A 72,089-nucleotide genomic window follows, 5' to 3' on the forward strand; every position below is an offset into this window, starting at 1 on the left:
GCTTAGCTGACTTCATTATAATTCCTATTTGTTGCCATAAATTACAGTAGAGCCTCATGATAACGAAACCCCATGGAACCAAAAGAAAGTTCATTAAAAGTGGGTGTTCACTGTAATAGAGTTAGTCAATTTGCTACTTTGTCAGGATAAAAACAGTTCCTCCTTTTAAAAATGTTAAATCTGGAGGCTTGTTATAATGAGGTTCTATTTTATGAGTTTCTTTTATTGAATTCTTTAATAGAAAAAATCACTCTAGTTTGGTCTTTCATTGAGTATTTATAACCTGCAAGTAACACACATGCAGTAGAAAGGAATCTTGGGCATGGTATTCTTTGTGCAAAGAATGTATTAGAGTGATTTCTGACCTGTTTGCCTAAGGGTAAATAGCTTGACTTCATCTCTGACAAAGTGGTGTGCAGTTCTAGTTTTTTGTATGTCTCTCTGACAATGGGATTTTCAGTTAGGCAACTGATCAGGGATGAGTAAAATATCCAGCCCTCAGAAGGGTGGGTGAACCACCTGCAGAGGGTAATAGATTCCTGCTCTGTCTGGCCCGTACTCTGGAGATGGGAGAGGCCATCTCCAGCTTCACAGCAGTGCTTGGCATTTTATAAATAGAGGGAAATGTCTCTAACCCAAAAGATATTCAACTGAGTCAAGTGTTTACTGGTCATTAATGAAGAATGTATTTAGTTTGGGTGAATGTAGATCAGGGGAGGGCAAACTATGGCCCAAGGGCCACATCCAGCCCACCAACTGATTGTTTCTGATGCACAGCACTCTGCACGAGGCTGATCCCCACCCACTCCCAAGCAAGGCAGCCCATGCTGCGTTCCTGCCTGCACCCAGTCCATGCCTAATGACAGTACTGCCCCAGGCAGTGTGCATAGCTTCCCACTGGGGGTGCTCCCGCTGCTGCCGCACTATCCAGGTACTGCTCAGCTCCAGTGTCTCTTCCTCTTCCTCCTAGATAGCACAGGGAAGTGGTGGCAGCAATGGGAATGCACGCCAGGCACCACATACACAGCTAGGCAGGTGGGGAAGGTGCAGCTGGGTGGCTCCTTCTCCAGCTTCTGGCTCAATGACCATTGAGCAGCCACCTTCAGGTGGCTGAATGGGTAGAAGGCAGCCCTGCTGGGAAGCAGTGTGCAGTGGCCAGGTTTGGGGCCAGGGCAGTGCTGTCAGTGGATGTTGGAAGGAGCAAGGCATGGCCTGCTCCAGCCAGAAGCAGGCAGGGCATGGCCCTATGTGGAGCACTGTGGGGGCAGCTATGAGCCAGATAAGGGGTGGAGGGGGAGAAGACCACACCTGTACTTGCACCATACCGCCTGGGTGAGCTCTGCTGCATGCACCTCCTGTCCCACTTCCTCCCTCCCTGCCTCAACTAACTTCCGGGACCTAGTATATGGGCAGCTCTCCACACACATGTGCACACCTACCTCCCAGCCCCCCCCCCACACATACCCCCCCCATTCCTCCTCCACACAATATACAAGAGTAAGACTTTATATTGAGCTGTTGTTTTGTAACCATCTCTATATACACTACTCAAAAAAAACCCCCATAAATCAGGACACGCATTATTTTTTTAAATAAAATTAAAATATATTATAGTTGATGTTTGATTTTTAATATATGATTTGGTTTTTTTATCCATAATTTATTAAAATGATATCTTCTGAAAGATTTTGTGTTCAGCCCTCAGCAGTTCACCAAAACTCATTAAGTATTCTTCCAGCTCAAATAATTGCCCACCCCTGATGTAGAAAGAAGGTAAATGAAGATAGTTGGAAGTAAATGATGTATTTAAGGTTGTTTTAGGACGTTACTTCCAAGTGTAGGCCAAGAGACTACCTTGCCTACAGTGAGATGAACATGGTTTTATTAGTTTTAACTGAGCATTAGGAACAGATAAACTATACAGGAATTGTTTTCTTTGAATGCTTAGAAGTTCATCAGAAACTAAGTTTTGGAGCCAATAGGAACTTCAGACTCTCTCATGTGTTGTTTCCAAGCTGAAGGGCTTATAAATAATTTCCAAAAAGTCTCTCTCTGGCTGAATTTCTTTCTGTAGTTTCATGTCAGGCAAACAACTAATTCTAGAATTTGGGAGACTGGTAGAAGCTCCTATGAATGTAGCCCTAAATTTCTGCTGTCATATTCAGAAAATTAAGATATTCTTCTTCTGTCTGGTCGTCACCCTGTCACTCAATTTCAGCCAAAGTTGACTTTCTCTTGGGCCTCATACATTACTTTTGATAAACAGTAAACTTTATTGGCTCACTGATAGACTGTACCAGGGCTTTTCAACCTCTGGCCCACAGCACCATGTTATCCAGCCTGCAGGGTTCCCCACCCACCCAGAAATTTGGCAGCAGGGGAGTGGTAGTACCACTCCTGTTACCAAATTTCTCGACCCATGGAGAGCCCCTGGCCCAGCGCACTAGATCTGGCACCCAATCACAGTGTGCAGTACCGGGCAGTGGTGATGCCAGGCTGCAGGGCCCAATCTGGGTGGGGGCAGTGCTGAGCTAGAGGGGCCAATCCCAGTGCATGGAAGGCAGGAAGGGGAGATGCTGGACCCCTGGGAACCAATCCTAGCATGCTGAGGGGGCGGTGCCAGATGTTCAGGATCCAATCCTGGTACACGGGGGGCAAGAGGTGGTGGTGTCTGGCCTCTGGGACCCAATCTGGGTGCACGGGGGCAGAAGGAGGTGGTGCAGACACCCCGGGACCCACTCTCAGCATGCAGGAGGCAGAAAGGGGTGGTACAGACCCTTGGGACCAGGACCAGATTAACACATAGGCAAACTAGGCACATGTCTTGGGCCCTGAGCTGCCAGAGACCCCAGTCCTTCCCTCCATGACGGTGCAAATGGCCTCCTTCTCCACCCTTCTCTTCTGTTCCCCTCCCCTCTGCTGGCCTTGCTACTGTGGCAGCTGCTTCCTAGCCCTGCTCCCTGTGGGTGGCAGTATTACCAGATTTGCCTGCCACTTTGGGGTGTGTTCATTTATTAGGGGTACATTTCTGGGGGTGTCTGTAATTCTATCAATGTGCTGCTTGTGCTACTTGTGTTTCTATATGGAGCTTATCTCTCCCTTCTGCAAGTCCTCACCCCCAATGGAGCTGTCTCACAGGACTCAGTTTCAATGGGGCTGGGTTCCTCCAACCACCAAATAAGTCAAACACATGTATGCACATACATACACAGATCAACAGGACATGCCTAAGCCAGGCTGGGTTATTTAGCATTGACAGGCTAAACCCCTCATATTCCTTGAACTCAGTTCATCAGGGCAACAATAAATGCAGTCAGACACAAGCACACGGGTTAACAGAGCACATCTGAGTCAGGCTGGACTATTCAGCATTGATAGGCTGACACCGTCATGTGCCTTGAACTCAGTTGGACGGACAGGGGGGACAAGACTGAACTCCTCAATGAGTTCTTTGCCTCAGTGTTCCTAAGCGAGGGGCAAGACAAGTCTCTCATTGGGATTGTAGAGAGGCAGCAGCAAGGTGCCAGACTACCATGCGTAGACCCTGAGATGGTGCAGAGTCACTTGGAGGAACTGGATGCCTTTAAGTAGGCAGGCCCGGATGAGCTCCATCCGAGGGTACTGAAGGCACTGTCTGACGTCATTGCACAGCCACTGGCAGGAATATTTGAATGCTCGTGGTGCACAGGCCAGGTCCCAGAGGACTGGAAAAGGGCCAATGTGGTCCCCATTTTCAAGAAGGGGAGGAAGGAGGACCCAGACAACTATAGGCCAGTCAGTCTTACCTCCATCCTTGGCAAAGTCTTTGAAAAAATTATCAAGGCTCACATTTGCGAGAGCCTGGCAGGACAAATTATGCTGAGGGGAAACCAGCACGGGTTCGTAGCAGGCAGATCATGCCTGACTAATCTAGTCTCTTTTTATGACCAGGTTATGAAACGCCTGGACACAGGAGTAGGAGTGGATGTCGTATACTTGGACTTCAGGAAGGCCTTTGATACGGTATCCCACCCCATACTGGTGAACAAGTTAAGAGGCTGTGACTTGGATGACTGCACAGTCCGGTGGGTGGCGAATTGGCTAGAGGGTCACACCCAGAGAGTCGTGGTGAATGAGTCGGTTTCAACCTGGAAGGGTGCGGGCAGTGGGGTCCCGCAGGGCTCGGTCCTTGGACTGATACTCTTTAATGTCTTCATCAGCGACTTGGACAAGGGAGTGAAGTGTACTCTGTCCAAGTTTGCAGATGACACAAAACTGTGAGGAGAAGTGGACACGCCGGAGGGCAGGGAACAGCTGCAAGCAGACCTGGACAGGTTGGACAAGTGGGCAGAAAACAACAGAATGCAGTTCAACAAGGAGAAATGCAAAGTGCTGAACCTAGGAAGGAAAAATGTCCAGCATACCTACTGCCTAGGAAATGACCTGCTTGGAGGCACTGAAGCGGAAAGGGATCTTGGAGTCCTAGTGGACTCCAAGATGAACATGAGTCAGCAGTGTGGCGAAGCCATCAGAAAAGCTAATGGCACTTTATCGTGCATCAGCAGATGCATGACGAATAGATCCAAAGAGGTGATACTTCCCCTCTATCGGGTGCTGGTCAGACCACAGTTGGAGTACTGTGTGCAATTCTGGGCACCGCACTTCAAGAGGGGTGCAGATAACCTGGAGAGGGTCCAGAGAAGGGCCACTCATATGGTGAAGGGCTTGCAGGCCAAGCCCTACGAGGAGAGACTAGAGAACCTGGACCTTTTCAGCCTCCGCAAGAGAAGGTTGAGAGGTGACCTTGTGGCTGCCTATAAGTTCATCACGGGGGCACAGAAGGGAATTGGTGAGGTTTTATTCACCAAGGCGCCCCCGGGGGTTACAAGAAATAATGGCCACAAGCTAGCAGAGAGCAGATTTAGATTGGACATTAGGAAGAACTTCTTCACAGTTCGAGTGGCCAAGGTCTGGAACGGGCTCCCAAGGGAGGTGGTGCTCTCCCCTACCCTGGGGGTCTTCAAGAGGAGGTTGGATATGCAACTAGCTGGGGTCATCTAGACCCAGCACTCTTTCCTGTCGATGCAGGGGATTGGACTCGTTGATCTATTGAGGTCCCTTCTGACCCTAACATCTATGAATCTATGAATCAGTTCATCCCTTATTTCAGCAGGACAATAATAAATGCAGGTAGACACACATGCTAAGAGAGTATGTCTGATCAGGCTGGGTTTGATCAGCACTTTTAGCTGATACTCTCATGCGCCTTAAAACTCAGTACATCCCAATCTCTTGTCACAGTAGTAAGCCCCTTGATAAGCAGACCCCATTGTAGTATTGGGCATTACAGGGATCTTTGGCTTAGATAAAAGAAGGGCTGCTGCAAAGCAAATGGGGAGATCAAGGGGAAGAAAGAGTAAGTGAGGTTCAGAGAGAGAGAGTATAGCAACCAGCTTGACCATAAGTTATTTATTGCCAGGTATATGAACTTATGATGATACCAGTAGTAATAGCCATACAAGAGAGAGACCAATAAACTGTTACAATATTACATAGTTTCAGTTAGGGTTTTGGGGAAGTCTAGCTCAAGTTTGATTAGCAAAAGTCAGGTTTAGAAAGCTGTGCCTGGAGTAAGAGAATAAAAGTCAGGTTCCTGGAGTCGGAGAGAGAGAGAGTCAGGGTCTGACCACTCACCAAAGCTTGAACCACTTGGGGTTCCCAGGGGTTGTTGGAGCTGGCAGACTGGCAGAGCCCTCAGCACGATCAATGGAGAGATTCCAGGCAGAAAAGGAGTGGAACTAGTGCAGCGTTGGATCCAAGCACCAGGACAGACACTTGAACTTGGGTAGGGGTTTTTGTAGAGAACTAACAAGGGAGAATGGCTCAAGGGAGAACACTAGGTTTGTTTAGGGGTAAACAATGGCTCGTATGCTGGATAATAGGAACTGATCACTCCTGGCCATGGATGGCATTACTCTGAGGGAGCTCATAATACAGACAGGCAGACTCAGTGTTTTGGATATCAATAGAGGCGTCATTACTAGAATTGGTCTGATAAATGCTGAGCTGGGTGTGTGTAGATGTGGGTTGATTAACATTTGGAGCAGGGATCCCCATCATGCAATGCTCCCCTGCTTTTCTGATCTCAGAATTCAGTGCGGTCCTTGCCTTGGAATCTCTGTTCTTCATCCTGAATGCTAATGAAGGTGCATGCCTGTCCCATTTCCCATTTAAACGAGTCATCATCTGGTTCCATCTCGGATACAAATGAGACCAGGGGAGTTGCTTTACTCTTATCACCCTTGTCTGGAGGGCTTTAGGTGAGTCTCCCACGGCATCTTCCTTGTCTTTTGTGAGTCCTTCCTCTAATCGGTTCTTGTTCAGGCTGAGGTGGGAAGGGGGAGAGTTCTTTGTGAGTCAGACAGGCTGCATCCTGTGCCGGGGTCCCCAAGAACACGTTGCTGAGAGGTAACAGCAGTGCCAGGGTGGTTAGGAGGATCTTAAGCTTGTTTGCCTAATGCCCACTAAAGGGTTAATCCAGCCCTGCTTGGGACACATCCCAGTGTGTGGGGATGGGAGAAGGTGATACACGTTCCCCAGGGCCCAATCCCAGTGCACAGGGCAGGGCAGTGCTGGGCCCCAGGGCCCAATCCAGCTTACTGATGGACCCTGTGCTATTCGGCCAAAAGTTTGAGCATCACTGGACTTGACCATACCAAATAGAAAGTCTGTGTATGTGTGTGTGCATGTACATGTGCATATTCTTGTTATTATAAAATCCCTATTTGTTAGGTAGGAGACCAGCCTGTCCTACAAGGTTTTGTCCACATCAAATTATATAAGTCAGAACCCTTCCAATATTAAGAATGTATTAAAAATGTTCTTCAGAATCAAAGCAGAAATATTTCCAGAAAAGGCATTTGTTACTAATTAGATGTGTGCCCTTGCTGCCTTCCTTGGTTATGAGAAAGCACTCTTGTTCCAATGAAAAATAAAGGAAAATAGTAGGCATGGTGCTTTACACCTCCTAGGGCATGGAGAGTAACTCAAATACACCAAGTTAAAAGGGGAAAGGAAGTTTCTCTGGGTTGTTTAACATATCTTATCCTACAGTACATGGAAGTTAAACCACAGAAATGAAGCCCTACTTAATTTAGGGTTAAGCTGCTCCAAGATTACATTTTCTTACTACAGGATACTAGTCAGTTCACGAAACAGGTATCTTGGAGCAGTTGACTTATGGTAAGACTCATCCCTTCCCAAATTCAGTAAAACTCTTGTCTGTGCATAACCTTAGCTGCAAACCGATGGATGCGGGGTTTCTTCCAAGGCATTTGGAATAACACTGAAAGCTCCAGGTTATACTCTTGATGCTGCATACCTAGGATTTCCCATTAACATTACTGGAGGTATGCAATATTGCCAACTCATTCAATTACACTGTGAGTTTTTGATACTTTTTAAAAAGCCCAGCAGCTGGAATTAGGCGATTACATAAAAATGTTGGCTTTCATTAAAAAGAAAAAGCTTTTAGTTCTCATGGTTATAGAGAGAAGCTCAAGGATCCAAAGTCAATGCACTCAAAAGGATCAGAAACCAGAAGATAAATTAAATGAACCTCACATTTAAAATACATCTCAGAATGTTTAAGTCAGTATAAAGATTTCTGAACCATATGGTTTAATTGTAACCTGTTCAATAAAAATTTGCAGTGCCATTAACAGAACCATGCTGTGGTTGCAGTGGTACTATTTAAGAAGATGGAAGTGGGTTAACTTTAAATAAAGTAGAAGATTAAGTAACGTAACCTTGAAGTGGCACAAGCAATCTCAAGGAAATTGTAATTCTGCTTGGCTCCAAAGAAACTCCACCCAACAATCCACAACAGGGTGTTAGTATGCACTCACTCACATCTCAAGGGTACGCATTCATTGGCTAAATGTGCTTAGAAAAGATGAATGGACTTGCTAGCCAATCGTGGAAGCACCAGCCCTATTTTGCAGATTAATCCTTTCTTGAATGTTGATTACCTCACAGTGAAGACTGGATAGAATTTTTTTTCCTATATTTTTTCATCCCCTTAATGAAAGTAAAACATGGTGTAAGCTAGTGCAACTCCATAGAAGTCAATAAGCCGTCCAAGTTCCCAGCTGCTTTGCTTTGCTTTGCTTTGCTTTGCTTTGCTGGAAGGTGAACTCAATATCTATAGTATAGTAGTTAATCTGTCTCATTACTTTTAAATTGCCTAACTTTCTCACCTCATTTTAGGTGGTAAATAAATCCTACCTGATTTGTCAGTTTCTATAGTGAGTTTCAGATTTACACTATTTGGAATATCACTCAGTAAATGTTGAAAAACTGATTTTTCTCTCTATTTCTCAGGGTAGAGAAAAAGAGGCAGATGTTAGCTTTTACCAGATCCAACAAAGCCAGCAAGACCATTGGCTTCTCAATGGGAGCCTCTTTTACTTAGAACAAAATGAAGGGATATGTTAAATGTGCTTTCTCTTCTGCTTTATTCCTTGTGTAATTATTGATGACACTGCAATGCGAGTGCAGTTCTCCACCATTTTGATTGGTTAATATTTGCATTCCTATGTATTCAGCATGAAATAATTTACTGAAAGTCCAGATCAAGTGGAATTAGGCTCTTCATGTAAATACTGTATCTCTTGTTCATCCCTTAGTCTACCAACACACATGTGCACTTGCATGTGTACACACACACACACACACATGTATGCAGGCATGCATGCATGCAGAAAAACCTGGGGAAAGAGGTAAGAGAATGGGAAGATTAGCACCCTGGAGAATGAATCAAAAAGGTCATTTTCACCTGTGTGATGTATGTGTTTCTTTAATCAAGTAGAATAAAGATCAAATCTACATAACAGAAAAAGGAGAAATTGTTCTACTTTTATTCATTCGCTGTTTAGTAAATGTAGTACATTTGAAAAGATTGGATTTTAATTTGTATAGATGTTTTGTTGTTTGAGGGAGGGAAACTATATTGCAAGGACAACGACAGCAAATGATTCCCACAGAGATGGTGTGGAGTAGAATAGGAATGAGGAAGGATGATAGGCAGGATACAGGAGGTTTATAAACTAGTTTATAAACTATCCTTAAAAAGCTAGTATTTATAGCTAGAAATCAGTGAAGGAGCCACTCACACTGCTGAAACTTCAAGGATAATGACCAAAGTCCATTTCTGGCAAAGGACAGAGACAGAAGAGAGGGCAATCAATTTTTCAGATGTCTTCTAACAAATAAATCTAATAGCAATTTTTTAGAAAAACTAACTGTCCTTCAAAAATAGAAACAATGCAAAGATTTTATTATTGATGTGTCTCTACTTACAGTGCAGTGAGATCATCCACCCAAAACATTGTATCTCCTGTTCTGCAGGATCCTTAACCCCCTCAACCATTCCATAAGACCAGTTCTCAAGTCTGCTTTTGTCTCCTTGCATTGATCTGGTGACAAAGGCGTATGTATGTGTGCCTTAACCAGCTACTGATAAATTCTGCTGTTGTTGTTTCCTCTCAGATCACATGTGACTATGGTCCTAAGTCCATGCAGGGGCTTAGGCCCAAACTGAAGCTTAAGACTAAACGGAATCAATGATCTTCTGTTGTCCCTTATTGGGATAGTACCCATCAGTTAAAAATTTGGGCCAAAATCTCACAAGCAGTCCCATGTGATGAGATTAATGCAAAACAGATTTCAGGATCCAGCCTATAATTATTAAAAACAAAATATTCTGCCCCCTGCCCCCTCCCCCCCCCAACAAAAAATCAAAGCAAATAAATAGCAGTATTCACTCTTTCAAATCATGTTAGCTATGTTAATCCAAAATCTGGCAGAATACAAAGCAAAGTAACACCTTTGAAAACTGAGAGGCATAAGCTTTTGCATCTGAGAAAACAAACTATCACCTACAAAAGTGTGTGGCCCTCTGAACCGGTTAGTTTCCAAGGTGCTAACCTGCCCTGCCTTTAAGCATGTTTGTAGGAGTTTCTTATGAACACTGAGAAGAGGCTAGAGGATCACTGGATGTTTAAAATAATGGGGAGATCTTTCACATGGTCCTGAATATCTATGCTTGTGTGCCATCTTTGGCTTGAATTAATTTTATCCTTTCCATGTGTGGCATACATTTCTATGTAAATGCATGTTGGATTCATTTTAAGTTAAGGTGATTTGTATTGCTGATTTTTAAATAAGGTCATGTGATAATAGTTTTGTATTTGATGAATGGTCAAATCATTGAGTTATTTATTCTATTCCATGTACAGTAAATATTGTGTGCACACAACAGAAACTAGTAGAAAATTGAATATACAGACAACCCCTGCGTAGCCCTCTTAATTGGTTCCAGAAAAACCAATTAAGCAGTAAGCAAAACAGTATTAAGTGAAAGCAATTTTCTCATAGGAATGAATATAAATAGAGATAATTCATTCCCGAAGCTCCCCACTCATACTATAAAATCACTGAAAGCCCCCACTAGTACTATAAAATCAATGAATTCAGACATCTAAATGTATGTAAATATTTTATTTAAAACTTTGAAATAATGTATAAAACTACAAAATAAAGTAATTAACTGTATGTACACTTTCACTTTCACTTTTTGCTCTTTTGGCTTCCTTCAGCACTCAGAATCAGAGCTGTCAGGGTTAGAGTCAGTTTCAGGGGATTTTGAAGTGCTTGGCTGAGGCTTTTTTGAGGGCTGGCTGCAGGGGTTGAAGCAGGAGTTGTGCACTTCCTAAAGAAGGAATCCATAGATAGCTACACTTCGGGCTGCTTCTTTTCATCGTAAAACAGCCTGCAACAATTGACTTTATTGTTAACTCCTCTTGCAACTGCAGAACCGCGCTACATGTCAGGGTCATTTTCATCAAAGCAGGAAAGAAAAGCTTTAAGATGTCTGAAAGCTTCAGCCATGCCTTTGCTGGTTAAGGCCCTTGCTGGTTGAACATCTTCCTCAGCATCTTCCTCCTCTTCATGGATTCTCTGCTGCTCTATTTAAATGAGGTCCGCATTGCTCAGTTCCTCCCTGTTGGAATTGATCAACTCCTGAATGTCCTCAGGTTCAAGTTCATTAAATCCAATTTTCCTTCCAAGCTCAATGATATTGTCCTGAATTGTCACCACTGGTTCCTCAGCCTCTTGGGAATCCTGGACACAGTTTGCCCAAAGCTTTCACCAGACACCATTCATTGTTTTGGAGGCAACTTCATCCCAGGCATTTGAAATGTTATCTATTGCCTTGCGGATGTTATAGGCCTTCCAAAATTCTTTTACGGTCAGAGCACCCTCTTCTTCTCTAGCCCTGACTGCCTGGACAAATGTTTTCTTTATGTAATAATCCTTAAAGGCAGCAATGACACCCTGGCTCATCAGCTGTATGATGGAGGTGGTACTTGGGGGCAAGAAAACAACTTTTACATTACGCTGAGTTCATCAAGTGTGGTAGGATGCCCTGGTACATTGTCTAAAATAAGAGGTGCCTTGCAGGACAGATTGTTCTCAGCACAATATTTCTCAACTGCAGGACAAAAATAATCCCTGAACCAACTCTGAAAGACTGACACTGTCATCCAGGCTTTCTTGTTAGACTTCCAAATGACTGCCAGACTGCTTTTAAGATACCCCTTGAGAGCCCTGGGGTTTTCTGAGTGATATACAAGGAATGGTTTCAATTTAAAATCCCCTGCAGCATTACCGCCAAGCAATAAAGTAAGTTGATCCTTGGACACTTTGAAACCTGGCATCGATGACTCCTCCCTGGAAATGTACTTCCTAGAAGGCATCCTCTTCCAAAAGAGGCCTGTCTCATCAGCGTTGAAGACTTGTCGAGGTGTATAACCCCCCTCCTCAATAATTTCCACAAGCTTATTTCTATAACTGGAAGCTGCTTGGGTGTCAGCACTGGCAGCCTCCCCCTGAATAGAAACATTATGCAAGTTGCTGCGCCTCTTAAATCTTTCAAACCACCCCTTACTTGCATAAAAGGGCTCAGAAGCAGATCCCTCAGGCAATTTTTTCTGTAAATCATAATACAGATTTAGCCTTCTTCTGAATAAGCAACATACTCAAGGGCATACAGCATTGAGTTGTATCCTCAATCCACACACTTAACAGCCTCTCAATTTCTAACATAATTGGAGCCCTACTCCTACTGAGTTTCAGAGCATTCAAGGAGTTACAATTCTACCACATTCTTTTATTTTGTCTTTATTTTTCAATATGGTCCTACGAGTTGACCCAGCCAAATTCAATGCTCTACAGACCTCATTCTGGCATTCCCCTGCTTCAATTTGTTTCAGGACATCCAATTTAAGATCCAGTGTTACACTTTTGTGCTGTTCTTTCTCAGCACTTTCACTCTCAGGGTCAGTTGCACGTTTCTGATTCATGGTGCAACTCAAAAAATGAAGCAAGAAGGTGACACAAGCACAAAAGAGCATGAAGAGCACAGAACACGACAGTTTTTGACAAAGCAAGATGGCAACAAGGCTGTGTGCTGCCAATGCTCCCTGCCCAATATTCATGAGTATTATAGCAAAACCCAAGAGCGCTAAGTGAAACAGGGTATCAAAGTGAAATGAGCACCATAGCGAAATAGTGCTAAGTGAAATAGCGCTAAGTGGGGGTTGCCTGTAAAGCAAAAATTAGTCAAAAATGGATCATTTTCATTCAAGACACTGTGGGGCTAAGTTGAATATCATCAAAGATAGTTTCAAAGGTTAACTGCTTATGCTTAAGTAAAGTAAATTTCAATTGTAATTATGAAACTAGTTTGTTGCACCATGCATTTGTGCAGGATTTTTTAGTATAGTATCAACAAATTTTACAATGGGCTCCATTTGTCACTTAAAATGCTAAGTTTTGCAATTTATTATATTACATTAAATTATATTAAATTATTATATATTTTGTCTAATGTTCTCATATTTGGCATATTTACGGGATCTTATTACATTTGTTATCAACAGTGACATCTCTAGTTTTAATGTATCTGGGATCAATAAAGGCCAATTAACTCCTTATGAATTTTTATTATGGAAAAGTACTGCGTTGATGACAGCTCTTTATATTAGACTTTTCATGCAGATATGTTTCCAATCCATTTTCATAATCTTTTTATCTGTTGAATAGGCATGAACTGATTCTGACTTTCCATGGATGAATGCAAAAGTATCTTTTGTGAAAAGTACATCTCACTGGGGTGCATTTCTTATGCATATAGTTACAAAAATAACTACTGTAGTTCATTCTTCCATAATTTACTCAGATTATGCCAAACCACCAGAGCGGTGGCTAAATGGTAGAAATTATTTGTTCAAATCTCAAATTAATGTGTGTGTTTAGTTGATAAGAATTAGTCTGAGGCAAAGGGCAAACCTCAAAGGTTCAACAAACTTAAGTGAATATCTCAAACACCCAAATCTCTGATCTAAGAGTTGACTGAAAAACAAAAATATGTTTTCATGGAAATGTTATAAATTTTGAAATATTTTGCTTGCCACTGTTCAAAACAAAAGAGCTTATTATGCAGGCTTTTATAGATATATTTTTTTTCAGTTACTGGAAATTAGCGATTTTTTTTTACTTACCAAATAAAAATCTCCTAGAAATCCCCTACTTCCTAACACAATCAAATTTCAGTGAAGAGAAATTTTCTGCTGTCCTCAAATTGATTTTTAATGATATGTGTAAAAATTTGCTGTGTCTCTTGCTCTGATATGGGAAATTGCTGCAGTAAATGCATAAACTGGCTTCTCTTGAGCATTGGGTTATCTCCTATTGCAGCTGTCAGTGCCACTAGCTGTAAATAGAGGTCTATACCACCAACACTCCTTAACTGTTCAAAGCATCATTTTTGGGGTATGACAGTCAGGCCACATCTAAGCTAAGGAAATACAGACTAGATAAGCCTTCTGTAAGGTGGATGCATAACTGGTTGGATCATCATGCTCAACGAATGGTCATCAGTTGCTCAGTGTCTAGTTGGGAAGAGGTATCAAGTAGGGCTCCCCAGGGGTCTGTCCTGGGTCCAATATTGTTTAACATCTTCATTAATGATTTGGACAATGGGATCAAGTGCATGCTTAAGAAATTTGCTGATGACACCGGAATGGCTAGAACTGCTGACAGGTAATCCACTCGTATCCCCAAACTAGAAGATACTCAAGTGGTTTTCTAACATAGAAGCTGGCTGCCTTGGACAGAGTGTTTTGCTGTTGATGGAGGATGGGTAAAGAGACCAGAGTTCCTTTGTTCCTCACATGGAAACAATTGGGCTAGCACCTGTTGGGATTGGATAGCAAAAGAAGAGAAGAGTAACAGATACAGCTAGAAAAACAGGGGAAGTCAATGAAAAGTAGGATCAAAATGAAAGTCTTCCACAACTCACCACAAGCTACCAAACTCCCTGTCTTGCCCACACCCATCAGTTTCCACAGACTCCCTCCAAAATTACCTTTTCATGTTCTTCCAAACCAACTACCACTATCTATCTCCTCCATTTATCCCTGTTTTCCCATATTGGGCCTCCTGGTAAGTTGGGAGGAAGCAAAGGGTGCATTTATGGCCTACATCAGCTTTGTTTGTGAGAAATGTATGATGGCAATCAGCAACATGTTCCACCTGTTGTTGGAGAAACCTGGGTGGTTGGTTACTCCCAAAGTGAAGAGAGGAAGCAAAAGTCCTGGCGAAGTCCTCTGTGTTACTGTGAAGGGGTAGAATGTCCAGGAAATGCACTTCACCGAGATATAAATAATATAGTCCTGCAGTGAGCACAATGTTTATATTTCAGCACTGCAGTTCACATGCCATTTAACTGCTGGCACCCACGAATATCTCCTGCCTCTTTTCCTCCCCCCAAATTGATGCTTGTGTCGCCACATACAACCTGCACTCACTGGTAGAGTCTCCTGAAAGAAAAGCATCTATTACACTTTGTTAAAGCTATAGCCCACAAGATGATTCATTAATTTAACATTGTAGCAAATACTTGAAAGCCACATCAGGTTTATGACTACAATAAAGTGTCCCACCTAAGAGAGAATTTGAGCACTTCTCAGTGCCTATTCAACACTAAAGTGATAATTGTACCATTGCGCTATTTTATGAGGCAGTATTCCAGTTCCTGAGTGGATAAACTACAATGCTGAAGGCTGAGTAGTTTATCTTGACGAAGGAAATGGATTATTGCTCAGTAAAACAGAGTGACAGTGCTACTGCTGCTTTTCTGCACCTGGTATTTTTCAGTTAAGGTCCTTAAATATGTGTTTAGCCCACTACCAATAATTACATTTCAATACTGCTGCAGATTTGTTTTTAAGTCACGCACAAAGGAAGAAACTCCCCTGTCAGTCTAAACAAAATGCGTGTGTGCCAGTGGACAGCATTCAAGAGTGAAAACCTCTAAAGAAGAGATTGGCCAGTGCCATGCATGCCTTTATTTTTGTGGATGGAAGCAGCATCCCCATTTTAACACTGAAGAGTGTAGTTTAGTGCTCGTGTAGGATGGTTGGGTCACAGCCCTCTGCACCAGCTAAGGCTTATCATGGGGCTCTCAAAGGTATGATGGGATCTGTACAAAATATTCTCTCTAATTTCTGCTACAAATTAGGAGGATTTGATACAGGCAGGAATACTGGATCTGTGGTAAACTGGACTAAATGGTTTAGAAATGCAGTGTGGAGCTACCATTTAAAAACCTATTGCCTTTTTGTTATGTTACTGTGTTGGTTGCATTCCCATGAGATCACTCAAGACTTCCCATAAGAGGTGTGTGTGCATGTGAGTGAGTGAGCAAGAGTCTGAGATTCACTTGCACTGAATATGCTTTCGTATTTTTCTTGTTGAATTTGTACTTCTAGAGTAGTTCTTAATAATTTTGCCATCTTTCATAAGCTGCTGTATTTGTTCTATGTGGTTTCCACATGGTGCTATATAAAACCAATAAATAACAATAAGAAGGTATTTCATGTCCCTTTCTTTTAAACACATTTCCCCTTGACACATACAGAGAATATCAAAAGTTACTTTTTTTTTTCAAAATCAAGTGATAAATAGCTTCCTCTCCTAACTCTAGTGAATGTAGGAAGAAAAATATATATCTGGTCTCATCACTCGTTTCCTCAGGCTTAATAGGAAAAGATAAAAAGAGTAGCATTACCATGCTACTCACCAATTTGCAGGCAAAATATACTACAGGTGAGTGGACATTCACCTCCAGGAATAAAACCAAGTCAGAGAGAGAGAGAGAGAGACTCATAGGTGTCCTTAGAAGGAATGATAGTTCACATCATGCTGCAGTATTTTTATGCCATCTATTTGTCAGTTAAACAGCAGACATCCTTTTTGCTGCGCTCTATGCCCCACAGGAGGAACAAAATGGTGCCAATCATAGAAGAGACTGACCAATGCATGCTAGCTAATAAATCTTTTGCCAATGCACCTCAGCTCTTTTTTCTTTTCATTCTATAATTCTTTTAATATAAATTCCACAGTACATTCTGTGCAAGAAAAATGAGGGAGGAAATGCATGTTTGATGGCCTGGCTTGCATGGCTGTGCAAAGTAAAATAAGTTGAAGGTATTTCTGTACTTCTTTGTGCCAACTACTAGATCATGGGGAGCAGTCTGTAGAGGACAAATGTCCTCATGGAACTGTTGTGTCCGTCCCCTAACAATCAAATCATGATAATCAAATCCCCTCTAGCACCAACACATAGCCCCTCATTCCAGGCTTCCTTCAAATTCACAAGTGAGACCTAAGCCCTGCTGCTATCTATACATGTGCTCTGAGATGGAGTAGGGGGAAACATTTTAATCAGAGTGGTTCCTGGGCAGCCACTCTAATTAAAATGACTCAGCGTCATGTGTATTAAGCCCCTGCATGTTTATAAATAACTGCAGAACGTTTTATCTAAACCTCATTTGACAAGGTTTAGTTAAAGCACCCTGGAGCAGTTTTAAAATGTGGGGGGCTTAAGACACGTGCCACTGCAGTGATGCTGAAGTACTCTAATTAAAACACAGAGCAGACCCAATTTTCAAGTGTGTTCCAATATGTTCAATTAGAATGAGAAGGAGCACTGTGTAGGTGTACCCTATGTTTTCAAGCATATCCTTAAGTTACCTATGGCCTAAGTTTTCAGAAAAGACTAACAGATGGGGGTGCCACACTGGAGACAAATTTGAAGGGCATGATTTTCAGAAGGTAGTAAGTTCCTGCTCTCTGGATACAGCCCTGTAATGCCCCCGAAATTGAGCATCCTTAACCATTAATCAGTTTTGCAGATGCAGGCCTAAGTGCATTTCTAAGGTAATTGTACCTCTAATACTTGGATTCTGAATAAAGTTGCAGCACAACACACAATCTCACATGTTAGGAAGGGGTATTGTGCAAACAAATGCAAATTTAAATTATAGGAATTACACTGTGCACAAAACTCCTGGTACTTATTTTACTAATTTCTTATCTTAGAGGCATACTTTTTTAACTACTAGAAACATTTAATACTGGAAAAATAAATGTATCAGAACATGGGATTTTCCTTTTCAAGAAATGATTACGGTATATACCTAAATCAATGCACTAGTTAATTAAGTTTAAGTCTTTCCCATGAATGGGGTATATCAACCGTATGGAAATCAACAACAACAATGGCCTTTACCTGACCAGAGTGTATGTAAAGTTTTAGACTAAATATATTCCCCATTATGGGCTCAAGTATAAGATCAATATTTACACTTCCTCTGAATTTGCTCTTTTCTCTTTCCAGACCACCATTTGCTTGCATTCTCTTCCCTTTTATACACAGCAAAGGAGTCTGGCAGGATCTTAAGCTCTGCATTGTGTATTTCACACCTGTGAATCCTTTCTTGCCTGCTTCTTTGCCCCTGCAAAACCAAAAGAGAGTCAAAATGTTGGGCTTGGGCTATTTTTGTTGGCACTCAAAAGGCTCACATTATGTAGACGGGCAGGCCATTTTACCTCTGCTGCTCATAATACTCATCACACTATACAGAGGTTTACAAATAAGGAATTAAAAAGGCATGCATATTTTTCTTGAATCCCTTTTGATGTCTCTCTTCTCTAATTTTCCACACATAAGGAAGGAAAAGAAAAGACTCATGTTGTCTATCTTTTACTCTACACAACAGTTTTGGCTCTGAGGCAGAATTCTTCCTGATACTGCCTAAACAGGTTTGGCTGGCAGCAGGTTTCGAATCTCTGAGTGGAGGACTGCTCAGATCACAGCAGATTGGTTGTTTATTTTTGTTATGCTTTTGCCTGGTATGATCTACCTCCCAAATACTGCTTCCTGCCACCTTGGATGGCACTATTCCCAAACATGCTGTTTGTAATGCCACATCCCACAATGACATTTTAATGTGGGGGAGAGATGATTATTGGATTTAATTATGAAGTCCATCAAATATTCCATTCTTGCAAAAGCTTTTGGCCACAGTGTAATGAGATGCCCTCCCTGTACATCAGTACCCAGCAAGCAACAACTATTTTGGGGCAGAAAATACATGTTAGGTAGGGAAATGTTTTCTCAGTATTACCTCGTTTTAATGCTTATGTCACATAATGTAGTTGCTATGACTTGTTTGGTGAGTCATGTTTAAAAAGGTGTTTCTGGAGATATTCTTAATTTCATCTATATCCCCCATCCTCCACTGAGATAGCCAATGGTTATTTCCAATGAGTGGAAGCATTCAAAATGGGATACAGTTTTTAAAGGCATCCACTGTAAGTAATATGTCCACCCTGAATGAATGAGGATAATGGATATAAATAAATTACAAAATATTTTGTACCTTATCATAGGCATAAAAAATAATGGGCATTATAGTTTAGAATAACAGACGGTTGTTCTTATTCTCTTTTGAAATTTACTTCAGGTGCTCTTTCTGTTATCACATAGCCTTTAGTATTGTGTTACAGGTTGTGACTTATAATATCGTGGGTCAAGAGGGTTTGTCAGGGGGAAAAGATTTAAGTATGCACATGATTGCTATTCCTTTACCATGTGCACTTCATGATAAACACCAGTCTCCCTAAGTCTTACGAATGGAAGTGGCTTCCATGCCTGATAGCACTCTACAGCCCCAGAGCAGAATAATTTAACACTTAGGGTGTGGGTCTCTCCTGAGCCTCCAAATACTTATATTGTACTGTGCTGTTTCCTTTTAATGGGCTGGTAATATTTTGCCCCATGATATATTAGATCCTAACTCTTGATGCTGTGATCTGATCTATCTTATCCCTAAGTGGCAGAATGGTTACAGTATTCACCAGGCCCAGCTTATACTGTTGTGTTCACCTCTGCACCTTCCGACAAACCAGGTTGTTTACAAAAGCTCATAGCCTCTCAGCCTTTAAGGTGCTCTGCCCTACCTTCTGCTCTTCATCCCCTGTATTTAAAGCCATAATTAGATTAAATTATTTTAAATTCAAAAGAAATATCTTTCTTTGCAATTTGAGAATTATTACAATGAATTGTTGCATGTATACTGGATAGATGCTAAACTGCTCACCTGTGTGTCATGGGCATGCTCCTAGTAAAGTTTAATAGGTGATGTGTCTACGCTTCCATCTGAGATGTCTACCTGTAGAATTGGTGGAATCTCCTTCACTGTAGGTTTTCCAGAAGGGACTGCGTAGGCTTCTGTCCAGGATCACAAATCCTGTATCTGGGAAGTGAGCTGGACTAGATCAGTGATTCTCATCTGGGGTGCCACAGCACCCTGGGGTGCCATGAGATCCCATTAAGAGTGTTGCTGAGTCCAGACTCAGCTCCTGTGTGAGAAGGTCAGAAATCTCCCTTTCCCCTGTCTGATACCCTGCTACCACCCAAGCATCTCACAGACCCAGAATGACTGCAGTTGTTCCTCTTGGGGACTGCCATTGCTGCTGTCATTCCTTCTCCACAGTAGCCCCTGTGCCTGTCTCCCCCATGCTCTGAGCAGTGTGCTCTACTGTAAGTGGGAAGACTGGTGGATGTGGGGCCACAGAGCCATGCTTTTCTGCCCAGCTCATCTCTCCCTACACCTTCACTCCTTCCACACTCCCAGGGCTGGCAAGAGGGGGTGCTCATTTATATGAGTCTGCTGTCTGGCACAAGAGACAATGGAGGAGCAGCCTTGGTCAGGGAAGCTGTGCTTGCCCCCTCAGGTTCGGACAGGAAGGGAGGGAAGCATACTGTAGAAAAAGCAGGGCACCGTAGAATGAGGTTTTGCCCCCACCCCTTCACCTGGCACCAGCAAGATCAGGAGTTCTCAATTTTTTTAGCCACAGGGCACCCTCCATAACTTTTCTGAATTTAGATTCTAGCTCAATGATTCATGAGAGTGCTGCTAAATCCAGAGAAGTTTGCAGTGGTGCCTTGAGGCTAAAGGAGAGCTGCTGGATTAAATGAACCTTAAGGGCTTGCCCAATCCTATGACTGATCGCAGCAGGTGCAAATTTACCTGAAGTCGTGGCAGAATGAGCCTCAGTCTAGCCTAGCCCCCAAGTAAATACCAGGGCTTGCGTGGGCTTCTACAGCCCACAGTGAAACCTGTGCTGCCATGGTTTCATCTCAGCTTGTTTGAATATGTCTTTATGTGCAGTTGCACCTCCAATTTCATTGTAAACACAGCCAAAGTCTACCTTAGCATTAGTGTCTGGGCTTCTGGAAAAGAGAGGTATGTATTTAACAAGGTATTGTACTATAGCTTCTTTCTCAGGATTAAATGCAGTATTGCCTGTGACCTGAATGCTGTAAGGACTCGAGCAAAATATCAGAAAGGCGGAAGGCAATTTTAAATCTCCCGTGCCTTTCAATAGAAGGTTAAAAGCTTGTTTTCATACCTCTCATATCTGACATTTGCTTTGGTTCTTATTGTTTCAGTCCTTAATTTAGTTCATTTTCATATATTTGTTTTTCAGTCAGTAAATCTTTTCACTCTGAACACACACACACACACACACACACGCAAAGAGCCAGATCTACAAATATCTTGCTCAAAGGACAAGCCTTTTTATTTCCTTCAGAAATTGCAATCTTTGTTAGAAGTCCATGTGTCCCTTCAAATACCCTTGGTTGATTCATCATGTTCTGACATGTGAAAGTCACATTATGTTACCTAGTACTAATGTAACTAATTTATAAATAGTTGAATTCCGCTTGCCTCCTAGCTCTAGTCCATACTCATGTCCAGCTTCAATTCAGAATAACTCCAGGTTTCAAAAGATCATGGGAGCTTAAAAAGTCTACATCATTGACTGGCAATGATTTGAACCAGGTAAAAGAAAAACTGCAGTCCTCAGTCCTGTCGCCTCTCCATTAATGAGCATAGAATTCACAGCTCTGGGTTCTGTAAACCTCATTTAGATGTGTCAGCAAGAAGCAGAGCTATATTAAAGGCCTGAAAATGGAAAAAAATAATTAAGAAGGCTCAACGCCAATTACTTTTCATCTTCAAACCACTGCTTACAGTTCATTCTCAACAAATACTGAAAGGTCATCAGAACCTTTTTATTCTTATGAATACTTATTTAGAGTTCCTCTTTTTGTCCCTAGCAGATGGTGAGGTGGATGAAGAGGCGGTGAAGGGAAGGGCCTCATATAATACAAGCCAAACAGCATGCACATAACTTTGAAAAGCTGCTTGAATGGGAGTCATGTAAGGATAGTCCATTTTTCTTTTTAATCACGGGTAATATTCATACTACTTTCTGTGCGTTCTGCTTTCTTTTCTTTTGCTTACAGATAATACAATGAAAAAGTAATCATTTTTAATCAGGTTTAATTATTTACTTTATCCTTGCCTCTTTTTATCTCTTCTTTTTTTTAAAAGGTGAGCTTCTATTTCATTCCACTTCCTTTGTTCAAAGACTATAAAGCCATCAGATAATGGTAAGCACATTCCAGAGCTGATAGTCCCCTGCATGCATATTATAGCAGCCAGCCCTGACTTAAGGATCCTAGTTAGGACTAGTCCTACCATAAAGATTCATGCCACATACATTTTGAACTGCAATAAGTCACTGCTTGTCTGTGACATGACATGACCTTGGTGTTATGCCACATTACAAATAAGGCCTGTGATATGTGTCTCATTTCAATGATATACATGCATTGTACCTATCACTCTCATCTCACAGGGCTGATGTTTCAAAGAAGCCAAATTAATTCTCATAAATATTCCTCAGTTTATTAATGCTGAAAATTATCTCTTATTTTTGATATTTCAAAGTGCTAAAAATGAGGTGCAATATCAAGTTAAAAATCATATACTGTAGGAGGACATCCTTATGTATGCTGCCAATATTACCTTTCATTGTTGAAAACCTAAGCTTTTTAAGAATCTTAAGAAACCTAAAGAATTTGACAGATCTAATTCACTTCGCTGCATTTGTGCTCTTCTACCTCTTTTACTTATTGCCTCTTTAACTTATTTCAGACAATGAAAATAGTTAGTTTCATATTATTTTCCAATGAATTTTTAACTCCTAGGTTTGCAAATACAAACAATATTTGGATTATGAACACTACAACCATATGCACAGCATCTTCATCTTACTAATCACCACTGAAATTAAAAAATGCAGCAAAATAGTTCTATTTTCTTAAATCTTGTAAAAGCTGTTCTTTCTCTAACTTAAATTTAAGGTAGTGGAGCAGATTTGATTTGATGGCATTTCTTTAAAATAATTTTGTCCAAGAATTCCACTGCTAAGGTTTGAAGAGTCTCAGCAAGGGCCTGATTCCACCAAACGATTTTCTCCCCACGGGTTAAAAAAATATAATAAACCTTTACACTGCTGCGTCTTTCACTCATCATGATTTGCAATGTATTCTGCTTTTTTCTGTCTTCTCTCCAACCTTATGCCACTATGGTGACCTTTTCTTCTTTTCTTCAAGCGCCTCAGAAGTGTGCCGCTAGCTAAAAAATTTGGTTAGCGTGACAGTGGAAATAGAAGAGAAACACACAATGTCATCAAGCAAATTATTTCTCCCCATAAGGGAAATCTTTAGAACTTGTCCAAAATACAGACATAGGTGTAAATAAACTTTGGCAGGGGTGGGCAAAATAGAGGTGTAGAGCTGTTTACTCTAGAGTTCAAATCCCTTAGCTGATCGAAGGTCTAGTGCCACTATGCAGTTATTTGATGAAGAGTGAGTATATTGTAACTTTCCATGTTGGGCAGATATTCTAGGGAGTCTAATAAGGAATAACAACTAAGGCATCCTTTTATTCAGTGCTGTCTAAGGAAGATACAAATCTGTTCCACAGGCCTGATCTCTTGACCCAATAAAAAGTAGCTGAGGGCAAAGTCATTTAACAGTCAAATGTTCTCTGAGAAACAGATGTTATAAGAGGAAAAATGGGGTAAGTCACAGCTATCAAAACATGTGAAGTAAAAAGTAGACTTTCGGGCAGTTGTGGCTGGAGAGGAAAAATTTATCCCAAGCTGCTGTTCTACTCACACTTTTGCTTCTCTTGAACAGACATGACCTAGCATTCTAGGCCTGTTTTTTCATTCAGGCCGAAGACTAGACAAAGTCTAATGCAGGTGTAGAGCGTTTAGTTTCTATGCTAATTACATCAAAATACGATTACCAGATACTGAAACATGTCAGAAAATATGTGTGATGGAGCAGCTGCAATGCTCTGTCACTTTAAGGGCTGGAGCAGGCTGCCAGCAGGTGCCTGATTAGGGCAGCCATTTTAATGCCTAGCTCTCCAGGCTGGGGCAACAGTTTACTGCTAGCCAGCAAGGGAGAAACATTACCTGGCTGAGCTACTTCTCCAGGAACATCTTGGAGGTAAGGGAAGGGATATGGGGATGGCTGGAGGCCCTTGCTCCTGGGCATGAACTAAAATTGCACCTTGTAGGGGTAGGGAGACCCAGTGGGACTGCCTGTGGCAGAACAGTGTCATTTAAACACCAGGACTGTGAACCTCCCCAGTGAAAGGCAGGTCAGGGTGCCTTAATAACCCTTGCCCCCACTGCCCAGTGGGTTAGTGTGAGCAAAGGAGGGGACCAGGCACTCGTATAGAGGCACCTGAGTCCTAAAGAGGTGGAGGACCCTGGTGAGGTGGGCCAGGCATGCTGTGAGAAGGCACCTGAGCCTGCATGGGGGGAGGACACTGAGCCTTAGTGAGATTGTGGAGAGTTGCCTGAAAGAGGTGACAAAGCCCTAGCGAGAGGGCGGAGTTATTAGGGCCAGGTATGCTTACAGGGAAACACCTGAGAGGGATGTTCGATCCCAGGGGCCTCAGAGTAGGGATGGAGTGTTGGCCCAAGGAAGGGGCATTGTGGCCTGGTGAGGGGTTAGGGGAGAAGACAGCCTGGAGTTGGTGAATTGACTGGCAGCCGCTCAGATAAGGGTCACAGAGGGACCCAAAAGACTGAGCCACGGCAACTCAAAGAATGAAGAGCTAAGCCTGATGATCCTACTGGGTGACCCAAGGGAGCAGGGCAGGGTGAGTGAGGCCCAAGGTGGGAGGTATGAGAGAGGCCTGGTGAGATCAGGAGTGCAAGATGCTTCTGTGAGGGAGGCGGGGGGGGGGGGAGCAGAATGAGTGTGACCCAGAACAGGGCAGTATGTAACAGGCTGAACTTTGCACTGAGTTTGGCCCAGCCAAAGTGGGGGTTGGAACAAGCATATGACATTTGATAAGCACAGGACATGTGTAAGGGGAGTTTGGAGCATGTACTTATCGCCCTTTAATGGTGAGCACTCAAAGGGCAGCCTCCCGCCTAATGAACACCTCAATTAAATTACAACAAGATGTGACAGGCAAGCAAGGCAGGTGGTATGCCCATAGACAGGAGATGGGCCGATATAGAGATCAGGCCTGGAAGCTTGCTCCTGTCACAATATGGCTGGTATAAATCGCAGGTGAAGTTCTGGCCTCATAGAAATTGATGTGATTTTTACCTTTTATCTCAGTTACAGTCAGGATTTCACACCACAAAAGAACTTGACTGTGAAGATGGCACAGAGCAGATGTACTTGAAACATTTTTTTTCAAATTAATGTTTAGAGTAGGGTCGGGCAAACTTTTCCAGCTGTGGGCTTGACTAACTTATCCAGGATGGGAGGCAGGTGGCAGGATGGTTGCTAGAACCCTGCTGCCACTGCTGTTTGTCTACCCAGTGTCACAAGGAAAGTGTCCACAGCTGGTGTTTCTCGCTCCAATGGCACGGGGAGTGCAGCTGGTATTCATTCCTGCAACAGTAGAGGGAGAGTGCTCATGGAAATAGCCCCCACTGCAGAATGCTGCAGCAAGCCCATGTCCCTGGGCCTGTAGCTGGTGTGTGGGCTGTAGATTGCTGACCCCTACAGCCTGGTTTAGAGATGACACTATGATAATAAGGTGCTGGCAACAACATTAGAAACAGAATCTGTGTCCCTCTCATGACAGATGTACTCAAGCTAGTGATATGTATGATTTTGACTGAAAATCTAAAGCTTGAAATAGATAATGAAGTTGTTTATTCAGTAGCTTTTGGCGAAAAATATAGAGGTAACTCCTGTACATCATATCAACTGTTGATGTTTTTTATATGATTAACAAAGATTTTAAGGTTCATAAAGACTGATTGGAGCGCTTATCCCTGCATGGCACTATTGAAAGCATTTTATTTTTAATCCCATGAAGGGCATTGTGAATTGCTTTTGGTGGATTTGACAAAATAGCAGTTGTGGTGACTGACAGATCTCCAGCTGTGTGTGGAGGAGTCAACAGTTTTATTGGTTTTACTTAAAAAGATATATGGAGTGAACTTCCTACCTTTTCATTGAATGAGATACCAAAAAGCCTGATGTGGGAAGGTACTGGAACTGACAAATGCCAGGGAACTTATTTATGTGATTAACCTTGTTAGATCAAGGAAAGGAGCTCTCAACAACCAGAACTGTGTCTCTGGCACAAGTTGCTGAGGCCAGGATCTGGAGGTTGATTTCGTCATGCTAATGTGTGTTAATTGAGAGGAAATTGTCTGAGAAATGAGACATTCTTTCTCCTTAGGAGAGAGAATGTTAATTTTTTATCACAAAGCTTTCTGCAGTCAATAACCCACCTTCAAAAGCTATCAGAAAAAATTGTGAAGCATTGTTGTTTTGTGCGTGAGTTGGCGTTTATTTTTAAAGTAATTCTTATTTGAGATTTTATTTTAATGGTGATTTTGTGTGCATGGGAAAATAAAATGAGCAGGGGAGTATTTCCTCTCTCCAATTATATAATACATGCATGTGAGAGCACACAGATGAAAAGGTAACAATACGTGAATTATCTAGAGTAATTGTTAATGTAATTTGCTTTTGCTGTTTCAAGAAAGTATTTTCTACCACATAAATGACAGATGGCATATCAAGAGACGAGAAAACACTGCTAGTCAGGTCCTATTCCACCTATTAGGTGCTTCAGTGGACTTAAGGTATAAGCAGACATCGCTGAATCAAGCAAATCAGCTGCGGGATGATGCGTCTTGGCAAAACTGACTTTACTTTATTGGGCAAATGACCTACCGTCTGTGTTGTCCCACTTTGGGCACAGGCCCAATCCTGCAGGACAATGAATGACATGTTCCCTGCTTACAGAGATGAACCTTATAGATTCCCTGGTGTGCATCTCTGTAAGAAGGGACACCTGGGGTTTCCCACCTACAGAGATGTGACCTAGGAAATCTCCAGGGCATGTCTCTGCAAGCAGGCCACCCTGCCTTTCCCCAATTAAAGACATGCCTAGGAGATTCATTGGAGTATGTCTCTAAGTGCAGAACCCCAATTTCCTCTGCTTTTAGAGATGCGCCTTAGGGTATCTCTGAGGTGCGTCTGTGTAAGGGGAAAGTCAAGCAGGTGTTCTTGGGGCTTGAGGAGTCTCATTTGCACAGGAATTCCCAGAGCTTGCAGGATTGAGCCCCTCAAGCTGTGACAGCACCTGCCTGAAGCAGCTGGGGAGTGTGGGTACTTCTGGGCTGCCTGCACTCCCTTACAATAAAGCAAATGGATATTTGCCACGATAAAGCAGCAGAAACTACTACCGCTTCTGTTGTGGCCACAAATTTTGGGCCTTTTTGCAGCACAAAAAAGTCATCTGTTTCCATCCCCTTCGGTACATAAGTGTGATCCTGTCCCACCCTGTCCAAGTCCTTGAAAAAGTGCTGATGCATAGGTTGGTTGGCTCTCTCCCTGCTCTTCATGTTTTGTGACTTAGTTTTACAACTAAAATGCTGGCATTCTACAAAAATAGGCATGTCAGTATTTTTACAAGGACTTCATCAGGGTGAGATAGGGTCACACTTTAACAGTGAAGTCCACTTAAAAATCTAAGCTATAGAACAGGATCAAATCTTAGGCTTTTTAGGTAAAACTTTCATTGACTTCCAGGCCTGCAGGATCTGACGATAAACAAACAAAATGAAGAATGAGATGAGACATTATTTGTAATATACCAATGGAAGACAACCTTTTTGACAGTCATGCCACAAATTAGCCCTGCACCCTCCGCAAGTGCCGCTCTTCCTCTTCCTTTTCCCAGTTTTCTGCTCTGCTTTCTCCCCGCGACTCTGTGCTCCTTATCCAAACTCCTGTTCTGCTTTGTGCTTCCTGCCCTATCTGCTGCTGTGCTGCTTGTTCCCTCCCCAGTCTCCTGCATGCCGCACACAGAAGCTGCTCATGCCACAGGTTAGCAACTTTTGTAATATGCTATGAAGTTTGAGCTGCGAGGTAGCTCCCCAAAAGGTGATTACTCAATTAATTATTGAAGTTCAGGTCCATTTCTCATAATGATACAATCTGAGGGCCTTGTTACACATTGCACTTTGAGCTGCTCAAATGATGATTGATGTTAGTGGTTGCTCATGTTTGGACTGGCTGCACCTTAAGGCAAAAAACCTTCTCTGACTGACCCCTGCCTGTGTAGCTGTGACTTCCCACTAGAGGGCTGGAAAGCAGGGGCCTGACTAGGAGCTATAGCTGTGAGTTTCCACTACAGGGCTGTGAGCTAAGAAACACTTCTATCCCTGCTCTAGATTGGGGGGTGTGAGAGATGGGTTGGGGTGAGAAGGAGGCAGGCAGGGCAGAACATGAAGTTGAGTGGCAGAGAGTTAACGGGATGTAGGTGGGTAATGAAATGGGAGGTAAAAAGGAAACGGTGATGACATGAAGGAGGTCACCCACTGGAGGATAAAATAAAAAGCAGTAAAAAAAAATTAAATTTAAAAAGCAATAAAGAGGAAGTAAGTTAAAGAAGGTCTCAGGTTTTAAAAAACTGGGATTGGGGTGTGGGAACAGTGCAGGGAGATGCATTTTGGGGGAGCTACTGCCCCTGCCCTGGGAAGGAAGCCCCAACTTATGGGGACCCAATCTGGCCCCCTATCTTGTTCTCCCCCTCTCCCTAGACCCTGCTTCTGGACCCATCCATACTCTGTGACCTAACTAGCTGATGTGTGCTCTTCAAACTGTCTGCATGGGGTTGCATGAAGGTCACACCCCCAGGGACAGGAGCGGGAGTTAGCTTGGTGCCAGAACTGTCCCCTGGGCAGTAGAGTTCAAGAGGTGGAAAGTTTGTCAACACAGAACAGGTGGGTATGGGAGGGAACATAGCACCCTGAGATGCTGGAGGACTGCAACTTGGGTAGCTCATCTACCACATATTACTGGAACACGAGTGGCCACATATTACTGGAACATGAGCTGGGTAACAGATCAGAGATAAACCTGCCCTAGAATGGTGTAACTTTAAACTGCCTAAAGCAGGGGTAGGCAACCTCTGGCACACCTGATAGGAAAAACATCAGTCAGACATCTCACTATTTCTGGGTGTCCTGTACAGCTCCTTTCACTTGATCCTCCCATCACATTTATGCTCTTCCTTCATATTTTTCCCCTGCTTAACTCCATGCCTGCTTTCATTAGCCTCAAATGCTGTGCTCACCTAATTAGAAAGAACATCCTTACCTCTTCCAAACCCTCTTCAAACTGCACTACTTACAGGAAACTTGGCAATGTTACCTGCCCCCCCCCCACCCCCGGGTCCTTTGGCAATGCCATATCGTGTCTCCCCCAGTGCTTTAAAGGTTTGGATTATTTCTTGTTGTTTTTATTTAGGACCAATTTCCAACTGACCCAAACACAAGAAACAGAGGATTTCAATATCATCCATGTTATGGTAGTGTTAGACTGATGTTATAGCTGTGATGGTCCAGGAATTATGTATTCAAAAGCTTGTCTAATTCTATCCCAATTGTGTAGTTGGTCCAATACAAGACATCCCTCTCAGAAATCCTTACTTTTCACATAATTCCTGGAACCATCACAGCTACAACATCGGTTTAAGGCTACCTAGTAGTCACCTCAGGTCATCCAGTCTGCAGAAGGAAAGAGCTTCCTTGTCCTCTGACCTTTATATTCCCCTCTTTGAATCCTTCACATCTCACCTACCCCAGGAAACTGAAGCTCATCATCATCATGTTCAAGGGCCACATAACTTACATCTCTGGGTACAGTTGGTACAATAAAAGGTATCACCCCAAGAAATCCTTGCCCTGTGAATATCAGGGGCACTGAAATAAAGTTGTAATAAGATCTTCAGAAGATATACTATCTTGTTTCAATGTTTTATAAGTAATTTGGAGAAGGGTGGGATATAAAGCTAATAAATAAATAAATAGGTAATTTAGTGGAACATAAGGCTTTTTGCTACAGTGATAAAGTAGTACTATATAGATGAGCATGAAAAAACAGGGTCTGGCAACATCATGGCTGCCTATACACATGCTTGTTGGCATTCTAATTGGACCACTGCAGCATTGCCACAGCGTCACATGTGTTAAGCCCCCACATGTTTAAAAATGGCCTCAGGGTACTGTAACTAAAACTCATCAAATGAGGTTTAGATAAAGCATCCTGCTGCTATTTTTAAATGTGCAGGGGCTTAATACATGTGACACTGCAGTGTTTTAATTAAAGCAGCTGCCTGGGAACTGCTGTCATTGAAATGCCCCTCCACCACCTGCAAGCATGTGTACAGGCAGCACATGGCTACAGAATGGGAAGTGTGGGTATTGGGACCTGTCTCACACATGTGGACCCATACAGCTGTGGAAGTTTGATTTGAAAATGTTAGAAATTTGCAAGCACCTAATTAGGGAAAATGCTCTCTTCAACTTTAAAATCCATTAAAGAAAACTACAAAAGAATAAATAGACTATCTGAAAAAAATATCCTTTCATTACTGTATTTCATAACAGGTGTTAGTGTAGATGTAGATGGAACAATAAGGCAGAAAACCATTGAAGTAATTTCATCTCTGAATTTCCTTTTATCACATTTGGAATATGTTTTTATTTTATTTTTGTTGTACTTTGATTCTGTTAGTATTCTGAAACAATAACCGTCCTCTTAAATGATTACTTAAAATGGAGCATCATGGGGGAAAACAAATGAAGCAAACCCAATGTTCTTTCATGTTAATCCAGTTTAATGTCAGCATTCTTGGTCTGTCAACTTCAGAGCCTTATTTTGGTTGCAGGCCACAGCAGAATTGTGAAAAGTCATTTGGCTTTTGTAATATTAGTAATTTCTGTTCTAAAGGAATTTTCTCTACCTGGAGGAAACATTGGTATAAATAGGACTAGACAAGTGACTGTGCCTTTCTTGAGAAATACCTATGTTGTAAATTTTAGCTAAGCTTAATCCAGAGAGAATGGTATTCTAAGGCTCCAAACCTTTAAACACATGAATAGTTCTGTTGCAGTCACTGGGATTATGCACTCACTTAAATTTACTGATAAGCATGTGCGTAAGTCTTTGGAGGAGAAGAGCCTAAGGCTGAATCCTGTAAACCTGAAGAGCCATGGAGTTATCTGTTAGGGCTACTGTTGGTTGTACATGTGCACCCTGTATGATGCCATTATCACAGCTAGAATGTGCTTTCTTCTCTTCCCAACTCGTGCAGCTCCCATTTGTCCAATCTGTCTCTCTCTGCCATGAGCAGGCATACCAGAGCATGGCATGCAAGGACATTTTGCTTGGCACACCATAGCTGGCCTGGGCTCTGGGCAACTGTCGCTGGCTGTGGAGTCTGGACTGCTCACAGCAGGCGGCTGGGAGGCTGCAAGCCCTGCTGCAAGCAGCTGGGTCACCATGGCTGGGAGCAGCTGCACAGAACCAGGGCTGGGTGCAGCTAGGTGGCTGCAAACAGCTGCACTAGGCTCTGGAGCCCCAGCACCAGCTCTGTGCTAGTGGCAACTGCATGTGTGCCTTGGGTTGTGGGGGGGAAGGGGCCAGGGCAATGCAGTCCTGGCCATGGCCCCTCCCTCACTGTCCACCCAGAAGCTTGGGTGCAGCTGCTGACAGCAATAAGGATCAGGCCTTTTGCCACTCCCCTGCAGTCTGCCCCTAGCACGTCAAGTCAAGGCATGCGTCAGGGTTAGGCTGTTTTTGGCACTCTGGCCAAAAGCATTGCTAACCCTAGCTCTATTTCCCTCTTCCAAAATGTTTCCCACTTCCTTCCACTGGCCTGGAGGAAATGATAACCTAACGTTCCTTGCAAACACATTCTTTCCTGATAAGAAGCAGCTGTTTAAAAGCAGTTTTTGCTAGTGATCATTTTCTGTAATTATACTGATCCTGTCAGTCTGCTCCAATTCTGAATTCCTCATCTGGTCATGAGGAACTGGCACTCAGTGCTGGCATCACATTCTTTCTCTGGTCACTGCTAATTTCTGCAAGTAGTGGTTTATCTGAAGAGAGCCACAACAACAAATAAAATGTCCACCGATGGTTCTTGATATTTGTAGTAAGTGCATCAAATTAACTGTCTTCCTCTTTTTCCTCGCCACAAACCATTCTCTCAGCTTCAAGTAGGTATACAGCCACTTCTCTGTAAGATAGCAAGATCCATAATTTAATACTAACCTTACCCATCTGACTCTAAGAGACTTAGAACACTAATAGCGAGCCCCATAGGCAGATCTCAGATTTAGTAAAGGGGGGTGTGGAACAACAACTTTCAGACCATGGAGAGGAGGCTGCTGGAGCCGCTGGGCCAGCAAGGAACCCCAAGGGGCTGGGCAGGGAGAAGTTGCAGGAAAGGGGACCCCATCTGACCTGGGTGCAGGGAGATCCCCAGATCTGCTCTCCTCCCCCCCCCCCCCGTTGTAGGAAGAGGCTGTCAGGCTCAGCCAGGGACGGGGTGGGGGGCAGGGTGAGTTTCACCTTCATGTGCCTGCTCCCTCCAAGGGACTGCCTCTGCCTGAGGAGCTGGCACTAGAATCGAGGACTTTCCTCCCACTGCTGTCACCGCCGTCACCACTGCTGCTGTCCCCAGTGAGCCTGGCACCACACCCAGCTTCTCCTTGCAACAGAGCAGGGCAGGAGCAGCTCTGGGGATCCAATTTCAGCTGAAGATAGCGGTGGTGGTGGATAAGTGTCCAAGGCTTCCTGTGCCTGCTCACTACCCAGCTCCTAGGTCCCCTGCTGACCTGAGTGCTCCAGCTCAGGCAGCAACTCCACAAAATTCTGGGTTTAGCTAGAGGGAAAGCAGTGGCAGTGAGTGACCCCCGCTCCCCCTCTTCTGTGCCAGCTCTTTGTCTGCTTCCCCAGAAGTTAATGCTACTGCCATTCCCCCCCTTCCCTTGTGAGAGTCTCTGTGATTTGGATGTGGCCCCTCAACCCAGTGTGCAGCCCTGGTTTAGGGCATTGATCTGCCAAGCGGGAGGCTGGCTATTCAGAAATGTTTTCTTAAGTGTTTCTAAAATTACTTGTCACCATACCTTGTGACCTATGTCACCACAACTGCACAAAAATGCTCCCTTGCTTTAGAGGCACTAGAAGATTCTCTCTAAGAATTTGGTGATATCACATTAGTTTTACCTACATACTCATGGTGGACTTGGGCCTTTTGGTACAGATTTTTAAAAGCAACTAGTGTTTAGGGCTGCTCAGTTTTGGGATACCCTAGAGCAGTGGTGTCCAATCCATTTGGTCCCACAGGCCTGATGCAGTGCATGTGGCTGGCTTGTGGGCTCAATTTGGCATGTGGAGGACACATCACCCAAACATCCAGAAATTTGCTGGTAGGGTAAGAAGCATTAGCATGAATTTCCATAGCCCTTCAGGCTGAATGACAGCTGCAGACCAGGTCTGCCCCCCAGGCTGCATCTTGGTCACCCCTACTCTAGAGGCTTCATTTTCAGAAAGTGCTTCATCTTCTGAAGATCAGTCCCCTTTGTGGCATGTCAAAATGGGGATCCAAAATTTATAAATCAGTTTTGAAATCATTGGGCTTCAATCTTAGTAACCCATGACCAGTTCTCTCCTGGATGAGGAGAGGACAGCGGGGTCATTTTTGGATATATGGCATTTAACTGCTCTATGAATGATGTGCACAGTCTTTGTGTTAAACCATGAGGTTGATGTGGAGAACAGGTGCTGAGCTCCTTTCAGTGCTGAACCAATAAGGCAAATACTACCTAGTCAAACATTCAGATGCATGACTTCTCCCATGTTTGCTTCCTTTCCCTGTCCACTCTATGCAAATATTAGAGTGATCCACTTCTCTGGCACAAGTGTTCATGAGAAGTGGATTTCAGCATTAGGCTGGAAGAGGTTATGATTTAATCAAGGAGCACAGATAAATGACATATGGCTCTTCTTGTCACTTCACCCTATCACCCACTCCTTCATTTTCTCCTCACTCTCGTTTTCCTTCCCCCACCGCAAGAGAAAATTGAACTCGGACAAATCCAGCACATTGTTTCCTGCTACTGTTATACTATAAGCAGACCAAGAGCTCTGTTGAAGCCCTGTGCTTTAATATTCCATACATCTCTGGAAGAAATCAATGATGGGGGAAAAGTAGTAAGTACAGCATCAAGGAGCAGACTTGTAAACCACTGATGTCCATGCTAAGAATCTGTTGAACTGTTTTAATCTTGTTTAAGACCACAAGTATAATTAAACAAATCTATCATTTTTTGCAGTTTTAATGTGTCCTATTAGACTCCATCATCTTGTACTCAGTGCTTAGGCAGGATGAAGGTATATTATGAAGGATGCCTAATGCAATATTCAAGTGCATAAATCCTTCTATTAATCATTTTCATATTGCATTGGCAACAAATAAGTAGACACGCATATGAGATCTTTGGAATTGAATTTGAAACAGTCACAATAAAATTAACTCCTAATAGAGTACATACAGCAAATGGAGTTCCTAAGAGTTTTAGGGAGGTCTCAATAGTTGAAACCTTTACACTGTCTATTTTTGTAAAACAAAAGGAAACATTAGGCATGGACATAGAAATAAAATTATTTTGCTAACATGTGGGAAGAAGTTGATAAATAGAGAGGAACAGGCACTTACAATTGAATAACTGATAGTGCTTGATATGAGGTCCAGAATTAGGTGCTGCCCTTCTATGTACCAGGTGAATTCTGTCTTTCATATGGTGTCAGATATCAACTTCCAAATCTATGAGCCACTGTCTGGTGTTATCATTCCATGTGAGGATTCCATCTACCCTGTCTGGGCATTTGTAACAATTTCACCTTTCAATTAAGTGCTGTGCTGTTTGCTGAGTACCACATTCACATAGGGGCTGTCCAAGAGGTTCATCTTGTGAAATGTTGTTTTGAAGCATCTGTATCCAGATCTCAGTCTGTTCAGCCTGACTCCCACTTCTCTGTCAAGGTCATGCCCATTGGGGGACTTGTTTGGTGTTGGTATAAAACTCTGTAGGAAATGGATCTGACCCTTCTCAGTGGTCAACACAGTCTGTTGCTGGGGTTCAGAATCCTCAATCTCTTTTGGGAGCTTGTGGGCTTCATGTAAAAATGGTTTATGGCTTTAAGCCTCTTGAGCCTCCATCTATTGGGTCTTCAGTTAACAGTTGACGGAGCAGGTGATTTTCATCATCTCTTGCCTCTATTGCCAGTAATGATATTAGGGTCTGTCTTCTATCACTTGCTCTGATGCCTGGGAGAACAGGGAGTACGTGTGTGTGTGTGTAAGTTGTGCAGCCTGTTATAAGTCTCACTGCACTAATAATTACAGTTTCAAACTTTTTAGTGTGTCCAACTTCTGGACCATACAGGAGCACAATATCAAGCATGGTGCATCATTTATTGCCTTACAGGCAAAGGCACCAACAAATGATATTGCCCAGTGTCAGCAAACTCCATTGTGAAAATATTGTGCAACTACAGTAACCCAAGCAAGCAACACACAGAAATGATTAGACACCCGATTTCATGAACAACTTAAAATACCCAATGAGTGCATCTACACGAGACGCGTAATGCTCAGTAGCCTAATACACTGCACAGTAGCAGGCTGAGCAAAATCCATGCTAATACGCTACTGTGCAGTAACATGAGTTACTGCACATTTAGTTAGTATTTCATTAAGCAAGTCCTAAATTAAATGTGTAGTAATTACTGTGCATTAATGAATGTGTAGATGCACTCATTGTGAACCTTATTTAACTGCTCCCATCTCTGAATGAGTTCAACGCAGCTATTAAAGTGATCAAGACTGGCAAGGCTGCTGGACCAGATAAAGTATTCCCAGAATTCGTTACCAACCTCGGAACCACAATGAAAAGATGGCTTCAGAAAGTCATGTATAAATGTCTAGAAAGTAAGAGACTTCCAGAAAACTGGAAAAAGCTGAGTCATTACTATCCTGAAACCCAGTAAACCACCAGAGAATCCAAAGAGCTACTGACCTATCTCAGTACTCTGTATTGAGTACAAACTCAAGGAACACATAATTCTGAATAAAATAGAGAACATAATTGATCCCCAGCTCTCAAAAGAACAAGCTGGCTTTCAGAAAAAGCTATGTATCTCTGACCAAGTAACATTACTCACATCTGACATAGAAAATGGATTTGAAATGAGGCAGAAAACAAGTGTGGTCTTTATTTACCTCACAGCTGCCTATGACACTGTATGGCATCAAGGCCTCAAATATAAACTTCCCTTTATGATACCTGACCCCACGCTGTGCTTTCATCATGAACATGACCTCTAGCAGATCATTCAAACTCACTACTAGCCAAGGAGAAAAAAGCAGAGTATGAACTCTGAAGAATGAAATCCTCCAGGGGTCAGTGCTAGCACCAATACTTATCAATGTATATACTTCAGACTTCCTGCATAAGTGATACACCTAAGTGATACATATACACTGATGTTACCATAGTAGCCCAAGGAATTGATGTGACAGAACTGGAAAAGACACTGAGTATGACATAGAACTCATTGCTGACCATCTCAAAAGTGGCACTTAAAATTGAGCATCAGTAAGTGGGTGTCATCGTGCTTCCACCTGGACAATTGTTGAGTTAAGACCACATTGAATAATAAAGTAGGCAACCGCATCCTCTTCCATAAGCATACCCCAATTTACCTAGGAGTCTTATTAGACCGCTCCCTCAGTTAAGAAGGTCAGTTGTAAAGGCTCCACAGGGGTAGCTGCCTTAAGATGTTTAGCCAGCATGACATGGGGTGCCAACTTAAAAGTGCTCAGAACCACTGGACTTGCAATGGTATAAGTGAATTCTATGTGCTTTAAACACTGGGCTATGCAGTCTCACCTCCATGAATTATTTATACAACATGAAACAACTCCAACAGGGTTGACTGAAAGAGCCTTGCTGCAGAATAGGCAATGTTCCAACGAGGTTGAATCCCATCCTCTGAATCGGGGTGTTTTCTTTCTCAGGGTTTGACCTGAAGTTCCATCCTGGCAAACGTTTGCTGAAGACACTTTTGTTGTCCACAAGGTTTATTGTCATAAATTCCTGTTTCAGTGTTCTAATGAAAAATATATTTTGTTGAAAAATTATTTTATTGAGTCTAGTGAGGAGTACCATTTTATCACAGATGCTGGGTGCATCTACATGAGATGTTTTACTGTGAAGTAGCATAGTTTACTGCACAGTAAGCTTATGTGTCTACCCATGCACATGCTTACTACACTGTAAACCTTACTAATCACAAGTAAATTTGCTACCTGCAAATACAAGTAGCAAATTTACTCATGATTACAAACTGTGCAGTAGTGTTCAAATCTGCTCCCGGTCAGCCAGCCACCAAGGGGCAGGAGATTGCTCCCTGCCCCTGGGAGCTGCCTGCTGCCAGTGCAGGCTCCACCACTGGAGCCTGGGCAGGGACTATATCCGCCTTTCCCAGCAGTAGGGCGCTCCAAGCCCCTGTGCTTTAAGATCATGATTGGGGAGTGGGGGCTCGGAGATTCTTCAGTGTCAGCTCCACAACTGCAGGGCTGGTGCTGGGAGATCCTTATGTCCCAGCCCGAGCTCTGAAGTTGTGGGGATTGGGCTGAGAGATCCTTATTTCCCAGCTCCAACCCCACGATTGCAGGGCTGGGGCTGGGAACTGTCCTGGTCAGGGGCAGGTTCCAGCCCCATTCCCTAATCAGGCAATAGAGGCACAGGGCTTGCAAAGAGCTTCAGGGGTGGGGCAGATCTCAGCCCCTGCTTGAAGGGGTGGGGCAGCTAGCAGTAAGCCCCCGGCTGGTTGGGGATTCCACCGGCACTACTAGCTGCCCCACTGGTGAATTGGGGAAGGGGGCTGGGACCTGCACCTCTCCTGCAGCTCTTCCCAAGTCCCCTGCCCTGATCAGGGAGCCGGGGCTAGGAGGTTCCTGCTGCTGGGGCAGGGGGACCTTGTCCCCAACGCAGCAGCAGGCAGCTCCCCCCAGGGGCAGGGAGCAATGTCCCACGGCTTCCTGCCAAGGAGCATTTATTCATGAGTAGTTTACTCATGAGTAAACTGCTCCTGGATCTAATGAACATGTAGATACACTGTAAGGTAATGTGATTAGGGAGGTTTACATAAAAACCACAATAAATGACACTTTACTGTAATCCTACAGATTATCGTTGGTCTATCATGTTTGAGAAGGAAAAAAAAAACGCTATTTCTTGGTGAATGTCCATAAAATATCAAAATAATTATATAGTGTCCACACCTGAGACTTCAATGGAAGGTCAAGAATCTCTGAAGGGAGCAAATACAAAATAGTATTTTTTGTAAGGGAAAATTCTTCCTACCCATTCAGCTAGAGATTGGTTGGTACTCTGAAGCATGAGAGCTTTTAAATGTAAAGCAACTCTTTGCTAATGTGATTATTCACGGAGACTGGAATATATATTACATCATTTTGCAAGTTTATATTTGAACTACCATATAGTAAAAAGAGTGATGACTGACTCCAGGGAACCTGATATTTGGAAAAATATGGATGTTAGGTCTGTTTTCTGAAATAAGTTCTAATGGTTGGTTGAAGGTGCGTAGAATGGAAATGATATAGACTTATCCTCTGCTGCTGCTTCTCCGTGACTTCTATCTAAATAATGATACAGTGATGCTGATGTGTTAAGTTTCCTTTTTCTTGATGGTTGGTAAGACCCAGCATCATGGTTATGAAAACATGCTTCATTAGTTGGGTCTCTGTCTTAGCGCTTCAAAGGAAATGTTGAAATCCTTCTTAGCTGGTGAGCTGCTTAAGGGAGGATTTCTTTGAAAATACTTACTGGGTCTTTTTTGTGTGTCCTGGTCTGCTCAGTAAAAGGAAGGAAAACTCCAAAAAGGCTTGAAGATGCACTGAAGTCCCCTTTAAGAACATAGGCTGCAAAAACGCTGCTTTGTGTGACATATTCACATAGCAAATAAAAACGCCATGATGTTAAATGCATTGCTGTGAATAGTGCATAGATATGGGAGAAAAGCAAAATATATATTTCACTTGGACATATTCTCTGCGGGACATGCTACATGCTCCAAAGGTAGAAGTGCCACTATTTCAGTAGGGCTGTGCGCCTGGTGAGGCTGCCCCTATGGCCACACAGCTGTACCAAAAGCCTCTTTTTTTTTTCCCATTCCTCACCCTTACTGGTGCCCAGGGCAGTGCCCCTATCATCCTGCCCTAGTTATGCTACTACACTGTTTACCAAATAATGGGTTTTGTCTACTACTTTTGCCTCTCAGTTCACTTATTTGATTTTGGAGAACAGATCTTTCAGAGTAAGATCCTGTGTTAAGTCAATTTAAATCACTGGGTTTCTGGTCCTGTATATTGCATTCACATTCTGCATTAAAAAAGAAAAAAAAAATCAATCTTCACACAAAGTACTGGATACAAGATGTTGTCTTTAGCTTTACCCACCATTGCAGCGGTGTGAGCAGAATTAGTAAGGCACAGCTTATAAATTAATATTCATAGCTATTAGGTTCTTAGTCTCCTCTAAATAAGGACCATATAATCTGTGATAATCATTTGTTTAAATTGCTTTAAAAATGCAGGTTTAATATTATTTTCCCATTAATCTGTGACAAACTGTAAAATTCAATATTTTCACCATGACTAACCCATGAAACTTGTCAACTTTGTCTCTGGCATACACAGTGCTGTAGTCATGGATATTACTATACTTAGTTTGTCTACTTAGCCTGAGTGTAGGGATCATTATTCTTATAATAATTTTCTTTTACTGGAGGTGTCAGATGCACAACTGTTGTTGTTTTTTGACTGGGCCCATGGATACTTGAATGTAGGTGCTTCGTTGCTTGCTGTGACCTGAAGGTTATTCTACCAGATGCCCTGAATTCTTTTCCCCAGCTGCTTCGTTTTAAAGTGTAAATGACATTTGTAAAGGTAAAGACATGACAGTGCTGAAAAAATGAAGCCTTTATTAATCTTTAGAATGGGTACCGGCACAGCAGAGGCAGAAAGATAGCAGATTTGCAATAAGATTGCATGACAGTTTAGGTACCACTGACAGCAACTGCAAAAAAGGCAAATAATGTTAGCTCAGCTCAGCATTTGTCATTATAGGCTAATATTTAATGGTTTATCCAACACTCATACCCCTTTTAAATTTTGGATAATTTGGGGGATCTGACAAATTTTTAACATAGTTTGAGACGATGCTAGCAATGGATAGTTCTGAAGTGGTGATGAGATCGAATTGGACCTCTTAGCACGTCAATCTGTCTAGTCCTTCAGAATCTTCTTTTTTGAGCTATTCTTTGCAGTTATGCATCCTCAGTTAAGAGAAGGCCTATGTATAGCAGCAAGTATTCACTTCGGATTCAGATTCAGCCAATTCGGAGGGACAATGGTTCAATTCAGCGACTTGAATCACTGTCCTGATTTGATTTGGCTGAATTGGAACCAAAGATTCAGCACTGCTTTGGAGATTCAGCCATAGACTAAACAGGCAGCAGTCCTCACCATGCTGGACACAGCTGCCTCCAGCTGGTAAGTCTGTTGGGGTGGGCAGAGCAGGGAGGGAAAAGTGTGGGGGAGGGAGCGATTGGGGCTGGGACAAGCTGCCCAGCCAGGATGGGGGATGCAGGACTTGGGGAGAGGGGCGGGGGGGCATGGGATGCAGGCGCGGCAGCACTGGAAGCAAGGGCTATGCCCTGCTGCCACTTGTCGCCTTCTGGCTGGGCAAGCAGCAACAAAGCATAGCCCCCCCCCCCCCCCCCCTTTGACTGCTGCCACTCCTGCACCCTGTGCCCCATCTGGGCAACTTGTCCCAGCCCTAATTCCTCCCTCCTCCATGCCCCTTCCCTTCCCCCTGTGCACACCACAACAGACTTACCAGCTGGAGGCAGCTGTGTCCAGCATAGCAAGGACTGCTGCCTGTTTAGTCTATGGCTAAATCTCTAAAGTGTCACCCAATCTTTTCTGAATCAATTTTGGAGGCTTCCAATCCAATTTGGACCTTTTGATTGGTCTCCCAGTGTGATTTGGATTTGGAGATTCGGTCACCAAATTGGACCAATTCTCCTCCAAATTGAATTAGCTACTGAAGCTTCGCATAGCCATAATAAGAAGTCTCAAATTAGAATCTCGGCTTTATCCTCTTCTCCATTCAAATAGCAAAGGAATGGGTGGGTGAATCATTAGACTCAGTCTATAAATCCAATCTTAACCTTGTGGTTTTAATCCCATGTCAGATGCAAGAGTAGAATGATAAACACCTCCTCACTCTTGTTTGGCTGTAGACCAGCGTGGCAGAAATATCACCATTAAAAAATAGTCAATATTAAACAATCTTTTTCCATTTGGGGAGCAGAATGTAATATGTCTGAACCATTAAAACTAGAGTTGTGTGAGCTATTTGTTGCAAAACTGAAAATGGTTAAAAATTATCATGTCCTTTTTCAGTGATTACAGATCCTTATGATAAAACATGGATGTCAGCATAAATGTTCCTAAAGTTGAGTACAAACTTTCCCCACTATCTGAATGTTCACACAAATTTCACGACATCTTTTGGGCTTCATCAAGTCTGAGACTTCTTCAAAATTATGGATTGCCTAGGCCTATCACAGATATTCATTAGGGTGATATAAGAAGCTTTATTTTACTATTATTTTTAAGATTAAGTGGACACAAAAGGTGCAAGAACATAGGAAGCAAGCTGGCTTCTGGAAAAGACAGTCTGTGCAAACAGGTGAATGTGTGCAGATATTATGAGTACAAACTGATATAAGACAGTAGGGAGGATCCCAGGAATGAAAATGCAACAGTGTTACAGCCTGGATTAGGGTTGAGGGTGTAGTAATGCAGTGACTATAATTGTTTTGATTGCTTATATTGTTGCTTTTTCTTTTTATATAATGAAATATTTAACCATTAAGATAAAGTTAATCTTGTTATGATTTACTTTTTATAATAATTTGATCAGTGTTTATTAGTGTTCTGGAATTAACAATTTAGTTTAAATTAACCATCTATTTTAAAATTCCTATTGCTTAGCATAAATATATTGGACATATTGGTTACATGATTTTAGACATATTTGACCTATTGGTCTCCTGACTTTAGAACTTAAATTTAGTATAAGAAAAACGCCTGTGTAAGGGTTTGAGGTATGTCTGATGTATGTGGAAAGAGGTAACAAAAGAATGAATGATGGATGTATGTGACAACCTGGAGGAAGACGGTCCTCTTGCAGCAGGTGAAAATAGCCTTCTGTGGTTTAACGGTTAAAGGCTGCAGCAACATTGAGTCAGCAATTAAGGATTACCAAATACTAAATCATGCTTCACCCTGATGTCTGAAGACTGCAAGCGAAGGCCCCCTGAAGATTGCAGACCACAAAGCCAGAAGATCATGACCTACCAATTCCAGCCTGCCAACAGGACAAGGAGGGTGACCTTTGCATCTGACTTGGTGGAATCCATAGGCTTGGATGGACAGCTATCACTATAAAAAATGAACACAAAGAAAAGGCTTTGAGTCTTTTTCCACCTGCAAGAAGGAGTTTTGGGCACATCCAACAAGACCTGACTTCATCACTCTTGTCAGCCTGGCCAGCCACCAAACTGACCTGAGCAACTTCAAAACTTGGTAACACCTTAACCTTTGCAGGACTGTTTAACTTCTGTGTGTGTGCTTGTCTCCTATGAATGAATGAATATGCATGGGAATGAGTGAAGCAGATAACCATACTGTTCTTTATTTTTTTCATGTTGCATGTTTTATGTTCCAATAAATGTGGTGTTGTGCCTTATCCCCTGACAAGATTCCTGCTTGTTTTTAATTTACACTGTACCCTCTGTGCTCACAACAAGGGTATCAGCATGACAGTAAATAGTAGGAGAAATATCCACTTAATCTTTCTAATTTTCACACATGTAAAACCTGCTGCCCTCTAGAGATGCTGGGTGACAATAGCAAGACTGTGTTGACATGGGAGTGGTTGCAGAGAGACTGAGTTAAGGTTTGTTGACGAGAATTTTTTTGGGGGGTAGCGGGGCAGAATCCAGAGCTCTGAGGCTACACGGAAAGTCCTATGGGTTCGGATAGTGCACAATTTTGGGTGTCTGCCTAAACAGGAAGCTGAACTTTATATATAGTTCATGAGCATGGGAGCTAGGAATACAGCCTCTGAATTGGAACTTCCTTGACCTTTAAATTCTGGAGGCTGCAGGTGAGAGAGAAGTAGTGGGGGGAAAAAATCCAGTGGCCATACCCAGTTCACTCTCCCTTTTTTCAGCATCGAGTCTCTGCCACTGAGACACAGGATACTGACCCAGTAAATGGTAGTTCTTATGTTCTGTGCCCACCCCCACCCCCCCAAATTCTCCCTGGTTTCCGCATCTGTAAACTGGAAATAACAACCCTGGCTTCAAAGGTGTTTTCTAATGTTTTGTTCATTATTTTTAAAGTGCGCTGATCTTCTCAAATTGGAACTCTAAGTAGCTATTAAGTGCCATTTTTCCTGTCTTGTTGTGCACTTCTTTTTTGAAAAAGGTGTGTTTACTCTGGAGAATAGCTGTTTTTCTTATCTCCTCTTTATCATAGGCTAAACTCAACCCTCATTTACATGAATGCAACTTCCATCGATTTTTGTGCATACTTTCTGCATAAAGTGTATGCCTATCATGTAGTAGGTAGATTTCCAATGCTGAGAGGCTAGTTTATTGTGGATAGTTTGACACTAGGGAAGTCAGTTTAAGGCAAGCTTTGTATTTAGCCTGGCTTGTTTAAGGCTGGAGGTTGCCTGTTTTAGTTCATTTGTTTGTTTAAATGTTTAATTCCCTTTGTAGTCGTAGAAGAAGAAATGTCTCAAGGGGAAGCAAAAGGTATTATTTCACTTTGAGTTTCACAACTATGCAGAGGAAATTTAGAAAAGGTAAAATGCTCTGCACTCTGAGAGTCCATCAGTCCAAAGCCAAAACCTCTGTAGTTCTTGTAGTGCTTGTAATGGGGAAGACATTCTGGTTTTTGCTAGTCACTGTTTAGGACAAGGAAGAATTTTGTTTTTCTCTTATGAATGCTTCTGGTTTCTGGGAGGTTTTTTAATTCACTTTCCATTGAGGCATTGCGATACCACCTATAGCTAAAGATGGGGAATTTTGAATGGCATGTGCTGATGCTCCTGCCGGTACTAGAAAACCTCCTGGATAGAGCGTTTTCCTGTTCTGTTCAGGGTCATACTAGACACTTCTACACAAGACACTATAGCACCATAGCAATGTGCTCGGGTATCGTAACATCTGTTGGCAAAAACCATGACACCGCCACTACATCGCCGTAGCAACATGCTGCCTTGTTATAGTGCATTGCTAAGGCAATGTAGCAGCCAAAAATAACCTTGCACAGCCAGCATGGTGCAGTACATGCTGTTACTTCACTGTCTTTTAGCACTTCCAAAAGGAAATACTAAATGTTGGTGCACTAACAAAGGTGCTGCACAGCCCTGTGTAGATGCACCCACTGATCACCAGACTTGGGGAAGAAGGAACTTCTCCATGCATCAGATAGGCATGTGGTGGATGCCATCTCAGAACTACATATCTCCTATAAACTTTTTATGGAATAAAACTTGCCAAAAACTGGTACCAATTTGAGAGTGACTGTGAAAGGATTAACTCTGGACTGCACCTCCTCCTGCTTCCTAGAACAGACCGAGAAGCTGGCAGTCGTATCTTTATCCATCTGTGTTGCCGCACTGTGATGTTCTGATGAAGAAAATATGCTTTCCTGCTTAAGACATGCACCCCAATTTTGGGGGGATGATTTTGGGAAAAGGTGCATGTAGTATATGAGTAAATATAGTATTGACCAACAACTTCCCTGCTGATGCAGCAACAGGATGTTGGTGGTACCCTTGTCTCCTCTGCTTTTACTCATGGCATGTTTTAATGTGTGCTTAGTGTTTCAGAAATTGTTCCATGTAGGTATGGGTATAGGTGAGGGTTTGAAGTGGTCATTTTGTGGATTCGGCTAGTTGCTACTTGCCTATGAGCAGTAGGGAAACAGATTCAGTGGCTCAGGAGACTCTTTCCACTCCTATGTTCCTATAGTTGAGCAGCAGTTGCATTTTGCAGCTCATTTCTATCTAAAAAAATGTCCTCTCCCAGGTGAGAGTGGCTCTATTTTCCCTCATCTTTCTTATAATGAATATGTGATCTGCAATAAAATTATTGGTATTCTCTGAAACATCTCTGGTATTCTGCTGGAGAAAACTCAGGTAATTTGCTTCCCTTGCCTGATGCTATTGTGGTAAACTTTCATTTGATAATCTTCAGTCCATGGAGAGTGTGTGTGTGTGTGTAGCACAAAGCCTGAACAAGAAAAATCCACTAATGCCTTGGCTACAATGTAAAAACCACAGGCAGGGATCATGGTTGGAAATCAGCCCAGAAGACATTCTGGCTGCAAGGTACATTCTGTGCTAGAGGTGCACGTTTCTCTAGGAAAGACTCCTAGCGTGTGCATTCATTGTGTCAAAATGCCCAACACATGGAACTGGTCCATAGCTAACATCCTTCACAAATTCAGTGTATGTAACTTGACATCACAAGACCCCTTTTGAGGTTAAATATCCTTGAACCATGGATGCACTTTTCCAGGTCCTTTGACAATTATTCTTTTCTTCTCCTTCCCCTCTCCCCATCTTTTTATTTCCACAAAATGAAACACTTCATATATAACCACTATCCCACTTCCTCCCTTGAAATTTAGTACAAAACTAGCCTTTCATGATTTTTTTTTTTTTTTTTTTTTTTTTTTTTTTCATGATTCTGTTGGAAAAACATTCCCTCAAATTTAACCGGCAACCTGATGGTCAGAGTGGCAAAATCACTTGAAGGAAAATAACATGTTCTTTTTCCACAAACAGATCCTTACATTTCTACAGCTCTGTTTTGAATATTCATATGAATGAAAAACATGCACAAAATTCTAAATAGTCCACAAAAAAGAATCCTTAGAAATATCGACCTCGGTTATAAAATATTTCAGCTATTAAATTTGTCTGACCTGAAACTTTTGAATTTTTCCCCCATAGTGGGGACTTCACTGAACTAAAATAACATAAAATAACAACAGATGAGGCATAGACTAAGACCAGAAATGTTGTGCATGGGGGTCTCTTGTTTTTTGGTATTTAAAAACTTTTCTTGTTTCTGGTGGAAGAAATGCAGACATTTCAAAGTTCTTCACCAAGGGAGAAAGAGACGTAGGAACAGCTAACAACCTAGTAGTCAGAACACTCATCTGGTATGTCAGAGACCTAGGCACAAGCCCTTCTGAAAATTACTCATACAGGCAAAGCAGTTGCCCATTTTGGGGAGAGTGGGTGAGTTGTGCTTTATCCTGTAGTTTTACCCTTTCTCCCCTCCCCCAGCCAGCTCCACTGTATAGTCCCCAAATTGTATCCTGAACCAAGGAGTTCATGTTTATTAGTTTACCAGGAGCGTGATATGTATTTCCAGAGCTGCATAGCTCAGTCAGTAGGATTGACTAGCTATGCACTGGAAGGAGCTGGATTTAAGCCCAGGTGAGGGTGGTGGGTTTCTAGTAATCATTTCCAATTTCAGCATAGCCCTGACAGCCACTTAGCCTCCTATCCAATAGGTACAAGGAGCTATGTAGGGATAAAGGCAGCTAGAGTGAGGTGCTGACAGCACCTCCTTCTCATGCTGAGGTTAAAGAAACACTGGAGCCCTGCCTCCATTGCCCCAATGGGCCTCAGTGCCTATAAATGGGACACTTTTACCTTTCCAATATGTATTCTGAAGGGCAGGATTTAAGCCATAATTCAAAGACCACTGGAGTCAACTCTGCAGGCCAGAAATAGTATTACGACTCTGAGAGCATGTACTTTATCTACCTCTTCTTCTTCTTTGGCAATCCCTTATAATCAAGGATGATTGTTTTCCATGATTGTCTTACCTCTGTGTCTGAAGATGGCTGATGAGGCCTGTCTGGGATCAACAGACTCTACTGCTGCTCAGACACGTGTTTCCATGTGGGGTGGATAGCACAGGATTCTTGATTTGGTTCAGGACAAGCTGTTTCTGCCACTTCCATGTTCTCATCTCCTGTTGTTGTCATGAGGTTTCAAAATATTGAGATCCTTGCAGCAGACTCTTCCTCCATTTGGGGAGGTTCTGGGCAATAGTTTCCCATGAGTTGACATTGTTGCATTTTTTCAATTGGCTTTGAGGATGTCCCTGAAGCACTTTCTTTGCCTTCCTCTTGAGTGTACACTTTGGCTGAGCTGAGAAAACAAAATTTGCTGGGGGGGGGGGGGGGGGAGGGGTATAGAGTAGGACATTCGGTTGACATGGCCGACCCAACAAAATTGATGTTGGATGATCATTGTCTCAGTACTTGTGGTGTTTGCTTTCAGGAGGACGCTAATGTTGGTGCATCTGTCTTCCCCCTGGATTCAGATGATCTTCTGCAGGCAGTGTTAATGGTATTTCTTCAACATATTTAGATGTCTCCTGTATGTTGTCCATGTCTCAGCTCCGTACAGCAAGGTGGGGATCACGACTGCTTGATAAACCATGAGCTTTGAACACCTATTTCTTCAGGAGTCCAAAGGCCGCACTTGCAATCTATCATAGCATTAAGAGAAATGGACAGTATAGGCCAGTGGTTCTCAGCTGGGGTGTCACAGCACCTCAGAGGCTCTTTCAGGGGTGCCACAGTGACAACAGCCTTGTAAAACTGCTCTGCACATGTATTAGGGCTCTCTAATCAGTCTCATCCTATGTAGCCTTTCCTGATCTGGTACCCATATTCTCCTCCCAGAAAGAGGCATGGGTGGAACTGTCCCATCCACATCTGTTTCCAACAGATGCATAAGAGGGGCTACACAGGAAGGGCTACAGGACCAGGAAGGTCTATACAGCATGACACAGCTTTGCTGTTTCTCTAAACAGTGTAAAGCGGACCTAATACAGGAGGAGCATGCACGCATGGCACAGCCCTCTCCAGAGTGACTGTGCAGCAGGCATGTAGGACAGTTTCATCTGGAAGCAGCATAACTTGGTTGAGAAGCACTGAGGTAAGCTGAGGAAGCACCAACTGTGGTTCTCAGCTGGTGGTACCTCCACAATCAAACAAGTGGTAGAGGCAGCTGCCTGCCAAGGGCCTAGGTTACTTTCCTCATTGGATGAATTGCACTTTAAAAGACTTGTTGAATTGGGTAAGAGGAAATGTATTTATTCCTGCTCTGCCTGTGAATACAAGTAACTAGTGTCTGGCACTAGTATTCATCAGAGCTCTCTGAGGAATCTCTGGAAGGAGAAGCTAAGCATTTGTTTGCTTTGCTTTATAAAGTAGAGACTAATACATGGTAATTAATAGTAAAGGCTTAACATTTCATTTATTGACAGAGCATTTTCATTGGTTAATGAACATTATAAAGGAGCAGATTAATCTCCTGTAAGTAAACCTCATGGATCAACTTGAAATTTCCTATTAGCAATTTAAACTACCAACTTCTTCCAATGCAAAAAATAAACATTTTCCCTTTGATAAAATCCTTTACCAATGGAAATAAAATTACGCCAAGTAATGGTTATCATAACATGGGTTAATACATCTGTGCTTCACAGCTTATAGTCCCCTAGGGTATATTTATTTCAGTTTCGCTTTTATGGCAAACAACAGCCTAGGGCACAGTGCTTCGTATAATGGCCGTACCTCCAAGCCATGGTTTGCTTTTTGAGGCAGTTGATAGAAAGAGCAATGACTGGATTTGATCAAAATTAGTCTTTTTCTACACTGTTCCTCCAACTCATTCAGCAATTCAGAGTGTGACGTTCCTTGAAGGCAGAATATTTTGCAAGTTATGGCAATCATTATATAAGAGAACATCAAAGACTCAATTTCCACGCCCCAGTTCTAAGGGCTTACTTTGCATGTGTGCATTGAAATAAAATATAATAAAGAACTATATTTTTGACAGTGTCTTGGTGGAAGTGCCCAAGATGCCAAGCTAGGCAGTTATGTATCAAGGAGCTGGTGAAATTGATTAAGGGGCAGGGGGGCAGAGAAGGTCATTGACACAGTCCTAGGAATGTGCAGGAGATTCTGGAGATCTCACTCTTAAGCCTCTCTACACACTGATCTTACGAAGTTCAACATTAAAGCCTTCTAGGCCCCTGGATTAGGCGCTTCTAAAACCAGAAGCAGTGTATCCATGTCTGCACAGTGCTTCCGGTCAATTAATACTTTCGGTTGACATGGCCAGTTAGCCTACCAGCTCATTAGCACTCCATATTATGCAGTTGCAGCTCTGCTGTTTCCAGCTTAGGATGATGGCCATGCAGAGTAGTGCAGTATGTTTGAGGGTGTCACTGCTGGGCCCATCAAGCTTACTGTCTAGGCATAGCTGTCAGGAACAGATATCCCAAACTCATGTCTCAGGTTAATCCTTATCAAATCCTACACCAAATTGGTTTATAGTGTATGAGTACTGTATTGTGCTTTGGCATCAATTTCATGTGGGGTTTGACTAATCTTCTTGCCTTTGCACCTCATTTCTACCTCAAGGAAGTTAAACCTTTGCACCAAAATCATTCTCTTTTTCTTGATTCCTCACACCTCCCCCTGCCATCTCCTTGTACCTGATTACAGCTCCCTGGCCTTGCCTTTTATAATCAACATGACTCATGACCTCTTAGGGCATATCAGGAAGAACAATACTAGCATAGAATATACATGGCATTGATGTTTATAGATTTAAGACATGTGGTGACAAAGTCAGCTAGTGTTTAGTGAAGGGAGCTAGCCAAAATGACCAAATATTAAAAGGGTGCATTTACCCATGTGCATTTACTGCACAGTAATTGAAATTACTGCATAGTACAGGCACGTGTCTACACATACACTCCCATACTACACAATAAATATGGTGACGTACATGAACTTGAGCATAAATTTGATACCTGCATAATGTAAGTATCAGATTTGTACCTGATTAGTTACTGTGCAGTAATGTGCATGTAGACGCCTTACTGCGCAGTAGCACTGTGCGTGTGGAATGACTTGGGACTGAAGTCCAAGTCATTCCGCACACAGCATTAATGTACTTTAACATCTGCACATGTAGATGCCAGCCTATTCCTGCTTACTGCACAGTAAATTTAAGCTGGTGTAAATGCATGTGTAGATGCACCCAAACTTCCCTCATCTTAAAACCACTGATATGTCGGTTTGAATGGCTTCTTTCTTTTCCACAACTTTAGATACTCAGAACCAGCACTCGAGCTTTGCTTTGATTTGCTTTTGGCTTTGGCAACATGGGATTCAGCCACTGCAGTTAATTGATTTGGAACACTAGATGGGATATTACTCCCTTTCAGTTAAAAATCGCCTATTATTTCCTTTCACTTTAAAACAAAATATCTGAAAGCTCCCTCTTTTTGTTATTGTCAAGATGCTGCTATATTATCTTTGCAGATCACGCAGGTAAATGAGGCTTTTTAGGAAACAGAATTTTTTTTTTTAAAAAGAAAGCCCATGAGTATCAGTCATTTACATTCTTTTGCAAGCTGATGAAATAATGTAATATTCAGAAGTATTACCTAACCTGGAACATGTCCATTAAGTCTTTGATGTTTAGTCTGCAAAGCCAATTCATGGTGCAACAAAGTGAGCCTAATAGTTATGCCTCTCATCCACATGAGCTCTGTTCTATTGAATAAGAGACCATTTAGTCCTGATCTGTAAAGCTCTTAGTCCTTTAACTTCAGTGACCATGTAGAAGGCCTTTCATGAACCAGTCAAAACTGCTTCGTCTAAAGACCAAACCTGCTGCTCAGTGAGAAAAGAAGAGTCGCATACTAACATCACTACTAAACTTGACAGGTTCCCTAACAAATGTCAACTGCATGGTACAGTGCAAATCCATGGCAAATATGTCCCCATGCTCTCTGTCCTCTTTATGTTACTCCATGAAAAATTCTTTTGCTGCTGAGGAGTTACTCATATCCCATGAAAACTGATGAAAGGGATGAGCCTCTTGGGGCATGTACAGGGATTGAATTTTGATCAGCCTAACCAGGGTTTATCTAAATGCCCAATCATACAGGCATGCAGAAGGCTGAAATCACCCAAAAAAATGGTATGCCAGATCTGTTAGTTTATTCAATCTATGAAAGAGTTAACCCAATCTCTCAAGTACCTGTACACATTATCAGCACAGCCTCAGGGCTGGGAAAGCTCAGCTGCTCGCCCCAGCCTCAAGGCTGTGCTATTTCCACTCCGACCCTAACTTGGCTAGTTGGTTGGGGGTGGGACCCCCTTTTAAACTCCCTTACCCTCCTGCCCAACCAGGCACCCCCACCCTGTCCAGACCCACCAATCTCACCAACCCCTCCTGTGGATCCACTAGCATACCCTGATCCCACCTGCTTCCCGCCCCCTCTTCCCTGCCCGCCACCCCCCCTTCCAAATTTACACTAGGGTCCCTGCGTGGCTTCTGACATTGGCAAAGAGCTGCACATGCTGCTTCCAATCTACCTTCACTCAGCTTAAGTGAGCTATATGAACATAGACCGGGTGCAGTGAATGGCTATACATACCTTCAGTGACCAACAAATCTTTAAGCCTTAGTTGCATACAATTATGCACCTTTCATTGTGAGTAAACTGATGCTGTTTCCAACTCTTCTTATGTGGGCTCAGTACCAGCATCTTATTTGATATACTGTATATGCTAGTGACACTGAATGCATTTGAAATTTGGTGCACTTGTAGTTGCCAGTGAATTACATTCTGTTTTTCCTCTTAAAGAATTGTAGCTTAATGAATCTTTCATTTCTTCAAGAGAATCTGAAAATGGATTGGTTGAATTCTCCTTTCCTATGCCATACATGCTCTTGAGATATTGGAAAAATTGAGACACATCAGTTAAATACAGGAGACAAAATAATACGCACATCACTCAGTGACTAGGAATGATGTCCAAAATGTTATTTATTGCAAGTTTTCATTAAATATGCATTATTCTAATGATCGACACATTACAAAGATAGACATTTTGGAGAAAAATGATATGAAAGAAGACTAAAAAATATTGCAGTCTACTTAGCAGGGAAATGTGGTTTAATTTAAAAATCATATAATTGTTATAGAAAGAGCCATATAAATCGAACATTTTAATGTTGACAAGATTTTTATCAGGCATTCTACTCTCCTATAATTTCCCTGATATCACCCAATAAGCATGTATAATAAAGTCAATTTTCAAGCTGTTACAGTAAGAATAATGACATAAGTTTTCCTCTCTCCCTTTCATTACTAGAAAAGTTTTGCCCTATTTATTTGAATGACATTGGTATGAATAGGGAGAAGTACATGAATATAAAAGAAACCAACCACTATACCTATAAACTCATCTATAGTACATTGCCCGGGGCATAGCCACAGTTCTTACAAAGTCGATACAAAAATCTAGTTCAGATTCTTTTCCTCCCTAGTTAAGCGAATCGACTGAATGGAAGAGTCCTCTGTTTTTCTGACACCAGTATGAACAGTTAACAAACAGCTTTCATGGGAAACAGCCACAGGTAATATAGATGGAAAATATCAGAACCACCAGATTGATTCCATTTTTCCCCCTACTACTCTCCAATACTTTATGCTTGCTAATTAGGACCTGAGTTTATGGCTAGCTTTTTAGCTTCTAGCAGCACTTTAAAATAAAAGTATGAGTATATAAAATTATACATTCTGGTAGATGTGGGTAGTCTTCAGAAGAGGGAGAGGGTGAATAAGGTATTTTGTTCTGTTTTGGTTTTTACTGGAAGGGGTTGGGGAAAATGTTTTTGTTACTCAGTGTCTTCTTTAGACAGTGAAGGAGTAGAATAAATAGATTGTCAAAGGGAAGATGGTGGCTGCCACCTCTGGATCCTTAATTAAGTTGACTAAATATTTCAGAAGAGGAAGTTTGAGGACAATTTTGGCTGCAGATCTGGCTCTGGCAATGATGCAAGTCAAGGTATTTAAAGCAATTGGACAACTGAAAAAAGATGAGGTTTTAATTTTCAAATAATATTTCCTGCATAATGATCAGTGATCTATGTATTGGACAACTTGACTCTGTATCCTTCATGCCTTAGATGAGAATTATCCTAAAATATGTATATGTGTATTTTAGGATAAAAACGTGTATGTATGTATTTCTAAAAACAGAAAAAAATCTGTTGTAAAAAGGGCTTGTGTCAGTGTGACGGCTGACTTTTCGTGGAACTTGACTTTGAAAAAGAGAGGTTGTGTGCCAGTTCCCTAAAATTAAAAATGGGTCAAAAGGAAATAGCTTCACAGAAAACAAGCCGTCCACTTTGGGTAGACTGGACAGAAGCCATCAACACAGCTGCCTGTAGAGCCAGCCAATTGCTTAACTGCATGATGTTAGAACACTTCTGTATCTTTCATAGAGTAGCAAGCGTATGGGCCATTTGACAACCGAGTAAATTGGAGTAGGAGGAAAAGGGACAGCAAAACACCAGTACTTATTTTGTTTAAGTGGGGGTGAGGAGGAGTTATCCAAATATAAAAAAAAAAAAACCCAACAAAAAACCAAACAAACAACCAAAAAACCCAACATGTTACATGTGAAAAAGGAAGAAGAAAATTAGCCAAAGGGTGGGTAATCCTCCTTAGCACTTTACCATGGAAACCTGTTCTGCATTCGACATTACTTGAATGAACATTTCAGGGTGGCTTCTATTCTTGTCTTTTGAGTAGATTATAAAATAGATAGGCAAACTAAAGTAATCCTTGTATTACTGCCATGAAAATGTACTGCTTGTTACTTTCTCTCCCCCACCCACGACTTTTATGGAGATATTCATACAGGGAGTGAGCAGGGAAGTAATGATACTTAGAAAAAAGACGTTTTCATTATGGAGAAGGAGACAATAGAATTTTTAGAAGGTCGATGTAGTAATTACCCTGTGTAATTATTTCTGACCCATTACAAATGGAGTAGCTCACTATGGTTTGATCCAATCCGATTAAGGTCAGTGAGAAATCTTTCCACGTACTTCAGTAGAGGTACAGCAAGCCCAAAGAGAATGATCATGCAGTCAGGACCATAGAGTTAATATTCGTGTGTGACCATATAAATGTCTGGGGTATTTGTGAGAGATTTCTACACCTTCTTTCAGATGAAAACATTTGAATGGGTATCAGAAGCATGAAATGCTGAGTTATGGCCAGAGTTTGCAAGATGTCAAAATTGGCTTAGGTATTTGTTGAAAATACATCTTGCCTTCATAAAGGAGAAAATCACCTTATACTACTCTCAGGATTCAAATTTCGATCTCTTTAATAAAAGACAAAGAAACTAACTCCAGATAAAATCAATCCCAGCTCTTTAACCTTGGTGTTTGGATTTAATACTGCTATTTGACTTCATCTGTTTTATTTCTATCTGTTTTTATCCAGTACTTAAGTGTCACCACCCCTACCCAGCAGGAGAACAGATAACTAAAGCAGAAGGAAACTTAATAATTGACACCTGGGCAAATCTCTCATCCTTCAAAAATGCTGGGAGTGCTTAATGCCCACATACACCTGACAGGATTTAGATTTTCTAATATTCATTTAAAAAAAAATCACATTGACTTCAAATTAAAGTAAGTGCAGTGGATTACACTCATGTTGTTTCCCTCCTGGTAGGTGACCTGTTTGCAAAGTTATCATAAAAAATGAGTCTGAAGAAAATGTTTAGAATTGCCATTTCTGAATTGTTGGGAGTGAGAATGCATGAGTTTGTAAATCAGTTAAGACAGACAAATGAAACATGAGGGCAAGAATAATATCACAACCTCACAATCTTATTCTGAACATCTTTTAAAAACAGGAGTATTAGTTTGACTTCAGGCTAAGCTTCATTTGGGGTGGAGGGTCTGGCTGGCATCAAGCGTAATGTCCAAAAAATTAGAGCTATCCTTGATTAACAATTTGAAACTCTTGAAAATGAGTGCCTGAGACCTTGGAATCAGTAGGCCACTTCACATAGTAAAGCACTACTCCATGTAGGTCAAGATATAAATATTTGACACTACGTGAACAAACAGTGGTGTGCTCTGCATCAGGGGTGTCAAATTCAGCTCTTGCCCTGGGCCAGATCTGGACCACAGGGGTCCTTGCCCTGGACCCAGCCCAGGGTTGCTCTGTCTCAGGGCAGGTGGCAGTGGTGGTTCTGGCCCAGTGATGTTGGTAGTTCCAGGTATAGCGCTGATTCCTGTGCAGGGTCAGTGACAGAGGAGGTAGGGCAAGCATATGGGGGCCCTGCCACGAGAGCCATCTCCTTCAGGACCCAACAGGATCCAAATTCTGCAGCATGCCACACCTCCCTAACTGAGCCAGATAGGATGACCAGAAGGCCAGATCTGGCCATATGTTTGACACCCCTGTTCTACATGGTAAGGCTTGTTTCTGTTCTGAAAATTGAGCACTGCTTACATGATTCTATTTTCAGACACTTTTCCACTTGTAGAAGGAAGAGGGACCCCCAGGCTCTGGTCAACTTTCTCTTACCCCTTTCTTAAATGTTGAAAGGGCCACTGGAAGAGTCAACATTTTCCACCAATAAGACATTTACTCTTGACTTAAGGGCCCTTTGGATCAGGCTCAGTTTACTGTATGCAGGGCAGCAGCAGAGGGCTGGCCATCCATTTCATGGCATTCTTGGAAGGTACACAGAGAAAAAGAGATCAAAGCATTGTTGAATAAAATGCTTCCCAACCTTCATGAATCAGTCGGAGGAGCTGTATGATGGTATGTAAACCAGGGCTTTGAGGATCTGCTACAGTGGAGGAGGATGGAAAGAAGCCAGGAGTTGGGTTTTTTAGACCTACAGACACTGCAGGAACAAAGCGCGGAGTTGCATTGAAACTTTACTTTCAGTGCCAAAAAAAAAAATGTGGGATTTGCTGTGACAACTAGTGCATGTTAACTGTCCTCCTGTAAACTCCTAGAGCACTGACAGATGTGCTGCTCCCCACTCTAACTCATGGTGCTTCACAGAGCACCATGAGTTCTTCAGACAAACCCTCCTGACTCAACAGACATTTGCTGTTGGCTTGGGAGGGTAGGGCATTTAGCTCTGCTTTGGACCTGATCCAGCTGAACAGCTGCGTATTTGTTTCCCCTAGCCCTGCCCCCACCCTCCCAGATCTAGTGCTGTCTGCACCATGGGAGGAGCGGGGTGGGGGGGGGCAGGGGGGAGCTCAGGCTGGGGTTTGCCTAGCCTGCACTGGAGTTGGGGTGGGTGGGTTGGAGCTCCCCTGAGGTTGGGAGTGGGGGCTTCAATCCACCTGCCCACTCTGTAGCACAGACTGGGCAACCCCAGCCTAAGCTCCCTCCCCTCCTGATCCTTTCCCTCCCTTCTTTTCCCCCCCCCCCCCACCCTCCCCATTGTATAGACAGCACCAGGGATGGAGCCGGGCTCTATCAGCCTAGCCACCTGAGCAAACAGAAGTTAATGAAGGCATTTCACAGTGGAGTGCCTTCATCTGAACTCTCATATAATGTGGGTTTACTTGTCACGTGATTGAGGACTTTCAAAGTGCTCTTCAGCTTCTGTCAGGGCACAGCTATAGAGTGCTTGCAGAGGGCCAAATGCACAATAGATAACTTCTCTTTGCACCCTCAGTGTAGGTTCGTAATTTTTTATCACCAGGTAAATCGGGCAAAATACATCAAGGATGGTGAGATGTATTGATGACCCAAGCGGTAAAGAAAAAAAATAACTTCAGGTAATTTGTTTCCACTAGGATTTTAGAGTAAGATGACTAATGTGCATTAGTTATACCACTGCAAAAAGACCTGGGTGCCCCTTGAAGTTCACCCCTGATAATTTCCATCTTTTGTTAGGTTACCATTATAATAATAAAATCAAACTGGGCACCTTTTCTCCTTCTGATCTGCATGCTTCTGTCCGCCCATGGTTTTTCTTTTCTAGTAATCCACATATATGTAACAGGTGACTAAAGCCTTCTGAATTTCTTTCAACTGATTTACCAGTTTATTTAATCACTTCTTGCTGGTCTATTTCTTTATTCACTTAAGACCTGCCTGCTAACTGTCACAGGCTGGCTAGGCGCTTTGAGTGTATCAGCTGTTAGGCTGCTGGGTTCAGGGTCGAGGAGGCAAGTTCGGAGTGAAGTAAAGGCAAATTTACTTATAGCTTAGTATACAACAGTTAACAGAAAGGTTATTGCAACAAACAAATAGTACAGTAAAGAGCTAATAGTAAATAATAACAGATAGACAAAATGACAAAGAGTTCCCACATGGGGTTGGCAACTTATCGCAGGCCCTCTATGCCAGGTGCACGCCAAGTTGTTTCAGCGAAGTCAGGCGTCCTCGATCAACGCTGTCCAAGAGGTCACCTGGAAGATCCCTTGATCAGGATCCGGTCCTCGCTCACACTGGGAGTCCAGGGTCCAGGCTTGGTACAGAGATGGTCCTTCTGTCCCATCCATCAAACTGGTTACTTGACATGTGCATTCCTTTATGCCTTATCTTATGCTAATCTGTTGGCTTTAGAGCCACTCACAATCTTGCCCCATAGCTGTTACCCTATGGGATTAAAAGGTGTCAGAAATTATCATGAAAGGTTACTGCCCGAATTTGGGTTCACCCAATAAGCAAATTATACCACTTTACTTTGAGGTTTGAAATTAGCATGACTCTGCCCAAGCTCAACCCCTTGGTTTCTTATTCCTTGGAATGTGCTAATTATATTAGGTGGTCAGATCTTGTTATGGCTGACCTCTAAAAAACCTGTTAGATCAGCTAATCTTGTAGTTTGCTTATTTTTGGGGCCCAGTCAATCCAATGATCAATGCAAACAGTTAGATTCAACACTTCAGTTAAATTGTGACAGACAAATTCCACTTGTGGGTTGCAAACTTACAAGCTTTGCATTAGTTAATCTTAACTGCTAGACAATTGCCTGGATGTCTCCAAGAGCATATATTTATTGCTCATGATAGTAACCCCTCTGGTTCTGGCCACCACAGCTAACCAAAACATTAAACTCTGTTACACACACACATGCATGCATGAACCCCTTCTGAACTTAACATTCCACAAGCAATTTATTTTTTCTGTTATAGGGGAGGAACTGTTTAGTCTATTGGTTTGAACACAGAAACATAGACTGACACAACATCTCTGCAGACCTAGTAGGATACATCCATGCCAACACTCCTTTCTTAGCCAGTGAAGAATGGTGTCTATGGACATTTTATAGACATGCTCCAGGAAGTGGGGGCAGGGGAGGGGGTGCTTTTAATTAGAGTGGCTTTGAGCTGCTGTAATTAAAGCACCTAGAGTATCATATGTATCAGCATCCGTGTGGTGAAAAATGGTGGTGGAGGCACTTTAACTAAAGCTTGTTGAACGAGCTTCAGTTAAAGCACTTTCACCGCCATTTTTCAGCGTGGGGACACTGATAAATGTGGCACTGGAGTCTGCTGGAGCCTGGTAATTACCATGCTCCAGCAGACTTGATTAATCAACTCTGCTCTGACACACTGTAATTACAGCACATTGGAGCAGCCTCAATGCACGTGGATAGGCATTCTACCTTTCCTCAAACAGATAAATTTCTACCACATCCTTTAATAATTACACTCCAGATAAATGAATCTCTCACTACTTTTCCCAATATGCATGCTAAATTCAGCTTTTTTTTTTTTACTTCACCTGGTTATTCTTAGTTTATACCCTTCTACCATGCTTAATGATTCCTCCCTCTTCTTGGTGTTCATTTGAAATGAAGGAGTCGGGTTTTTAGGTTTAAATTCCTAATTGTCATTGACTTACTCTGAGATTTGGGGTCAGTCAGAACCAAACTATCAAAAGTAGCCTCTAATTTTAGATAACCCAACTTTAACAGCCTTCGTTCTGAATTTCGGAGTTGACATCACCTCAAGTTTTGGGAGACAAGTACCTTTGAAAAAATCATGGAGTTAGTTTGTGTGAGGCACCCAACATCTGAATCTCCAGAAGAAAATTTGGGCTTTAGTTCGTTTATACTGTAACCTAGCCATCTGTGAAATGGATATTAAAATATTTATCTACTTCATAGTTACATTGGGCAGTTTCTGTAAATAATGCTGACAGCACTGAATGACAAAATGCCATATATCCCATACAGCAAGCAAAATAATACCTTTAATTCATCAAGCTGTTCTGATGTTGCTATGCTGCACAAATAGAACTGAAAGCAAAAGCAGACCCACTGAGTGTAAAGTCTTACCCTTCCTCTGTCGTAAATCTGTTTGCATTTAGATCAATCCACTCTTTTTGGATGAAAGTAATGGCTTCCTTTGTTTGGGCTGCATTCTAGTGACTTGACTCCAAACTACAGCTTCAAACGCATAAGTCTATCGGTTTCAGGGGAACAATACTGATTTACAACATGTTGACCATCTGGCTGGAAACTTTGGTCCCAAAACTACAGGAGCTTGCAAGCAGCACCAGCAATAAAGCCAAAGTAGGACCTCAGGAAATTCTGTTCATGTGCCTAAAAAGTGCACTGTAGCTCTTATAGGCGAGACATCTCTGAAGAGCTGAAAAAGTGCAACAAAATATGCTCATAATGGCAAATGAATATATTAACTTAATATATTGTATTAACTAATTATATAATTAACTTAATATATGTATTAACTTCACTTCCTATTTATCTCAGAGAAACCCAGATAAATAACAGTCTTCCAAGACGGCTCAGAAAACTGATCACTTGCAAAAAATGTTGCCTTCTGACATCACATTTCCTTTCTTTGTCCCAATACTAATGCTTGTGTTTTTTGAGACAAGAAGAGTGAGCTTGGGTTGTTGTAAGGGGAGAGGGCCAAATGATAAAACAAGCACCTTGGGAAAGCAAAACAAAGCAGTTCTTTATCTCTTAGGCTGTGTCCTTAAGCAATAGGGGCACAGTCATGAGAAACTCTTTTCACACCAGATCTCTTCATGGGATTATCCACAGGGAGAGGAAAGTTATTTCTCTTGTGGAGGAAACATCTGCTGGGTGGTATTTCTTGGAAGGTCATATGATTGGGGTTGTGGGGAGGGGGTGGAAATTTGTGAGAAGAAAAAATAAATTAGTTTTTCTAGATAATCTCTGTTCTTGGAAGCATCCACAGAGGATGTGTCATACACTAGTCTCGTGCTCGCTATAATCTTTTTGGTCACAGATAAGTCTTGTATCCTCCCGCCAATAATTTTATAAAAACACATACTATAGGCAGCCATCAGAATAATCTTCTGTGAACTGGCAGCTGCCACTGCTGCTGATGGAAAGCTTTGAGATTTATTGAAAGTGTATAGCTCTGTTTATGTTCTTTCTCACATACCCACTTTGTTTTTTTTAGGGCTGTCTAATCCCAGTGGTACAAATCTACTTCTGACTTCAGAAACTCAGCAATCCCTGTCACACTTAATATTCCATATTGTATCTGATGTGCTAACATTTCTCAAAAGGGAAGCATTTTAAAGATGTCAGTGCTGTCTACTTGCAGATGATACCCAACCCATTATTAGCTTCTCCCTTGCACCTCATGACTGCACCACATTATTTGTTGGATCCATTTTGCATGGTTAAAGGGTGGTCCCCGGGTCTCCGCTGACACCTTCATAAGCTCTCAGGAGTCCTGACACCTATTACTGGTTTAGTACCAGTCATAGATGGCAATATTGCATGGACATTATAGAGAAAATGTGTACTCTTTAGAAATGGTTAAAATTGGCTCCTTCCTGGGAGGCACTGCTAGGCTCTAGACTTAGAACTGTCAATTGTGCCATGAGAGTCAAAGAAACTACGTAAGATCTAAGCTCCACAATTTGCCAGTTTTAAATATCTTACAATTATTCTTCTGCAGAGTCAATCTAGTAGCAAGTGAACCTCCTGATATTTGGGGGCATCTGTCTCCCCTATCTAATCAATAATTAGGCCTATTTTTCTTTTATTGCTACTTTATCAATAGGTACTGATTATCCTTCTACTTCCTACAGAGATCCCGTATAGATAGCAATCAAATACAAACTGTTATAAACCGACATGTCTCCAAAGTGAATGTATATTGATATGCACAAATTCAGAATTTGGCCAATTGTGGTTCCAAACTTACTAGACTTCAGCTGAGTTAGGCCACAACTATGGTGGGAACAATCTGTTTTTCAGCAAGCAGACATTTTGGTATCTAATTTCACAATATTGCTCTTACTTGGCAAAATATCCAAACGATGCATTTTTTTTCTGATGAAGACCTTGCAGATTTCTAATCAGCAACATTTCTTTAAAAAAAACACTTTTCTGCCTGTAGAGCAAAAAATGCAGGGATGACGGATAGCTGCTGTCCTTGAGTAGCGAAGAATTCCCAATGCCAGTAGGTGCTGATGGCTTTTCTTTAATTTGTTCACAAATGCATAAATTCTCTATTGTGTATCATTCAGGCAAAGGAACTGAAATTGTGCAACATAAAAAGGATTTGATGCTATGATAAGTCAGAAGAGATCCTCCTTCTCACCTTGCAGCTTGAAATAGTTTGCCAAGGATTTTACAGTTTTAGTAGTGTGCTATAATTTCCCATTGCAGGACTGTGCATTACTATACCGCCCTGTTCTTGATCTCTTACTGCACTTATTACTATGTATTTACATTGACTTCTTGTAGCTGCACTATGTTGACCCTGGGAATCTTGCCCAGGCCTTGAGAGAACTGAATGGACTTTGCAATATGGTTGTTCATATCAATAATGTTAATATTATTCATGCAGGTACTTATGCAATGTCAGTCAGTGCTGAGAGATACCCAGCTTCTGTTTAGAATGATTTTAGCTTATGGATACCGACTCTTGTCAGTGAGACCAAGCTATTTCACAGTGCCAGCTATAAACCTGATGTTTATACTGTTCTTCTGCTAAAAGGAATCATTGTTACCGATACTTTAAATTCATAGCATTCTATTGTAAATTGATAGGTCTAGGGGTAATTTTCACTTCCTATTAATGTCAGGGCTAAACTTGACGAGTTCATTATCTGGATTTATACTGCTTGTTGCTGCTGACAAGAAAAATATTTAAACCTCGGTTAACACCTTCGTTCACAGGTACAGAATGTGATGAGCATGTGATTTGCTTTTTGATACTTGAATATCTAAGACGTTGCTTATGTTTATTATGAGTATGATCTATATTTAGCAAATTTCTGCTGTATTCATCTCCTTGTGTTTGGCTTGACTATGGGTGTGAAAGGTGGAGGACCTCAAGTTTTGACAGCAGGTGCCAGACACACAGTGGGGAAAAAAACAAGAGGGACTTCCAGACATTTGGTTGTACTGGCAGTGATTTTCAGTGCTCCCTGTTAGAAACAGCACAGCTACCAGCCAGCCAAGCTCCTTTGGAACATCCTGCTTCCACAGTGGTGTTGCAAGGGTGCCATGGTGACCAGAGAGCAATGGGGACATTAGTACAAGTGCTCCTGGGAAGCAGAGAGGTTGGAGTTGGAGGCCAGATCCTGAGCCATACTGGAATCTGAACAGCAACACTTAGCACTCGCAGACAAAAGCTGTGAAGGTATTTTGATATTCCTTCCAGGACACAGTCGCACCAGCACAGTGTGATACAGGGATGACTGCTTAATAGGGTTGTATGAAACAGGCCCTATTCGATTTGGGTTCAGCTCAAATCAGGGACAGTGATTCAGTACATTGATTCAGATCACTGTCCCCAATTTGATTAGTCTGAATCCAGATCTGAAGATTCGATGCTGTCTTTGCATTTTCCGTATCACCAACCCATGTGCCAACAGACAAATTTAAGATAATGCAAGTGCAGCTCCATCCCATGCCTCATCTCCTGATCCAGCTGGGCAGCAGCCTCAGCCCTTCCCAACTGACTCCTTCCCTCCCTTTGGGGGCCTCAATCCCCCTTCTCCCTCTGCCAGACTTACCGGTGGGAGCTGCTCTCCAGGCTGCCTGGCAACCATGTGCATGTGTGAGCACGTCCCTGCACTTGCATTGTCCTAAATTTGTCTGTTGACACACAAGGTTGGTGATACAGAAAATGCAACAACTGGAACTGACTGAGAAATTAAAATCTACCTTTTCAAAAAGCATGAAGTCCATTTAATGTTGAAGTATTTAAAGTGAATGCACTTTTTAATAGATCTGGTTGTGAATTTTCTGATGTTAGAAGTTTGGTTAGAAAATGACAATTTATTGAAACCAACGCTTCTTTTGGAGAAGTGTATGTACTAAGTCTCACGTGCAGGATGGAATTTCTCGGTGGTGCAGGATGAGTAGAAGGTGTGCCTCTCCCATTCCCCTGAATACTCAGTGGCCTCCTGGTAAGGTCTTCCCATACTTTCAATAATGGCTGATTCAGAGCAAGAACATGAACAACATCCAGGGAAAGCACACTGTTCACCAACCTATATGTAATTCTGGTGCAAGTATTTCTCAGTCTCGCCTAATACAGCTGTACCACTGTTGGTAAATAATTAGTTATTGAAGCAGAGATTTTGAGATGTGATTTCTTGCATTCTCTCTGAGTTTCCTAACCTCTGGCTATGGAGTAAGTTTCTTTCTCTCTGTGGCCCAATCAATATTTAATCACTTCACTAAGAGGAACAACTCTACCAGGGAGGCTTGAGAGACTCTAGAGGAGAGGCATGTGCATAATCAGAGGGCATGAGAACAGGTGTTATGAAGAAAGGCTGCTAGCCATGGGACTCTTCAGCCTCAAGAAGTGCAGGCTCAGGGGTGACTTGGTGGCAGCCTGTAAGTACATAAGGTGTGTGCATCAGGATCTGAGGGAACACCTGTTCACCAGAACACCCCAGGGGATGATGAGGTCCAATGGTCACAAACTCCTACAAGACTGTTTTAGGCTGGACATAAGGAAAAACTTGTGATTGATTGCTGCGGCCACTTCCAGAAGTGCCTGCGGATGCTTCTGGGAGCTCCGCAGCGCTCCACTCCCTGGGCAGCACTTGCAGTGGAGTCACTGGCGCTCCCACCTGCTCCCCCTGTCTGTCACCTAAGTGGTGAACACTGCTGGTCAGAGGGTGCACCAGTGCTCTCAGGGGGTGCACACACACCTGCTATGTGTCATCACTGCTTTGACCCTAGATGACTTCCTGCCCCTTGGGCAGGGGGCTGGACCCAATGATCTTATGGGGTCCCTTTCAGTCCTAATGTCTATGAAATCTATAGTCTGGTGACTTACGGCACTCACCTAGCATGTGGAAGAAAGACTTAAATCTGTGGTCTGAATCCTTACTGTATCAGGCTAGTATACCTCATTTCTAATACAAATCTTCCCAATATGGAGCAAAAGAAGTTTTTCAAATCTACCATTCATTTTTTTTTCTAACTGTTTCTAGCTTTAAAACAAAAATCAAACTTGTTCTGAAAACATTAAAAATATTTTCTCTCTTAAAATCAAAACAATAATTTTTAGGGGGGAGGGGAAGTTGTCATAACATTTTGTTTTTGTTTTTGTTTTTTGTTTTGTTTTTTTTTACAGGCAGTCCTCAGACTTGCGACACAATTGGTTCCTGAAAACCGCATCTTAAGTTGAAACATCTTAAGTGAGACCAATTTTCCCATAGGAACAATGTTGTAAAAGGAGGATTGGTTCCTTTATGATGCTTGACACAGCTGCATCTAGCTGGTAAGTCTGTTGTAGTGGAAGGGGAGTGGGGAGGGAAGGGGCATGGAGGGGGGGGCAGATCAACACCCCCACTGCAAGGGAGGGATTCAGGCTGGGACAGGGCCTGGGGCAAGCGCTGCCCAGCCGGGGCAAAGGGGTGCAGGGAAGGGTTGGAGCAGCTCCTGCCACTGCACGCTGTCGGTCCAGGAGCTGCTCACCTGGTGGCTCTCACCACTACTCCCGCCCCATGCAGATCCAGGGGCACATGCCCCCCCACCCATCCCCTCCCTGACTGGCAGTGGGAGCAGCAGTGAGAGCCACCAGATGAGCAGTTCCCAGATTGGTGGCATGCAGTGGCAGGAGCTGCCCTGCCCTTCCCATGCCCCTCCCCTCAGCTGGGCAGTGATAGCCTCTGTCCCAGCCCCAATCCCTCCCTCACTATGGGGACATTGATCTGCCCCCCATGCCTCTTCCCTCCCCCCACCACAAGGGACTTACCAGCTGGAGGCAGCTGTGTCAAGTGTCATAAAGTCAAAACCTGCATCAGAACCTCAAAACAGAGTGTAAATTTATAAAGGTCGTAAGTGCCATTCATCGTAACTCAAAGTCTAAGTTGAGTGCCTGTATATCCAAAAACACATTGTTTTTCACAATAAAGTTCACCCATGTTAACAATTTCTCCCAAATAATTTGAATTTTAAAAATGAAAATTTCTAATAAAAATATTTTCATTCACAAGATAGCTGCCAACTCTCTCTCTCTCAAAAAAAGGCCTGTAATATTTAACACATAACAAATACAAAAATCCATTGATCTAGCATCATTATTTACCTATTATATCTGACAACAGTACACACTTGGGAGACGTGTGAGCCCAATTTATCCCTGGAGCTTCAATATGTGTCACACTGGCTGTGTGCTGTGGGTCATTGAACAGAAAAGAAAATAGAGGCATTAATTGTATTCTGTAGTTTAACCAAAGAACATTTTACTAGATGACAATAATCAAGTAGTGTACTTTGCCATCCTTAAGAAAAGTCTCTATCTACCAAATATTCTCATGTAAGATGCTAGTTTGTAATGCTGGTTGGATATTTTTCACCTCAAAAAATATGACATCCTTTTATAACTGTTTAAGCCACTGTGTTTTATAATCATCCTTAGGCTTTGATTCACGTGTTTGGAAATAGTGACAAAATTACAAGATGGAAGGGAATCCTGACCCTTGGTAAAGTCAATGGGAGTTTTACCACAGACTTCAATACTTTAGGATTTCACAGATCCTAAACCCCTTTTTTGGGGAACTGCCCCCATGGCTGCTAATCACTCCTTAAACTAACATGGGTGGAGATGCATGGATTGAGACTTGGATCAGCTAGCTCCTGGAAAATAATATTTGCTATGTGTTTTCATCATGACTGCTGTCTCATTTGTAAAGTTAATATCATGAAATGTTTTTGCCACTCTGAGCCGTTCTTTGCTGGATCCATACATTTCCTCTTAGTCAAACTTCAGATAAGACAGCAATGGCTGGAGGCCAAAAAAACTCCCAACCCAAAATACACATTAATTGATTTAGTACATCAAGCAACATTTCACAGCTTTAGAAAACCAGCACTTATATATTTAATTATTTGTCGGGCTTTCCCATAATGTAATTCCCAGGGTTGTTTTTTGTTTGTTTGTTGCCTCCCTCTTGATTACGTTAACTTATGATAATACAAAGTTTCTCTATGGATGTGCACACACTGTGGAGGTGCTATCAATTAATTATTAGTATTTCATCAGTTCCCTACACCAAGAACATAAGTTAATGAGTAGCATTCATATATACTTTAGAGTATGGCTTGCAGATAGTACTACTGAAACAAAACAGTTAATTCTCACTCTATTGAACTCAATGGCAAAACTCTTGTGGACTTCTGTGGGATAAGATTTCCATAAATATAACTTCATAAGCCCTGCGCTTTCTCCACCCCATCCGGGCACGATGGATATGAAGAGTTTTGCTGGGAGTATTAAAGATGAGGTGGATGTGAAGGTTCGACATGGTGGTGTTTATTCCCCTTGTGGAGGATCAACACACCACTGTCACCAAAGCTAGTGCCATCTTTCCATGTCCCCCAAAGGCAAGCTGAGAAACAAAGTAGCATAGTAGCTATCAGAAAGCTGACACCTAGATAACAAGAGGAGGAAGTGAAAGAGCAAGCCAATTGCAAAGATAGTTATGCTTTTCCAAATATTTGTTTCAACAGTGTATTTGTTAGTGTGCTGCAATGGATATCAATGTCCCCTGGCCTACAGGAATGGGCATTGGCAGACTGGTTATCTGTCTTCCTTTATCTGTTCAGTCATTACATTGAAAAGAAGAATTAATCCACATAGCCCAAATCTACAAACCTGAATGCAGTTAGAGAGAACTAAAGAAACTCAAGATTTCCATAAATGATTAGAAAAAGGAAGGGAATTGAAGTCACATAATGGTTGTGCACCCAAGGGTATCAGCATGTGTGAGCAACATGTACTTCATTCTCTCTGGCCACAGTACAAGACACTGCAGTTTAATTAATCCATGATGACTTCCTAATGTGACCAGGGTGACAGTGAGTTGATCTGGCAGGGCAAGCCATTCGCTTCACCCAATTTAAGAGGCACCTTTGAAAAATGCTCTTATGAGTTATTAGAACAAGGGTTCTCAATCTTTGAGATTCAAAGTACCCCTCATTAGACTCAAAGCATCCCTAATTGGGCTTAAGGCTCCCCTTGTAGCTTTCACTTGTTTTTTTACTATGGAAAAATAATAGAAGACTTCTTCTGTTGCAAAGAACTCAGAAAGGCTATGTGCACATATTTACAGGACCTAATCTATGGTCACATGGGTTACTTTAAATTGCATGCATGTAAATTGGATCCCCCTTGTGTACATGTTTGCCAGTTCTGGGAGCCATGTTAGGAAAGCTATCCAAGTAAGTTGGGGCCAGCAGAATCTGGTGGGGCTAGCAGGTTGGGTAGGGTAGGCCAGTGCTGGGAGACATTGGCAGAATTGGGAAGAGATGAAGAGTCTTTGGGGAAGAGGGGGAGTTGTCCATCCAGGGTTTGTGGGGATTGGGGGCTAAAGATAGCCTGGTCATGATGTGGGTTAGGAAAAGTACAGCACTAGGACTGGGACAAATGCCTGGGATTTCTGAGCCCCAGGGTTGTGCTTCAGACACATCCAGATGTTTGCTAGATTTAGCTAATCCATTCCCCAGTCTAATTTAGTTTCAGGCAACCCAGGTTAGATTGGGCTTGCCATTTTTTGCCTCTTTTAACCTCCCTGAACATCTGTACAGATTAGTACTTAGATCAATCTAACCTTAGGTTGGTTGATCTAAGTGCAATGTCTACAAGTACCTAAAGACCACAAGGGGTAAGAATGTCTTTGACACTCTGGATTCATTAGCACTGTTTGTACACCTAACAGGGCTACCACTGAGTGTCACCCTTAAAAGGATCTCATAGTACCCTCATTAAGAATCACTGTATTTAAATGTAATCAGATAAAAATGCACAGATAATCAGATAAAAGTGTAGAATGTAATCAGATAAAAATTACTCTCCCCTTCTTGATACTTCTGTTGGAGCATTGTTCAGAACTGGAAGGTCTGAATGTCAGTGAGATTGTTGATAACACCTATAGGGAAACATAAACAAAAAGGATCATGAATTATAGCAGATTGGAATCATCTATGCATCATTCTCCCATAGCTCAAAGGAAGTAATTGTGTGAAAGTGCTGCCTACTTCAGTGATAAGGTGAATGAGACCTTGCTGCTAATTGAAAACTATGCATCATCAACCCTGGCCTAGTCTGTCAGCTATTCAGAAAGCCATGTCTCCATATAGTCCTTCAAAACTGTGTTCCTCATGAGCTGTTGGTGACACAAGTATATATTAGTGGATAGAAAAGGGGAGGTGCTGCCACTTGAAGCTAAATCCTATTCCACTTATTAGGAACGTTAGTGGAGTTGAGTGCCTAAATGAATTCTGTTCCACCCTGCTTAGTCCTTGAAAAACTGTTACTACAAAAATTGGGTAGATCCTTCTCTTATTTTATAAGTGAGAAAGAAGTCCGACCCTGTATCTGTTGTTCTAACTTACTTTTTCCTATATCACTTTCCATTCACAAATCTCAGCATCTTACAAACATTGATGAACAAATCCTCGTAACACTCTGTCTGTCTTGTCTATTTAGATTTCAAGCTGTTGTGGTCAGGGGATGTTTGTATAAGTGCGTGTGTACCATGAGGCTCTTATCTGAAAAAGCAGATCTAGACACATACTGTAAATTAAATATATTGAAATGATGTTAATAAATTGTAAATGGTTCAGAAAAAACAAATTGGAAGTCTTGGAAATGTGTCTTATAGTACAAAACTAAGTAAGCTTGATGTATTTATCTTGTCAAAGAGAAAGATAAGGACTGACTTGACCATGTACCTATATGGGAAAAAGACTGCTGAAAATAGATGACATTTTAATCGATCAGGCAAGGATGCAAAAAGATCCAGTAGCTGGACCATAAATTAAGCACAATTTTTCAATGTGAATAATTAACCACTAGAACAACTTACCTATTGACAGGTTGGATCCTTCATCACTAGCTTTCTTTAGAATTTCATCATTTCCCTACATCAAGAAAGAAGTGAACACAGTAGTCAGTGTTGGAGGCCTTTAAAAAAGACATGCTTACAGCTCCACCAAAAGTTTTATGTTTGATGCAGCAGTTACTGTGTGAGTAGGATCTTTGGCCTTCCTTACACAGGAGACCAGGCTAACTGATAGGGAGGGTCCTTTCTGGCCTTTAAATCTGTGAAATAATAGCTATAATTAAATTCCATTTGCAAATGAGGAATTGAGGCATGGAGAGTTTCAGGGTCATATTCTTTTCCTACTATTAGGCATGTAAGTGGACTTGGGTACCTAAGGGTGAGATTATACATTAGCGCGAACAGGTGATAAACGTAAGGAATGTTAGTCTGCATTAAGGTTAACAAGTGCTAATGATTAGTCACATATTTGGGGTTAATACCCTTCCTAATGTGGACTGCTCAGACTTGCGGCTAGAGAGCTGGTGAGCAGGGGCATGGAGCTGCCATTCCATCCTAGGCAACAAGCCCCACACACTGTCTTGGCTGGGCAGCAACTCCAGCCCTGCCCACCTCCTTCCCTCCCTTCTGATGGGGGCCTTAATCCTCCCCCCACCAGACATGGCAGCCATGTGCATGTGTAGATTCACACATGCACATAGTGCCCCCTGCTGATTGCACTTCTCTGGTTCCCCCTAGCCCCTTGCTAGGCTGGAACTCTGCCAGTGTCCAAGAGGAAACCCACCATTTCCTGCATTTTTTTTTTTCCTTTTAAAGGAGAAAAATCCAGGTTTTTCTCCTGAAAATGACAAAACAAGGAACAAGCCACAGAGTTATTCCACAAAAAAAGTGTGTAATTTCTGGCTGGTTTCTATCACACCATTAATTGAATGTGTGGCCAGGTGCATCCCTGTGACTGAGATCCCCATCAGCTATAAGCTCCCAGCCACAGAAGCACATGGTATGCCCTGCAGCTGGGAGCCCAGATCTGCTGACAGGGCTCCCAGCCACCCAGTCCCCTTCAGCTGAGGGGGCTCCCCACTGTGGGAGCTTGCTATTTGCTGGTGCAAGGGGGTGGGACTGGAATTGTGATCCTGGATGGCTCCTGCACTGGCAATAAGGCGTGACGGGATCTGGTGCTTGATCCTACAATCATGCCTCTTGCCATGCACATGTGGCATGGCAGGAAGTGTGATTGCCTAGATTGTTCATCAGATCCCATCTCGTCTTTACCTGCTTTCTGTACACGTGGGAGGGATTTTAAATGCCTAAAAGGTGGAATAGAATTTGGCCTTATATGACTTTTCCAAAGTCAGATACTAAGCCTGTGATCAACAGAGAGACAGACCTCCTACCAGATAGGCCGATGCTTTAACCACCAGGTCAGGGCTTCTTCTCTTTATAAACTCTTTCAAATGTTGCTTTTAAATCTACAGTAAACACCTTCCATGAAACTAGAGGGCTGGTGTCTAGGTTGGTATAAACCAACAGGGCTGACTTCATTGGAGATGCACTGAATGATACCAACTGAAGAACCAGTTTGCTAAATCTTTCAAGAACAGCCCATGGAAGGGAGGCAGAGCTTCAATTCTTGTAATTGTTTTCTGTGTTAATTTGTATGAAGGGGATGCATACGAATATTCCAGGCTGGTGCCGAGACAGCATTATCACAGATTTTACTAGTTAATCTCCCATCTGTAAAACACGCTTTGTTTGGATTATCTACAGGGCACACATTCTTCTGTGAATTTGTTTTTTGGGTAATGGGAATATATTCAAGTAAATTAATTTGCAAACAGATACAGCCACTGCTGGATGAATGGATTCTCTCTTGGCACTTGAGGGGTAGCTCTGTTGGTATCTAGGCTATTGGCATGCACTGGAGTCTTTAGATTGCTTGCCAGAAATCTTCCTATAATGTTCTAAGGAAATATATGTGACAATTTTGCAGTTTGGATGGCAGATAGGAAACTTCTGCCAGCCAGTTCAGAGCTTAGGACTTTGTGTTGGGGAGAGAGAGAGACATGTTACTGTGTAAGTTCTCTTCTTAATACAACAGCCGGCAGGAGCCACATGACTGCTGACATTGATTTGTTCACATAACACTTTTTCCCCTTTCCAAACACTATTTCTTGTGTTTTAGTTGGTCTGCCCAGGAAAATACAAAACTACTAATGACCTAATCAGTTTTATTCAACATCATTGGCTTTTGTATGTTTTCTGTGCTAGGTGGACTGGAAAATATATAAACCCCTCACAGCCAGTGAGGGACCAACCTCAACATAAAGAGGGGTTGAACACTTTGCCATCACAGGAATAAAGAAAACAGCTCAGGAGGCCCAGTGATTCAAAGGGCTGTGACTTTTTTGTCGCTAAGGCTAAAATGAAATTCAAAAGTGAAGCATGGCTTAACAGGAGAACAGCACAATTACAGCAATTAAGGATAAGGGAATAATTAAGAATACCTGATTGAAAACTGCCATGGGAAAAAGAAGAGTAAGCTGCACTTGCACCCAGAGAAAGTCATCTCCTAAATACAGCTACTCCTCACTTAACTTTGTAGTTATGGTCTTGAAAAATGTGATTTTAAGTGAAATGATGTTAAGCAAATCCAATTACGTCACATTAGTTATCTACTAGCAGGCGGCAGCCAAACAATGTTATAACCGAACATAGTGCGACTTTAAACAAGTATGTTCTCTAATAGATCAGCAACATAATAACAAAACAATGTTAACCGGGATGACATTAAGTGAGGAGTGCCTATAGCATCTTCTTCCTGTGAATCTTCAAAGCATAGCTGCTCATTTTTTTTGACAAACATGTTTTGTTTTGTTTTTGGGTTTTTTTTTTAAATTACTACTGGTAGCATTGTAGAGGTGGTACATCCAGGACAAAGCAAACTAAATGGTACTAGACCACCTTTATCAGGACTGGAATGGTCTGATAAATTCTAGGATCCTGACTGTAC

The sequence above is a fragment of the Alligator mississippiensis genome, chromosome 3 (assembly GCF_030867095.1).
Source record: "Alligator mississippiensis isolate rAllMis1 chromosome 3, rAllMis1, whole genome shotgun sequence".
Taxonomy (NCBI): Eukaryota; Metazoa; Chordata; order Crocodylia; family Alligatoridae; genus Alligator; species Alligator mississippiensis.